The sequence below is a fragment of the Coregonus clupeaformis genome, chromosome 33 (assembly GCF_020615455.1).
Source record: "Coregonus clupeaformis isolate EN_2021a chromosome 33, ASM2061545v1, whole genome shotgun sequence".
In the NCBI taxonomy this organism is placed as follows: Eukaryota; Metazoa; Chordata; class Actinopteri; order Salmoniformes; family Salmonidae; genus Coregonus; species Coregonus clupeaformis.
In genome coordinates this window covers 6122181-6190984 of record NC_059224.1, presented here as the reverse complement: position 1 = coordinate 6190984, position 68804 = coordinate 6122181, and the positions used below count along the sequence as shown (strand labels likewise).

The 68804-nt window shown below is 44.2% G+C and overlaps 1 protein-coding gene across 1 annotated transcript; it reads left to right on the top strand.

The window, feature by feature from the left end:
* The first annotated feature begins 13406 nt into the window (after positions 1 to 13406).
* On the top strand, positions 13407 to 48387 carry LOC121549218 (uncharacterized protein C14orf132-like). The gene is made up of 2 exons (XM_041861070.1): positions 13407 to 13775; positions 47578 to 48387. The coding sequence occupies exons 1-2, from the start codon at positions 13749 to 13751 to the stop codon at positions 47797 to 47799; spliced, it is 249 nt and encodes an 82-aa protein (XP_041717004.1). The 5' UTR covers positions 13407 to 13748; the 3' UTR covers positions 47800 to 48387.
* Positions 48388 to 68804: the final 20417 nt, after the last annotated feature.

The window sequence follows — 68804 nt, the reverse complement described above, 5'->3', positions numbered from 1 at the left end:
AAGTAACCATTTCACTGTACCGTTTACACCTTCCTTATCCTGTGCATGTGACAAATAAACTTTGATTTTATTTGATATAGGGTGTGTTTACCAGAGACGGTAATGTCAATAACAACATGACCTGCACCAAAGTCAAATTAGGATATAACATTACGCCAACGAGACAGTATCCAAGTTATACAATTCTCTGGTAGAATGCCCTATTTAGTCACACTCACAATCGTAAGCTATTTTCTGTAATTAGCTTGCCATTAACTTGTAAATAATGATCTTGTTGTGAGTTTATTTTCCTATAATAATGAATACAAATTAGCTAAAGTTAAGATGTTGTCAGCTATATGTTATGGTCATTATTAACTTAACGTTAGCTAGCTAGCTAACAAGCTAGAAATGAACCATAAACATTGTTTGGAAATTGTCTTTTAGTTGCCTGGTTTGCTATATTGACATATACTAAATTTCTTTTTAAACGGATGGGTTTAATGGTGTTAAAATAAACCAGTTATGCTATTTTGGACCACCAGGCTGCTGATGTCATGCAGCCTGTTGTTTTTGTGTTTGCACTTTTTAATAACGACAATTTTGATGTCGGACGACAATAGAATGTTAATGATGTCACTGTGACAACTGTCTACAGACATGTCGATAGACGTAGTATAAACCAGCATTTAGTCTTGAAATCTTTGGTTGTTTAGCTAGTACACTATCATCCTCACTCTGTAAAGCACATGGCCTCACATGTGAATCCTTAAAGAGATGGGTGAGGCTAAGGCCTAAGAGGGTGTGAACGATGCTGAATGGGTGTAGACAAAGACGAGCTCTCCAGTAGGTTCACCAAAACAATCAAGGGCAATTTTCTCAAAAGTGGGGTTACAAGTTTATCAACTTTCAAAGCAGAATTACTTTCCCATTTGTCCTCAACTGTGGTGTATGCCATTGTTTCTCAACTGTAGTGTATGATATACCATTTTCTAGATCTGAGTCTAGTTTCATCCAATGTAAAAAAAACACAATTTCAAATTTTGCTACATAAGACCGAATCGAGCCGGTCAGTCACAGCTTTTAGATCGCCGTAGGCTCCGTGTTTTTAGCTTGCTAAATAAATAGCTACATTAAATAGATAAGATAGCCTATTAGCCACGTTATGACTGATTTGTGATTATTGCCCTTGCTAGTTTGATTGTATTGACATTCCCAGCCTTAGTTACATTCGTCCATTTTTGTCTAATATATTGAGTCATTGAAACTGAAATAGTGCATCCCGAATGGCTGGAGGAAGCAAACAATGTAGCAGGCCAGCTGTAATTTACAACCTGATAGCAATATTTGCTGAAAATATATGTAATGGTGAATTAATCTGAACAAAAATATAAACGCAACATGAAACAATTTCAAAGATTTTACTGAGTTACAATTCATATAAGGAAATCAGTCAATTGAAATAAATAAATGAAGCCCTAATCTATGGATTTCACATGACCGGGAATACAGATATGCATCTGTTGGTCACAGATACCTTTAAAAACAAGTAGGGGCGAGGATCAGAAAACCAGTCAGTATCTGGTGTGACCACCATCTCCCTCACATACAGTTGAAGTCGGAAGTTTACATACACCTTAGTCAAATACATTTAAACTCAGTTTTTCACAATTCCTGACATTTAATTGTAGTAAAAATTCCCTGTCTTAGGTCAGTTAGGATTACACCTTTATTTTAAGAATGTGAAATGTCAGAATAATAGTAGAGAGAATGATTTATTTCAGCTTTTATTTATTTCATCACATTCCCAGTGGGTCAGAAGTTTACATACACTCAATTAGTAATTGGTAGCATTGCCTTTAAATCGTTTAACTTGGGTCAAACGTTTCAGGTAGCCTTCCACCAGCTTCCCGCAATAAGTTGGGTGAATTTTGGCCCATTCCTCCTGACAGAGCTGGTGTAACTGAGTCAGGTTTGTAGGCCTCCTTGCTCGCAAACGCTTTTTCAGTTCTGCCCACACATTTTCTATAGGATTGAGGTCAGGGTTTTGTGATGGCCACTCCAATACCTTGACTTTGTTGTCCTTAAGCCATTTTGCCACAACTTTGGAAGTATGCTTGGGGTCATTGTCCATTTGGAAGACCCATTTGCGACCAAGCTTTAACTTCCTGACTGATGTCTTGTTATGTTGCTTCAATATATCCACATAATTTTCCTTCCTCATGATGCCATCTATTTGTGAAGTGCACCATTCCCTCCTGCAGCAAAGCACCCCCACAGTTTGATGCTGCCACCCCCGTGCTTCACGGTTGGGGTTCTTCGGCTTGCAAGCTTCCCCCTTTTTCCTCCAAACATAACGATGGTCATTATGGACAAACAGTTCTATTTTTGTTTCATTAGACCAGAGGACATTTCTCCAAAAAGTACGATCTTTGTCCCATGTGCAGTTGCAAAAAGTAGTCTGGCTTTTTTATGCCGGTTTTGGAGCAGTGGCTTCTTCCTTGCTGAGTGGCCTTTCAGGTTATGTCGATATAGATACTTTTGTACCTGTTTCCTCCAGCATCTTCACAATGTCCTTTGCTGTTGTTCTGGGATTGATTTGCACTTTTCGCACAAAAGTATGTTAATCTCTAGGAGACAGAACGCGTCTCCTTCCTGAGCAGTATGACGGCTGTGTGGTCCCATGGTGTTTATACTTGCGTTCTATTGTTTGTACAGATGAAAGTGGTACCTTCAGGCGTTTGGAAATTGCTCCCAAAGATGAAACAGACTTGTGGAGGTCTACAATTTTTTTTTCTGAGGTCTTGGCTGATTTCTTTTGATTTTCCCATGATGTCAAGCAAAGAGGCACTGAGTTTGAAGGTAGGCCTTGAAATACATCCACAGGTACACCTCCAATTGACTCAAATGATCTTATCTGGAATTTTCCAAGCTGTTTAAAGGCACAGTCAACTTAGTGTATGGAAACTTCTGACCCACTTGAATTGTGATACAGTGAATTATAAGTGAAATAATCTGTCTGTAAACAATTGTTGGAAAAATTACTTGTGTCATGCACAAAGTAGATGTCCTAACCGACTTGCCAAAACTATAATTTGTTAACAAGACATTTGTGGAGTGGTTGAAAAACAAGTTTTAATGACTCCATCCTAAGTGTATGTAAACTTCCGACTTCAACTGTAGAGTTGATCAGGCTGTTGATTGTGGCCTGTGGAATGTTGTCCCACTCCTCTTCAATGGCTGTGCGAAGTTGCTGGATATTAGCTGGAACTGGAACACGCTGTCATAAACGTCGATCCAGAGCATCCCAAACCTGCTCAATGGGTGACATGTCTGGTGAGTTTGCAGGCTATGGAAGATCTGGGACATTTTCAGTTTCCCGGAATTGTGTACAAATCCTTGCGACATGGGGCCATGCATTATCATGCTGAAACATGTAATGGCGGTGGATGAATGGCACGACAATGTGCCTCAGGATCTCATCATGGTATCGCTGTGCATTCAAATTGCCATCAATAAAATGCAACTGTGTTCATTGTCCGTAGCTAATGCTTGTCCATACCATAACCCCATCGCCACTATGGGGTATTCTGTTCACAACGTTGACATCACCAAACCGCTCACCCACATGATGCCATCACACGCTGTCTGCCATCTGCCCGGTACAGTTGATACCGGGATTCATCCGTGATGAGCACACTTCTCCAGCGTGCCAGTGGCCATTGAAGATTAGCATTTGCCCACTGAAGTCGGTTACGACACTGAACTGCAGTCAGGTCAAGACCCTGGTAAGGACCACGAACATGCAGATGAGCTTCCCTGAGACAGTTTCTGACAGTTTGTGCAGAAATTCTTTAAATAATAAATAAATAATATGCCATTTAGCAGACGCTTTTATCCAAAGCGACTTACAGTCATGCGTGCATAATTTTTTTGTGTATGGGTGGTCCCGGGGATTGAACCCACTACCTTGGCGTTACAAGCGCCATGCTCTACCAGCTGAGCTACAGAGGACCAGCTTTAGTTGTGCAAACCCACAGTTTCATCAGCTGTCCGAGTGGCCGGTCTCAGATGATCCCGCAGATGAAGAAGCCGAATGTGGAGGTCCTGGGCTGGCGTTGTTACACGTGGTCTGCGGTTGTGAGGCCGGTTGGACGTACTGCCAAATTCTCTAAAACGACATTGGAGGAAAATTATGGTAGAGAAATTAACATAAAATTATCTGGCAACAGCTCTGGTGGACATTCCTGCAGTTAGCATCTGTGGCATTGTGTTGTGTGACAAAACTGCACATTTTAGAGTGGCCTTTTATTGTCCCCAGCACAAGGACACCTGTGTAATGATCATGCTGTTTAATCAGCTTCTTGATATGCCACACCTGTCAGGTGGATGGATTATCTTGGCAAAGGAGAAATGCTCACTAACATGGATGTAAACAATTTTGTGCACACAAATTGAGAGAAATACGCTTTTTGTGTGCATGGAAAATTTCGGGGATCTTTTATTTCAGCTCATGAAAGATTTTACCAACACTTTACATTTTGCGTTTATATTTTAGTTGATTATTTATTAATCATGCATTGAACTGCAGCCATCTATTCTGCCTTACTGTACGTCATGGTATTTTTTGTCAAATATAACCTTTTTTAAAAACCTTTTTATAAAGTTGGCTTTGTTGCATAAACTGGGAATTTGATATTTTTTACTGATATTATGATTGTCTGTTTGTTTCATATCTGCAAAGTTGTTAAAACGCTGTCAGTTCCACTTTAAGGTGACCAGATACCCAGAAGGACTTAGAACCATGTCAACCTCTTCTCTCCTGACCTACACTAGGGCTCTAAAAGGCTAACATGATTCTCTGTGTTCCTCTTCTAAGCTTTCTGTGCCCAAGAGACCAACTCTGCCCCTGGTGCGTATGTCTGATCAGCACACGCACACACGTACACACGTACACACGCACACATACACACACACAGACACTCATTCATTACGAGAGGCAGCCCCTGTCCATGGTGTTTAGTTGGAGTTACTTGGTAAGCCAAAGCCCATTGCTTTGTTGACTCTAAAGAAAGGATAAGGGTGAAATTGCACAATAGCAAAGGGATTTCTCAAGCCAACTTTTATACTCAGTACAAGCCTGACTGAGAAATCAAACAGGTGTGAGATTAGTTAGAACTTACTCTTAAAAGTACATAGCCTCCGTAAACAGTAGATAGCAACTGAAAACTAGATGTGTATTGTATTTCAGTTGCCATGCCAAAAGAAGAAGAAGAAGTGAACACACTAACTATCAAACGGCCAAAAAACGATCTATTTCTAGAGATGTTCTGATGTATTTTACTTGCTGCATCAAATTGAGAAAAAGTGAACACAAAGAAAGTATCAGACTAATTGATTTGTTCTTAATACATAATAGAAAGTGCGGCTCCATCAGCGATTCTATTGACTGTCTGGAGGCCTTGGCAGAAATTAATTTTCTCTCTGTTTCACACATCATTGCTCCATCTCTCTGCACCGGTCCCATGATGGCATTCCTGTGTGTCTCTTATGCAATAAGCTATATTACACTTTGACATGCATCATCAATGGTTGGCTTCATCTACTGTACATAGAGGGAGGGGTTGTCCTTCATCAAGGTGAATGGGGAAACGGGGGTGATACTGTATTGGTCTTTAGATTGGGAGGAAGGTCCGTCTTTGGCATCGGTATTTATTGTGCATACAAAGGGTGTCCTCTCCAAACAGTAATCCATAACAATGCACTGAATATCAATATTATTCTGGTTTGCTTTTTCCCATCTCCATTTTGTTTAGCTTCATCATACTAACTACAATAAATCTACGCCATTCTGTTTAGCTTCATCATTTTAACTACAATAAATCTATGCCATTTTGTTTAGCTTCATCATACTAACTACAATAAATCTACGCCATTTTGTTTAGCTTTATCATACTAACTACAATAAATCTATGCCATTTTGTTTAGCTTCATCATACTAACTACAATAAATCTACGCCATTTTGTTTAGCTTCATCATACTAACTACAATAAGTCTACGCCATTTTGTTTAGCTTCATCATACTAACTACAATAAATCTATGCCATTCTGTTTAGCTTCATCATACTAACTACAATAAATCTACACCATTTTGTTTAGCTTCATCATACTAACTACAATAAGTCTACGCCATTTTGTTTAGCTTCATCATACTAACTACAATAAATCTACGCCATTTTGTTTAGCTTCATCATACTAACTACAATAAATCTACGCCATTTTGTTTAGCTTCATCATATAACTACAATAAATCTATTCCATTTTGTTTAGCTTCATCATACTAACTACAATAAATCTACGCCATTCTGTTTAGCTTCATCATACTAACTACAATAAATCTACGCCATTTTGTTTAGCTTCATCATACTAACTACAATAAATCTACGCCATTTTGTTTAGCTTCATCATACTAACTACAATAAATCTACGCCATTTTGTTTAGCTTCATCATACTAACTACAATAAGTCTACGCCATTCTGTTTAGCTTCATCATACTAACTACAATAAATCTACGCCATTCTGTTTAGCTTCTGTAGTGTCGAGTCTATGTTGCTAATAATGCTGTAACAAAGGAGTCCGCTTATACTGAACTTTGATCATAAGTTTTATTCATATCACAAGATTTCAGCATAAGTGTACAGATGTCATGATCACCCGGAGAGCAGTGTTTCCCAAATTGCAATGTCTGCTCTAACGTTCTTTGTCTCTAGCCTATACTTATAAGATATACAAAAATATGGGTGGCTCCCTCTACTGTCCAATCCCCTGTCTTCTATGGGGCGTCACCCTAAAACAATTCCCTTTGACACTAAATAAACATCCTCTCAGATTCCACTTAAAACATTAACTAAGTCATAATCTTAATACACTACACTTCATCATACTAACTACAATAAATCTACGCCATTTTGTTTAGCTTCATCATACTAATTACAATAAATCTACGCCATTCTGTTTAGCTTCATCATACTAACTGCAATAAATCTACGCCACCCTGTCTCCTCTATGAATACAATTTATAGCATGGATTGTGTACACACACAAAAACAAAGGGTAAAAAAAAACAGAGTTTCTGGAGTTATTGACTGTGGCGTTGCACAAGAAGCTTTCTGGAGTTATTGACTGTGGCGTTGCACAAAAAGCTTTCTGGAGTTGTTGACTGTGGCGTTGCACAAGAAGCTTTCTGGAGTTATTGACTGTGGCGTTGCACAATAAGCTTTCTGGAGTTATTGACTGTGACGTTGCACAATAAGCTTTCTGGAGTTATTGACTGTGACGTTGCACAATAAGCTTTCTGGAGTTATTGACTGTGACGTTGCACAAAAAGCTTTATTCTCCCTTCAACTAAAGGTCACGTCTGTGAAGCTATCCAATGAGGCTCTTCCTGCCGCTCAGGAAACTAGACCCATCATGCAGAAATAACTCTGGTGGAAATGCTGGAGGTTACTCTAACCCTGGCCTGTCTCGATCTCCAGCTGACTGAAGGTGCAGACATTGGAGTCGCTGCTCTGTTCCACCTGCAAACAAAGTATTTTGACCTCTATGGAGATTGATATTTAAAAGAATGTTGTAGTACAGGGACCATCAATTAAGTTTGTTTAAGTGTGCAAACCTCCACTTTTGTCATATCTGTCTTAATGGAAAGGAAGATACTGTGCCACAGAAATCCAACCGCAGCTTCATTCCTCCGAGGACAAAGTTGACATCACACACGTGATCCTGATCTCTGCTATGAATAAAGCTTTCAGTTGTGGTAACCTCTGCTGTGTCTAACATACCATCATGGTGTTGAGTCTGTATTGCTAGAGGCAGACTCCACACATCCAAAAGGTGTGGGTATTTGTTTATGTGTGTGGGGGGTTCTGGGGCAGCAGCTGAGTTCACAAAGTATAGGTCAGCCCCACACGTGACAGTGGACCAACCAGAGCAGAAAATCTGAACCCATGGAGTCCCTCAAAACACACACATACACACACATAACCACGTCTTCCCCCACACGCGCACGTCTGTGCGGTCACCGAAAACATTAACACATTCTTATTAGAGTGCCAGTCACCTCCTCTAGAGGACGACAGAAATGGGTCTTGCTCTGCAAATGGGTTCAGGGGGAGCAGCCAGGGCTGTCTGAGACCGCCAGGAACAAACAGGTGGATGGGGGCTGTCTGAGACCATCTGGAACAAACAGGGGGAAGGGAAATGTCTGAGACCGTCTGGAACAAACTAGGGGAAGGGACTGTCAAGGACAAGACATCAGGACACCTCTAATTTACATGTACCATGAGGAGCTCTGATCTCAAACCTCGCCACGAGTTATGGTGTCTGTCACAGGAGATCGCCATGTCCTTGGAGACCACGCCCACAGGTATAAGGCCTACCATGTACAGCTGTACATCAAGGAGGCCCCACTTGAATCCGACTATAGTCTCAAGGCTTGAGACAGCGGCATTTAAAATGATATACTGTAGGGTTACCAAGGGATTCCATTTGAATCTGAATGGAACAAACCAACGACTCACAACCCAAGCTGTAAATCAAACGCCATTCTATGGTAATCTCATTCCCAAAGAAAGATCTAGAGTGGTGGAATATAAACATGGCAAGCTTCCAAACACATTCTCTCTTTCTCTGTGTCTCAAGAGGGCGAGTCAGTCCATTAACCCTTTTTGACAGCTTAGGCCCCCATAACATAGCCTTATAATGTTCAAACAAGAGGCCTGAAAGGCTCCAGTCCAATAAAAACAGGGAAAGCTGAAAGAAAATCACGTTTCAGCACAAATAAAGCCACAAGCGTGGAAGTGGATATGTGGAAACGCAAAATGGCAAGGCCTCCTCATCCCAACTTCAACCATTCAGCAAGACTCAGCAAACAGCTCCACTGGCCCGTGAGTCAGACAAATATGTGTGAGGCCGACTCAATCTGATGCATTCTGAGCACCAAAACAACATTTTACTGCTAAAACACCATGAAACGACAACAATTACACCAACTACACCACAGTGATCCCGAGATTTAAATAGACACCTGGGATGTCATTTATACCAAAGAACAATAGTGGTAAGTCGCTAGGGAGCATGGCTCTTATCTCAAGCATCTTAATTATAACTTCAGTGATTGCCCGCTTTGGATGCCCCGAGGCAGTATCTTGTTGCTAATACTCCGAGGCAGTATCTTGTTGCTACTGCTCCGAGGCAGTATCTTGTTGCTACTGCTCCGAGGCAGTATCTTGTTGCTACTGCTCCGAGGCAGTATCTTGTTGCTACTCCTCCGAGGCAGTATCTTGTTGCTACTGCTCCGAGGCAGTATCTTGTTGCTACTGCTCCGAGGCAGTATCTTGTTGCTACTGCTCCGAGGCAGTATCTTGTTGCTACTCCTCCGAGGCAGTATCTTGTTGCTACTGCTCCGAGGCAGTATCTTGTTGCTACTGCTCAGAGGCAGTATCTTGTTGCTACTGCTCCGAGGCAGTATCTTGTTGCTACTGCTCCGAGGCAGTATCTTGTTGCTACTGCTCCGAGGCAGTATCTTGTTGCTACTGCTCCGAGGCAGTATCTTGTTGCTACTGCTCCGAGGCAGTATCTTGTTGCTACTACTCCGAGGCAGTATCTTGTTGCTACTGCTCCGAGGCAGTATCTTGTTGCTACTGCTCCGAGGCAGTATCTTGTTGCTACTACTCCGCGGCAGTATCTTGTTGCTACTACTCCGCGGCAGTATCTTGTTGCTACTGCTCCGAGGCAGTATCTTGTTGCTACTACTCCGAGGCAGTATCTTGTTGCTACTGCTCCGAGGCAGTATCTTATTGCTACTACTCCGAGGCAGTATCTTGTTGCTGAGAGCTTATATACAATGTAATACACTAGGTATGCTTATCGGGTTTACGGTCAAAATTTTAGCTGGTATGGAGCGTATCGATATGGCTGTAGCGTTTCACCCAGAACCATGGGCATAATGACTTGTAAAGGAGCAGAGTAATTCATTACCACATGTGACAATGTGAGAAGTAATACGATTGTAATAACTGTCGTCATAAAATGCAGAATGCAGTTTTTCTGTATTGTACTGTGCAGTTAATATCTTGAGCATTCTGTGTACTGTACAGTGCCATTACAGTGTTTTCGAGGAGAGTACTGTTGGACATGACCTTTGACCAGGCTCAACGGTGTTACTGGTAAGAAGGTGGAGGGGGTCATGAAATTGACCTACAAAAAGAAACACAGCAGAAAAAGACTACAGTCGAGATGAGTCCTCTTTTTAAAAGAGTAACATATGAAAAACGATCATAGTTGCAGTCCATTCTTGGGCATTGCTGTCCTTTTCCCTCTTTCTGGAAGACTTTTATAATCTATCTACCCAAACAAGCACCCATTCCCACAGAAACCTGTAGTACTGCCAGCATAGTATTTATTAACAACATTGCAACACTTTACATTTCCCCACATCAGATGTTTCATTCCTCTGTTGTGTACCAGTACCCCAGGACAAGGAGGATTCTACATGCAAAGTCTAATAGACACTAATCTGTTGCGCCCCGTCTCCTACTATTAGCTGATGATGGTATTCATAGGCTCCCTCCCACACAGCTGCCACAGTCTAATGACCAATCAAATCCATGCTTCTAAAGATTAACCATGTTTACTGGGAACAGTTGCTATGATACCAATATCACATAGGGAAAAAAAGTGAGATGAAGCTACTGTAATAGCAGATCAGATGGTACCTGCATTCTTGAAAGCATCTAGTTTAACGCTAGTACTATAGCTAAACGTATAGCGGCACTCGAGTAAAACTGCACAATAGATTAATTGTCTGACTGCAGCACATGGTTCGATGCCCCAAAAGTTTTTATCCTCAAGATTAACTCGCCCTGACCTCAGGTGTGCCAGATGCTTTGGAACAAACAATGTAGGCCTCCTGGTAACAAGCGGACCTGTTGGGATCAATCATTGTCATTTCTCTCCGCAAATTTTTTTTCAAGGTGCGCTCCCTTTTGGCAGCTTGTTTGGCAGGTAGTTGGTCGCTCAGCAGGTTAGTTTCTCCCCAACCCAAATTATTCCTCAGATGCTGGGAAAAGCCTTGGATGAAACATTGATGAGTTTAAGAGATCCCATAGGGAATTTCTGTCTGGGTCCCGGAGAGGATACATCAATCAGGGCCGGCCCCAGGCATAAGCGACATAAGCAGTCGCTTAGGGCCCCCAGCCGCTAATAAGAATAGTAAGAATAGTAGAATACACCAGGTGCAATTTCTACATTTGGTTGGGCATCAGCAGTTTATTGCTTGTTATGTTAGTCCCTGACAGTCACTCAATTAGACAATTTTTTGATCAAATCAAATTTGATTTGCCACATGCGCCGAATACAACAGGTGTAGACATTACCATGAAATGCTTACTTACAAGCCCTTAACCAACAATGCATTTATTTCTTAATAAAAAAGTAAAATAAAACAACAACATCAAAAAAGTGTTGAGAAAAAAAGAGCAGAAGTAAAATAAAATAACAGTAAGGAGGCTATATACATGCGGGTACCGGTGCAGAGTCAATGTGCGGGGGCACCGGCTAGTTGAGGTAGTTGAGGTAATATGTACATGTGGGTAGAGTTAAAGTGACTATGCATAAATAATTAACAGAGTAGCAGTGCGTAAAAAGATGGGGTGGGGGTGCAAATAGTCCGGGTAGCCATGATTAGCTGTTCAGGAGTCTTATGGCTTTGGGGTAGAAGCTGTTGAGAAGCCTTTTGGACCTAGACTTGGCGCTCCGGTACCGCTTGCCGTGCGGTAGCAGAGAGAACAGTCTATGACTAGGGTGGCTGGAGTCTTTGACAATTTTGAGGGCCTTCCTCTGACACCGCCTGGTATAGAGGTCCTGGATGGCAGGAAGCTTGGCCCCAGTGATGTACTGGGCCGTACGCACTACCCTCTGTAGTGCCTTGCGGTCGGAGGCCGAGCAGTTGCCATACCAGGCGGTGATGCAACCAGTCAGGATGCTCGCGATGGTGCAGTTGTATAACTTTTTGAGGTTCTGAGGACCCATGCCAAATCTTTTCAGTCTCCTGAGGGGGAATAGGCTTTGTCGTGCCCTCTTCACGACTGTCTTGGTGTGTTTGGACCATAATAGTTTGTTGGTGATATGGACACCAAGGAACTTGAAGCTATCAACCTGTTCCACTACAGCCCCGTCCATGAGAATGGGGGCGTGCTCAGTCCTCTTTTTTCCTGTAGTCCACAATCATCTCCTTTGTCTTGGTCACATTGAGGGAGAGGTTGTTATTCTGGCACCACATGGCCAGGTCTCTGACCTTCTCCCTATAGGATGTCTCATCGTTGTCGGTGATCAGGCCTACCATTGTTGTGTCGTCGGCAAACTTAATGATGGTGTTGGAGTCGTGCCTGGCCATGCAGTCATGGGTGAACAGGGAGTACAGGAGGGGACTGAGCACGCACCCCTGAGGGGCCCCCGTGTTGAGGATCAGCGTGGCAGATGTGTTGTTACCTACCCTTACCACCTGGGGCCGGCCCGTCAGGAAGTCCAGGATCCAGTTGCAGAGGGAGGTTTTAGTCCCAGGATCCTTAGCTTAGTGATGAGCTTTGAGGGCACTATGGTGTTGAACGCTGAGCTGTAGTCAATGAATAGCATTCTAGCTATCTAAACTTGTAGTAATCATGGCCGAATACCAACCGGGCACGCAGGGCACGTGCCAAGGGGCCCTGACATGCCCCATGGCATAATGTGTAGAATTGCAGAAAACTTGCTTCAAAACTGCACCATTTTCTCTATGCCCCATGGCAAAATGTGTAGAATTGCAGAAAGCTTGCTTCAAAACTGCAACATTTTCTCTATGCCCCATGGCAAAATGTGTAGAAATGCAGAAAACCTGTTAGAAAATTGCTCATTTAGGGCAATTTAGGATATCAGTTGGAAGATCCATTTGATGTACTGTACTAAGAAGAAGTGATGGAATAGTTGAGTGGACATTAATGGTGTCATGGTCAAGATGTAAGCTAGGCTACTTTGTTTAAATGGCTAGAAATAAAACATTGGTGTAGCTATTATAGCTGTCATCTAGGTGATTACCATGACTGAAATGCATTTGCATACACATAAAATGTTGCCTACTACAGTACACTAGAGAGTTAATTAACTGCGTTTAGGCAAAACATTTTATGATCTTCGCTCTCATCGCTATCCTAAACTTTGAATGGACTATTTCATCCCTTTTAGACATTGCATTTCCTTCTTCCAAACTCCCAATGAGCTTTGAGTTAAATATTGGTGTATCTTGTTGTACCTCAAAATCCACTGATGAATGTGCGACGAGTAGGCAAGACACACCAATTAGACTCCTCCATAACTAGGAGAACACTGCGTGATTAGCAGTTAGGGTTTATGTCACTGTAGGCTATTCAAAAAGAGGGAGAAAGGTGCGACATCATGATCTTGTGGTTCTCTTGATAATAAAGGGTCTCTCTCTCTCTCTCTTTCTCTTTTTATCTCTCTCGGCTGTTGCGCTCTTTCCCTCTTTCTGTAAATGCTGTCGTCTGTTCCAATTCCATAGTCGCCTAGTCGGCTACACTTACTTTAATACGCTGTAAACGTTCGCTGGATCTAAGAATGCAATTTTGATGGGAAGAACGTTCTAATGTTCTTCTGGGGAATACAAGGGCGACTCGACACTGTTTCAAGATAGACAAAGGTGTCCTCACGCGTATCACAATGGATCTCTCATTTATGGCTGCGCAGGTAAGTCCCAGTGACATTTTTGTTATTATTGATCAATAGAAGTTATGTGTGGTTTTCATGCAATTGTCGGCCAATAATTATTCGAACGAATATTTTCAAAAGCCTACTAATGTGCATAAGGTAGTAAGGAAAAAAAACATGATTTATTCTGTATGGCGTCAGTCTGTATATGGGGTCAATTATAGCCTGCGGACAAGGAGCAGGGATATGCATGAAGTTTCTCTCTCGGTGAACTTGATTTTGTCATCAACAAGCTGAAATAAACGTTCGCGGAGAAACCGGTGTGACACGAATCCCACCCTAAATCTTGACATCAATATAATATTTTATTAGGTAACCAACTTGTTGATTTTTTCAAAATTGTATATTTGGTCAGTAGCCGATAGGAAATTGCAACATTTTCTCTATGCCCCATGGCAAAATGTGTAGAATTGTAGAAAACTTGCTTCAAAACCGCAACATTTAGCCGATAGGAAATTATACGATCTTAACATGAATTATACTGAGCAAAAATATAAACGCAACATGCAACAATTTCAAAGATTGTACTGAGTTACAGTTCATATAAGGAAATCAGTCAATTGAAATCAATTAGTTAGGCCCTAGCCTATGGATTTCACACGACTGGGCAGGCACCCACTGTGGAGCTAGGCCCAGCCAATCAGAATAAATATTTCCCCACAAAGGGCTTTTTTACAGACAGAAATACTCCTCAACACCCCCTCAGAGGATCCCACAGGTGAAAAATCAGGATGTGGAGGTCCTGGGCTGGCGTGGTTACACGTGGTCAGCGGTTGTGAGGCTGGTTGGAAGTACTGCCAAATTCTCTAAAATGATGTTGGAGCCAGCTTATGGTAGAGAAATGAACATGCATTTCTCTGGCAACAGCTCTGGTGGACAATCCTGTAGTCAGCGTGCCAATTGCACACTCGCTCAAAACTTGAGACATCTGTGGCATTGTGTTGTGTGACAAAACTGCACATTTTAAAGTGGCCTTTTATGTCGACAGCACAAGGTGCACCTGTGTAATGATCATGCTGCTTAATCAGCTTCTTAAAATACCACTCCTGTCAGGTGGATGGATTATCTTGGCAAAGGAGAAATGCTCACTATCATGGATATAAACTATATTTGTGCACACAATTTGAGAGAAACAAGCTTTTTGTGCTTAGGGGAAATGTCTGGGATTGTTTTTGTCAGGTCATGAAACATGAGACAAAGACTTTACATGTTGCATTTATATTTTTGTTCAGAGTAGATAAGGCTAGAGTTGTGATTAAATATATAGGCTAATAATATAATTTAAAACAATCTATGCATGGATGTTTTCAACCATGTTCCATTATTTTGCTCATGCTGATGTTCCTCTGATCATCAATGCAGTTCTTATAGCTGACTGAAATGTTGTCAGACAACTTTGTAATCAACAGGATAATTGAAGTAATCAAATTGAATCAGCCCAGATGAGATCTATATTATGCAATTACAAAATAATTGGAGTTGAGGCTGCTGTGCCATGGTACCAATATGCGATTCACAATGCAATGCAATATCTTAGTCATTTAGCAGACACTCTTACAGTAGTGAGTGCATTTCTTTTCATACTGCTCCCCCGTGGGAATCGAACCCACAACCCTGGCATTGCAAGTGCCATGCTCTACAAACTGAGCCACACGGGACCGTCCATGGACAAAGGTTTATGACTCACCTTGATTTTCATTGCTAGCCCACTTTAATTTATCTGATTATGAGTGTGATGCCCTCAGGGCTGCTCATGCATTTAAATGAAGTTGGCAAGCTATGTCTTTTAGAAAACATGGGTGTCATTAGGGTGGGCAAGGGGAGAGAATACAATTTTAATCCCATGTTCACTTACCTGTATCATACTTACCTGTATCATACTTATCTGAATCCTACTTACCCCATCCTACTTACTTATTTCCTACTTACCTGTATCCTACTTACCCCATCCTACATACCTGTATCCTACTTACCTGTATCCTAATTACCACCATCCTACTTACCTATATACTACTTACCCCTATCCTACTTACCTGCATCCTACCTCTGCTCTTGTCAAGGGGAATTTGGAGGTGTGTTTAGACCACATGATGCTTTGTCACCCAGTTGTGGTCCTCTGTAGCTCAGCTGGTAGAGCATGGCGCTTGTAATGCCAAGGTAGTGGGTTCGATCCCCGGGACCACCCATACACAAAAAATGTATGCACGTATGACTGTAAGTCGCTTTGGATAAAAGTGTCTGCTAAAAGGCATTTTATTACAAGATAGGATATCGGGTGATCAGGACGTTCCTTCAGCTTGTGAGGTACATCAGTCTGATGTAGCCTCTGAGCTGGTCTTAGAGCCGGATGACCTCAGCCTTGGTGTTTGACACAAAACTACGTCTTCATTGTTATTTCTTTGCCACTTTTCATGCAGGCTTTTATCTCAAGCAACTTACAGTCATATGTCCAGACATTTCCATATGGGTGGCCCCTGCAGCAATCGAACCCATAATCCTGGCATTTGCAAGCGCCATGCTCTACCAACTGAGCACTGTAGAGCGGTATCAGCTGAAGTAAATAAATAAAGAGAGGTCCCTTTTATTTAGAGGCTTTCTGACATAGAGATAAAAGCTTTCAAAGCTGTGAAGTGATGGCCGATGGGATGATGGCATCTGTCAGACAGAGGGGTTGACACAGCTCTGCCTGCCACCTTGAGAGAGCACTCCATTAGTCTCTGTCAGAGGCGCCATGTCTCTCTGCCTGGCCTCTCCACCATGCTCCCCGCTCTGCCCACTGTCATCTCACCCTCGATGCCCTGGCTGACAGGCAGGAGGTAGTCACTTTAATATTAATGCTGGAGATGCTGGAGAGCCGGCCTAGTTACCAAGTTCTGTCATAGCAGACCTGTGTTGGAACAATGTGTCAGAAGAGCATCTCAGAGAGCTTGAGAATAAGCACTCAGAGCCTCAGTTTCTAACTTCCCACTCACTCTTGTTTCATTACTTCCATTGTCGTTACATTCTCATTACATTCTTATTATTCCATTCTTATTATTCCATTCTTATTATTCCATTCTTATTATTACATTTCTTTTTTCCATCTCATTATGTATTCATATATGTTCATCGGAAACCAGAGAGCGAGAGAGAACTATTATCTGTGTTGCATCTAACTGTATTACACTGGTGGTCAGGGGCGGACTGGGACCAGAAATCGGCCCCAGGCCCCCACACCGGCCCATTTCTTTCCTTGAGCCAGATAAAGATAATTTTGCTAAAAAAACACACAAGTTAGAGAGGCCCTAGAGGTTGAAAATGGATCAGCCCATAAGATGCTCTGATGACACGTTTCTCCCGCTCTGCTAGCCTTGATCTGAAAGAGGAGCCAACTTGTAATGAGCCCTAATGTTTTGCCAAATAACTTTCCCCTTAATCGTAACAGTCATTTTGTGCCCTTGATGCAAATTAATCGTGGGCTATATTCCTTCTGACAGATGATGAAGGATGCTTGGAGTTTGCAAGTTTTTTTTCTTCATTTAATGGCTATGATTGCAATCAAGATTTCCCATTATTGCTCCTTAGGCTTTTCCGTTTATCTCTTGCCAGTGATGCTGACGCCTTCTCCAACTTTAAATGAATTTCTCCTTTCTGCTCGGCCACTGCTTTTGACAATGCCATTTTTCTACCCTAAACTAAAGAGGAACAGTTCTGCTGCTTCTACAAGACTCATGATGTGTATGTAATGTGTCACAAACGCTGATCTCAGCATCAATCTACTACATTAATGTTTTCTAATTCATGCTCTCATGCTACACTAAACATGCTTGGTTTTGATCATTAATGCTGTTTGTTGCTACATTAACATAAAGCGCACGTCAGCTGTCAGTAAGCGAGATGCTTGTGAGTGTCTTCCATAGGTTGTAGAGGGTGGGTAGGCTACAACTGGTGCTGAAGCCAAACCCTGTCTGAACGGAACTGATAGTTAAGATGGCTGTAGATATGTAGCTGACCAGTCAGTCAGCCAGCCAGTCAGCCAGTCTGTCAGTCAACCCAACATAGCCAGTCAGCCAGCCAGTCAGCCAGTCAGTCAGTCAGTCAGCCCAACATAGCCAGTCAGCCAACCAGTCAGTCAGCCAGCCCAACATAGCCAGTCAGTCAGCCAGCCCAATATAGCCATTAACCCAGTCCAACATAGCCAGTCTGCCAGCCAATCAGCAAGCCCAACATAGCCAGTCAGCCAGCCAGTCAGTCAGCCAGCCCAAAATAGCCAGTCAGCCAGTCAGTCAGCCAGCCCAAAATAGCTATTCAGCCAGTCAGCCAGCCCAACATAGCCAGTCAGCCACCTCAACATAGCCAGTCAGCCAGCTCAGCCAGTCAGCCAGCTCAGCCAGTCAGCCAGCTCAACATAGCTAGTCAGCCAGTCAGGCAGCTCAACATAGCCAGTCAGCCAGTCAGTAAGTCAGCCAGCCCAAAATAGCCAGTCAGCCAGTCAGCCAGCCCTACATAGCCAGTCAGCCAGCTCAACATAGCCAGTCAGCCAGCCCAACATAGCCAGTAAGCCAGTCAGCCAGCTCAACATAGCCAGTCAGCCAGTCAGCCAGCCCAACATAGCCAGTCAGCCAGCTCAACATAGCCAGTCAGCCAGCCCAACATAGCCAGTAAGCCAGTCAGCCAGCTCAACATAGCCAGTCAGCCAGCTCAACATAGCCAGTCAGCCAGCCCAACATCACCAGTCAGCCAGTCAGCCAGCTCAACATCGCCAGTCAGCCAGCTCAACATCACCAGTCAGCCAGCCCAACATAGCCAGTAAACCAGTCAGCCAGCTCAACATAGCCAGTCAGCCAGTCAGCCAGCCCAACATAGCCAGTCAGCCAGCTCAACATAGCCAGTCAGCCAGCCCAACATAGCCAGTAAGCCAGTCAGCCAGCCCAACATAGCCAGTAAGCCAGTCAGCCAGCTCAACATAGCCAGTCAGCCAGCTCAACATAGCCAGTCAGCCAGCTCAACATAGCCAGTCAGCCAGCCCAACATCACCAGTCAGCCAGTCAGCCAGCTCAACATCGCCAGTCAGCCAGCCCAACATAGCCAGTAAGCCAGTCAGCCAGCCCAACATAGCCAGTCAGCCAACTCAACATAGCCAGTCAGCCAGCTCAACATAGCCAGTCAGCCAGCTCAACATAGCCAGTCAGCCAGCCCAACATAGCCAGTAAGCCAGTCAGCCAGCCCAACATAGCCAGTAAGCCAGCCCAACATAGCCAGTAAGCCAGCCCAACATAGCCAGTAAGCCAGTCAGCCAGCTCAACATATCCAGTCAGCCAACTCAACATAGCCAGTCAGCCAGCTCAACATAGCCAGCCAGCCAGCTCAACATAGCCAGTCAGCCAGCTCAACCTCACCAGTCAGCCAGCCCAACATAGCCTGTAAGCCAGTCAGCCAGCTCAACATAGCCAGTCAGCCAGCTCAACATAGCCAGTCAGCCAGCCCAACATAGCCAGTAAGCCAGTCAGCCAGCCCAACATAGCCAGTAAGCCAGTCAGCCAGCTCAACATAGCCAGCCAGCCAGCTCAACATAGCCAGTCAGCCAGCTCAACATCACCAGTCAGCCAGCCCAACATAGCCAGTCAGTGATGGTTATAGTAGACATACTGGAAGTGCTGCCTCTGCTGCAGCTATACACGCTATATGGATGTGGGTACAGTAGGATCAGGAAGTGGTCTGTCACTTCTTGGCCCGCTAGACTGCCACCAGATCGAATTGCTCTAAGACCTTGACACCATCCTTCTGATCATCTCACCAACCAAGGTCTTGTCTTTGGGACTTACCAACAGGTGGCGAATGGGCTTAATTATTTCACATGGAAAGCTGATTTTCCTTGGCTTAGCCCAGGGTGTGTCAGAGTGCATGTACTGTAATTAACTGAGAGAGAATGATGCCTTCTGGCTACCAGCTCTCCAGTAGTAATGTGTCATGCTTGAGCTAGCTGGCCCTCTGTGAATGGATGAACATACAAACATTGTGGGCTGGCAACAGCTATCCGGGGTGGCGTGTGCGTGTGTGTGTGTGTGTGTGTGTGTGTGTGTGTGTGTGTGTGTGTGTGTGTGTGGAACAGAAACACAGAGAAGATTAATCAATTGTGAGATGTTTCTTGGATTACCACTTCTCAAGAGACCTCTAACACAGTGCATGAAATTATATTGGATCAAGCAATAGAAATCTGAATCAGGGTGACTAGAGCTGTGGTAAAAAAGAGATAAGCATATTCTGTAGAAAGGGTGATTATGCTGATAACCATGTCTCACGATAAATGATGATGTACACCCATGATGCTCGTAGGTTGTTTACCCTGTAGAGAAAGGAAATTGGAGTGCAAATGAAAATGGCAGTGCATTGTGGGGGATGCCACAGTTAGTGAGTCATTCGTTCTAGCCAGAGGGGGCCTTTCTCTCTGAGCTGCCTTCACAAGGAAGCAGCCTAAGCAGGGCGCCCTATTTCCAAACTTAATGGACTTAAAAATGTCTTCTAATATGTTTTGACCCCTAGTCCAGGCATGGTCAAGTGAACAAATGAGACTGTGGTCATAAATTACATCATCTTGTTTTAGTCATCCCTGCTCCAGAGTTTTCTTCTACTCTCTATTAATAGAGATGTGCTGTGAACAAACAAGCATGTCTATGAGTTACAATATTTAACCTTACAGACAAGAGGGGAAAACCTAGTAATTTGCACCAGTGAATGCATTCAACCGAAATGTGTCTTCGGCATTTAACAGAGGGTGCGGGGGGCTGCCTTAATCGACATAAGGAGGCGCAGATGTTGGGGGTTAACTGCCTTGCTCAAGGGTAGAACGACAGATTTTTCCACCTTGGGGATTCAAACCAAAACCTTTCGGTAACTGGCCCAACGCTCTTAACCGCTAGGCTACCTGCCACCCATACCTGACTTTCACAGCAGAGCATCAGGCAATAGTTCTGCTATCTGACAATTTTTCAACATGATTATTATTTTTTCATTATGTTCATGTCTGACGTTTCTTTTTATTGAATGGGAAAAAAGTATCATTCAGTTCTTGGACATGTGTATTAATTGTTGATGTATTTAGAGATACAGCGACATTTTAATGTGTTATTTACATTCAGGCAAGCCTAATGGAATATGAGAAGTTCGTCTTTGTTTAAAGTCGACTGATATTCTTCCATTTGTGTAAGTACTGAACCATTACATTATGTCCTTCCTAGGATACCGTAGATCTTACTCTCCATGATAATGATATGGTCTAAGTTCTCAAATAGTTGATTGTATACACAATCCCATACAAACAACTGTACAGTGCTGTAGTTACTTATTGCCCTTACAAAGATGTTGCATGTTGAAGGCTGTATCTGACCTGGTGTCTTGCGGGAGCCCGAGGTCCCCATTCTACCCTGGTTATGTCACATTACAGTAGACTCCACGCTATGACGCAACTGACCTGGGGTCAGTGCTTCCACATCCTGTGTAACTCATCATCAGTAAAGGGTGGGGGAGGGACAAACCCAATACAGTCCTGGGTGTTGAGAACAAACCCATACAGGAGTTCTGCTCCTGGCCTGTAAACTGGTCATAGATTTCAAGTCAGACTTATTGGAGGGCATCTATCAGCCCAGTGACTCATCCTGAACAGTATAATAAAATGGGGCCAAGGGTAGGAGTGTACAATAAGGATCATCCCTATACAGATGTAGGATCTTCATTTGAGCCAGTTTGCTACAGCAGGCTGTCATGAGCACTCTCTCTCCCTGGTAGCAACATTAATTGCATTCAATTATCTTCCACTCTGCTCACCTCCCTCTCTCTACTCAGCCTAACTAGCTCCACCTGCCCTGCTCTGCTCTTGTTACCTGGCCAGCTGCACTGCATTTCCCACTCACCATCCTCACCTTGCCTCACTCTGTTCTAATTACTCTGCCAGCTGAACTGCATTTCCCCACTACCTCTCCCAGTATATCAAGCCCTGGTTTTCAGCCAAGCCCTGTCAGATCGTCTTCAAACCCGGACCAGTAACCTGCCTGTCTGCGCTCTGACTCCTGTTTGTGATACCGATCCTTTCTTGACTGCCTCCTTGTTCTACTGCCCCGTCTATCCCAACCTGCCTTCTGGACCTCGACTACTCTCCGATCTTCAGCCCCTCCGGTAACTCGTTTCTGCCTTCTGTCTCTCACCACGATATTTGCCCAGCCCTGATCTGTACTTCTGCCTGCCATTCATATTGCTGTTGTGTGTGTGTGTTCCCCCAGGTCTCCGACCACCAGATGAGCGTGCCCAGACGTTTCACCACCCTCAGCCCGATACGCCGCTCCATCACTGGGGAACACACACACTAAGCACTTGGACTGGACACCCCCGGACATTTGGTGACCCCCGGAGCACAGGTACCCACAGGAGGACCCTGAAAGACCCCTGACACCCCTGGGACTCCTCTTCCCGCCTGTAACCTTGAATAAAGAACTCTGAATTTGAACTTGCGCTCTTGGGTCCTCTTCTGTTCGTGACAGAACGATCTGACCATCATGGACCCAGCGCACTCCCTGACCACGATGGAGGAAGAGCCAGAGAGGACTGCCCTACAGCGACTGGAACGCTCTGAGGGAGACATAAATCGGATGGCTGGCGACATCGCTTCCCTTCTCCAGCTATTCAACCAGCAGCAACAACAGTTCCAACTGCAGCAACAACAGCTAGCCCAAGCCCTGCAACTACTCTCAAGCCCGGCTACTCCACCTGCACCCCCCCCTGGTCCTTTTGTTCCTGTACCACCGATACTCCTTCATCCCTCCGCTGGAGGTCCCAATGCTGCAGGCCCGGCAGTGCTGCCACCAGGTCCCCACGCTCCTGAACCAAGGATTGGGAACCCGGAACGTTTTGATGGCAACCAGAAGCAAGTAAGACCATTCTTGAGCAGCTGCCGAATCCAGTTTGCACTACAGCCCAGGACTTTCTCAACAGAGGGGAGCCAAGGTGGGGTATGTCATCACACATCTCACCGGTCGAGCTCGGTTGTGGGGAACGGCGAATTCGACCGGCAAACCCCAGCCTGTGCCTCCTTCAGTGCCTTTGAGGAGGAGATGTTAAAGGTCTTTGACCTAGGCTCGCCAACAGCCGAGCGTCACAAGCTCTGCTCACCATCCGTCAGGGCAATCGGACAGTGGCAGACTTCTCCATTGACTTTCGTACCCTGGCCAGTCAAAGCTCGTTTAACCCAGAGGCACTGGTGCAAGCCTTCCTCCATAGCCTGGCCGGACTATATCAGGGACGAGCTTGTTTCCCATGACCCGCCCCTCAACGCTTGATGCCGCCATTGACCTTGCCGTTCGCATTGACCGCCGTATACAGACCCGGAGGAGGGAGAAGGGCCGTCTCAGTCAACCTGCCATCCGTACTCGGGTCGATACCGCTTCTGTCCAGCCCCTGCCTGTCAAGTCCCATAGCCAACTCAATCAGCCTGAGCCCATGGAGATTGGCCGTGCCTCTCTGACTCCCGAGGAGCGTCGGCGCCGTCTAAGCTCCAACCTTTGCCTCTACTGTGGTGGCGAGAATCACCGTGTCGCTACTTGTCCGGCAAAAGCCGCAGCTCACCAGGTGTAGGGGGAGATCCGGGTGAGCTCAACAAGCCTTCAGTCTCCCTCCATCCGAAAGACCCTGCTTCATCTCCGCCTTCAGCTTTCTGACAAGACTCATACATTGGCCGCCCTTGTGGATTCCGGAGCCGAAGCAAACATCATGGACCCTGAGCTTGCACAGCAACTGGGCGTGAACCATCATCAACTGACACAACCCATTCCTGCACGAGCCCTGGATGGGCATCATCTTGGCACTGTCACTCATATCTCCGCCCCTGTGACAATCCTGCTGTCAGGAAACCACCAGGAGTCCATCCAGTTTCACCTCCTACACTCACCTGGCCAACCACTCATTCTTGGATACCCGTGGCTCCGTCAGCACAACCCCCACATCGACTGGGAGACAGGAACAGTCCGTGAGTGGGGAAGGAGTTGTCACCAGACCTGTTTAAGGGGGCCACCCTGCCCGTTCACCGGGGAAGGATCTAGCGCTACCTCCGACATATCCAATGTTCCGGCCTGTTACCACAGCCTGAAAGAGGTGTTCAACAAATCCAAGGCGACATCTCTACCCCCACACAGACCCTATGACTGCGCGATTGATCTCCTGCCTGGCACAGCACCTCCCAAGGGTCGTCTGTATTCACTGTCAGCCCCGGAAAGAAAGGCCATGGAGGACTACATTAATGACTCTCTTGCCTCCGGGGATAATTGGACCGTCGTCTTCCCCGCAGGAGCGGGATTCTTCTTTGTCGGCAAGAAGGGACGGTTCTCTTCGTCCATGCATAGATTACCGGGGTCTGAACGACATCACGGTTAAGAATCGCTACCCACTGCCCTTACTTTCGTCTGCCTTCGAACTGCTGCAGGGAGCCACTGTATTCACTAAGCTGGACCTTCGCAATGCCTACCATCTGGTGCGGATGAGGGAGGGAGACGAATGGAAGACAGCGTTCAACACACCAACCGGCCACTATGAATATCTCGTCATGCCCTTCGGCCTCACCAATGCCCCAGCAGTTTTTCAAGCCCTAGTGAATGATATCCTCAGGGACATGCTAAATACGTTCGTATTTGTGTACCTTGACGATATTTTAATATTCTCAAAGACTCTGTCAGAACACACGCATTCCACGTCCGGTTGGTCCTGCGCCGCCTGCTGGAGAACTCTCTTTTCGTGAAGGCAGAGAAGTGCGAGTTCCATGCCAAGACCGTTTCATTCCTGGGGTATGTGGTGACCGAGGGCAGCATTCAGATGGATCTCACGAAGGTGTCGGCTGTCACTTCCTGGCCAGTTCCTGAGTCTCGGAAGAAGTTGCAACAGTTCCTGGGCTTTGCCAACTTTTATAGGAGATTCATCAGAAACTATAGCACAGTGGCTGCACCCCTCACGGCGCTAACCAGCACTAAACAACCGTACCAATGGACATCAGCTGCTGATAAGGCCTTCAATATCCTCAAGACATGTTTCACTTCTGCTCCCATCCTCCAGATGCCAGATGCAGCAAGGCAGTTTGTGGTGGAGGTAGATGCTTCGGACGTGGGAGTGGGTGCAGTGCTTTCTCAAAGAGCAGCTGAGGATGGCAAGATGCACCCCTGTGCCTTCTACTCCCGTCGGCTAACCCCCTGCCGAATGCAACTACGACATTGGGAACCGCGAGCTGTTGGCTGTCAAGCTCGCCCTTGAAGAATGGCGGCACTGGTTAGAGGGGTCAAAGGAACCATTCGTAGTGTGGACAGACCACAAGAACCTGGAGTATATCCAAACAGCCAGGAGGCTGAACTCCCGTCAACAGCGGTGGTCTCTGTTCTTTACTGCGCTTCAATTTCACGCTCTCCTACCGCCCGGGATCTCGCAACATCAAACCTGATGCTCTTTCCCCGGATGTTTCAGAAGGACGAGACCACCGCCATGACAGCTCCCATTCTTCCCAGCCACTTGGTCGTAGCGGCCCTCACCTGGGAGATCGAGAAGCAGGTCATGGAGGCTCTTCGGGACCAGCCAGGTCCAAGCACCAGCGCCCCCAACCGTCTGTTTGTTCCAGCAAATCTCAGGTCACCTGTGATTCAGTGGGGGCACGAATCCCGTCTGGCCTGTCATCCCGGCATCACTCGCACCCTTCATCTGGTCCGCCAGCGGTTCTGGTGGCGGGGGATGAGACGGGATGTCCGAGAATTCATCCGAGCTTGTCCCACTTGTAACCGAAACAAGACTCCCAACCAGCCTCCTGCTGGGTTGCTGCAACCCCTACTTATACCCAAGAGGCCCTGGTCCCACGTTTCACTGGACTTTGTTACGGGCCTTCCGCCCTCTGACGGACACACAGTCATCCTTACCATTGTTGACCGCTTTAGTAAGATGACCCACTTCGTGCCCCTTCCCAAACTACCCTCTGCTAAAGAGACCTCCCAGGTGGTCCTGGAACATGTGTTTCGTATCCATGGCCTACCCCAGGATATAGTGTCAGACCGGGGCCCGCAATTCTCAGCAACCTTTTGGAAGGAGTTCTGTCATCTCCTTGGGGCCACCGCCAGCCTATCGTCTGGATTCCACCCGCAGTCAAACGGCCAGACTGAACGCATGAACCAGGAGCTGGAGAAGGCACTGAGGTGTGTGGCTTCCCAAAATCCCCGGGCCTGGGCTCAACACCTGCTCTGGGTGGAATATGCCCATAATTCACTCACCAGTTCCTCCACCGGGCTCTCCCCCTTTCAGTGTGTCTACGGGTATCAACCTCCACTGTTTGCCAGCCAGGAGGCGGATGCCACCTGTCCGTCTGCTCTTGCGTATGCCCGCGCTGCCGCCGCACTTGGGCCCAGGCTCGCACTGTGCTCCTGAAGTCTGGAACCAGCTACGCCGTCGGTGCCAACCGACGGAGGACCAGCACCTACTTACCGGGTTGGTCAGAAGGTCTGGCTGTCTGCCCGGGATCTGCCGCTGCGGGTTGTATCACGAAAGCTGGCCCCTCGCTTCATTGGTCCTTTTCCTGTGCAGAAAGTCATCAGTCCAACGGCGGTCCGACTTCAGTTGCCCGCTTCCATGCGGGTCCACCCCACCTTCCACGTCTCCAAGGTCAAGCCGGTCCATGAAAGTCCCCTGGTCCCTGCAGCTCCGGCGCCACCTCCTCCGCGCCTCGTAGATGGCGGTCCTGTCTTCACCGTCCGGCGGCTGCTCCGCTCTAGGCGAAGGGGTAGGGGTCTCCAGTACCTCGTTGATTGGGAGGGATATGGTCCAGAGGAGAGGACCTGGATCCCGGCCAGGAGGATAGTGGACCGGACCCTTATCACTGACTTCCACCGACTACATCCTGATCAGCCTGCAATCCGTAGGGGCCGTCCAAGAGGGGTTCCTAGCCGTCCGGCCCGCCCTGCTCCTGTCTCAGTGCCTGTCCTGTCTCCCGACCGTGACCCTCCAGCTCCTTCTGAGGATGAGGAGATTCACTCGGACCGCTCGGAGGAGTTCTGACCCGCCGCCTGCTCCCCTCCACCCTCCCGGCATGATGTTGTTCTTGGGACTTCTGGGGCCGTCCCTTGGAGGGGGTCCTGTCATGAGCACTCTCTCTCCCTGGTAGCAACATTAATTGCATTCAATTATCTTCCACTCTGCTCACCTCCCTCTCTCTACTCAGCCTAACTAGCTCCACCTGCCCTGCTCTGCTCTTGTTACCTGGCCAGCTGCACTGCATTTCCCACTCACCATCCTCACCTTGCCTCACTCTGTTCTAATTACTCTGCCAGCTGAACTGCATTTCCCACTACCTCTCCCAGTATATCAAGCCCTGGTTTTCAGCCAAGCCCTGTCAGATCGTCTTCAAACCCGGACCAGTAACCTGCCTGTCTGCGCTCTGACTCCTGTTTGTGATACCGATCCTTTCTTGACTGCCTCCTTGTTCTACTGCCCCGTCTATCCCAACCTGCCTTCTGGACCTCGACTACTCTCCGATCTTCAGCCCCTCCGGTAACTCGTTTCTGCCTTCTGTCTCTCACCACGATATTTGCCCAGCCCTGATCTGTACTTCTGCCTGCCATTCATATTGCTGTTGTGTGTGTGTTTCCCCCAGGTCTCCGACCACCAGATGAGCGTGCCCAGACGTTTCACCACCCTCAGCCCGATACGCCGCTCCATCACTGGGGAACACACACACTAAGCACTTGGACTGGACACCCCCGGACATTTGGTGACCCCCGGAGCACAGGTACCCACAGGAGGACCCTGAAAGACCCCTGACACCCCTGGGACTCCTCTTCCCGCCTGTAACCTTGAATAAAGAACTCTGAATTTGAACTTGCGCTCTTGGGTCCTCTTCTGTTCGTGACACAGGCTCTATTTCCCTACGTGGGAGCATTGGCTAACTGTAGGTTGGGATTGTTGACCTGTTTTTATTTTTTATTTTTTATTTTTTTTATTTCACCTTTATTTAACCAGGTAAGCCAGTTGAGAACAAGTTCTCATTTACAACTGCGACCTGGCCAAGATAAAGCAAAGCAGTGCGATAAAAACAACAACACAGAGTTACATATGGGGTAAAACAAAACAAAGTCAAAAATACAACAGAAATAAATATATATACAGTGTGTGCAAATGTAGCAAGTTATGGAGGTACTGAACCATTACATTATGTCCTTCCTAGGATACCGTAGATCTTACTCTCCATGATAATGATATGGTCTAAGTTCTCAAATAGTTGATTGTATACACAATCCCATACAAACAACTGTACAGTGCTGTAGTTACTTATTGCCCTTACAAAGATGTTGCATGTTGAAGGCTGTATCTGACCTGGTGTCTTGCGGGAGCCCGAGGTCCCCATTCTACCCTGGTTATGTCACATTACAGTAGACTCCACGCTATGACGCAACTGACCTGGGGTCAGTGCTTCCACATCCTGTGTAACTCATCATCAGTAAAGGGTGGGGGAGGGACAAACCCAATACAGTCCTGGGTGTTGAGAACAAACCCATACAGGAGTTCTGCTCCTGGCCTGTAAACTGGTCATAGATTTCAAGTCAGACTTATTGGAGGGCATCTATCAGCCCAGTGACAAATCCTGAACAGTATAATAAAATGGGGCCAAGGGTAGGAGTGTACAATAAGGATCATCCCTATACAGATGTAGGATCTTCATTTGAGCCAGTTTGCTACAGCAGGCTCTATTTCCCTACGTGGGAGCATTGGCTCAACTGTAGGTTGGGATTGTTGACCTGGTTACATGTACATTGAACAACACAGCAGCTAAAAATCAACCACAAAGTTGGCTCTTTTACACTGGGGGTCAATGGGAAAGAATGTTTGTTTTCCCCAATTTGTGGGCGTGGTTAAGGGGAATTCCTTATTAATACATGAATATCGACTCGGAGTATAGCATTATTTTAATATTCCCCATGTAATGTTAATGGGGTGCTAACATGGCTGCCATAGAATTTGGAAGTGTTATGTAAATGCATCATAATGCTCATTCTAGACATGATATTCCCCATAGATGGGGTAAAGAGGTCAATCGAACTCCACCAAAACAATGGAAATGCCATGGAAACGCGTGGGGGAAAGATCCCGAATTTCCTCATTGCCCCCCAGTATAATGTGCCTACCTTTAGGCTGTTTTATATGTGTATTTCACACTATGTTGAGGTAAAAATCTGAGTATAATGCTTGTATGGGTGTCAACCCCAACACATGTTCATGTCATCTTCACCAATCAACTACAGTTAAAACCGACTTTGACTACCATCAACGATTTATGTATGCTAGCTGTGCTAACTAGCTTATACAGTTGAAGTCAGAGTTTTACATACACCTTAGCCAAATACATTTAAACTCAGTTTTTCACAATTCCTGACATTTAATCCTAGTAAAAATGTCCTGTCTTAGGTCAGTTAGGATCACCAATTTATTTGAAGAATGTGAAATGTCAGTGCACCATTCCCTCCTGCAGCAAAGCACCCCCACAGCATGATGCTGTTACCCCCGTGCTTCACGGTTGGGATGGTGTTCTTCGGCTTGCAAGCCTACCCCCTTTTTCCTCCAAACATAACGATAGTCATTATGGCCAAACAGTTCTACAGACCAGAGGACATTTCTCCAAAAAGTACGATCTCTGTGCAGTTGCAAACCGTAGTCTGGCATTTTATGGTGGTTTTGGAGCAGTGGCTTCTTCCTTGCTGAGCGGCCTTTCAGGTTATGTTGATAAAGGACTCGTTTTACTGTGGATATAGATACTTTTGTACCTGTTTCCTACAGCATCTTCACAAGGTCCTTTGCTGTTGTTCTGGGATTGATTTGCACTTTTCATCTCTAGGAGACAGAACGCGTCTCCTTCCTGAGCGGTATGACGGCTGCGTGGTCCCATGGTGTTTATACTTGCGTACTATTGTTTGTTCAGATGAACGTGGTACCTTCAGGCATTTGGAAATTGCTCCCCAGGATGAACCAGACCTGTGGAGGTCTACAATTTTCTTTTTGAGGTCTTGGCTGATTTATTTTCATTTTTCCATGATGTCAAGCAAAGAGGCACTGAGTTTGAAGGTAGGCCTTGAAATACATCTACAGGTACACCTCCAATTGACTCAAATGATGTCAATTAGCCAACCAGAAGCTTCTAAAGCCATGACATAATTTTCTGGAATTTTCCAAGCTGTTTAAAGGCACAGTCAAGTTAGTGTATGTACACTTCTGACCCACTGGAATTGTGATACAGTGAATTATAAGTGAAATAATCTGTCTGTAAACAATTGTTGGAAAAATTACTTGTGTCATGCACAAAGTAGATGTCCTAACTGACTTGCCAAAACTATAGTTTGTTAACAAGAAATTTGTGGAGTGGTTAAAAAAATAGTTTTAATGACTCCAACCTAAGTGTATGTAAACTTCCGACTTCAACTGTATGAACGGGATTTATCATTTAGCAGTCACTTCTTCTAAACCTGAAAGGGACAACTTATACATGTTATGCAGCAAAAACATATATAGAAGATATCCAAATCGGACTTAAGTAAGCACATTGTGGGCCTGTTACAATACATAAATCGTGACTAATTTGACAAGTATCCACGTTCTTAGATCAGATTTGTTGAATGTGTGCCTCAGCTGAGGAATTGCAACCCAGAGATTAGTTGAATGTTCTCCACCCTATGTAATGTATCTGCCTATTAATATTTTACACAGTTAGCTACAGAAGGTCCTGTCAAATAGTCTTATCTCCACAGGGGCTAAGGCTGCTATCAGACTCCTGAAGTGACACTTAACTGAAAACTCTCTCTCTCTCTCTCTCTCTCTCTCTCTCTCTCTCTCTCTCTCTCTCTCTCTCTCTCTCTCTCTCTCTCTCTCTCTCTCTCTCTCTCTCTCTCTCTCTCTCTCTCTCTCTCTCTCTCTCTCTCTCTCTCTCTCTCTCTCTCTCTCTCTCTCGGGCGTTTTGTTGCTCCCTCCTGGCATTGTTAGCCTGAGAAGGAACAGATGAGTGTCCTCACACTAAGCAGCCTTGTCCCTGTGATGCAGCCCAGTGGATAACATTACATCACATGGAGCCCAGCCCCACAGCAGCGCTAACACTCTGAGATCCCATGCACCTCTTTACGGTCTGCTAGGTGGGCATCGCCCCGCTGCATACTACCACAGCACCTCTGTGTGCTTTACGGTCTGCTAGGTGGGCATCGCCCGGCTGCATACTACCACAGCACCTCTGTGTCCTTTACGTTCTGCTAGGTGGGCATCGCCCCGCTGCATACTATTACAGCACCTCTGTGTGCTTTACGGTCTGCTAGGTGGGCATCGCCCCGCTGTTACAGCACCTCTGTGTGCTTTACGTTCTGCTAGGTGGGCATCGCCCCGCTGCATACTATTACAGCACCTCTGTGTGCTTTACGGTCTGCTAGGTGGGCATCGCCCCGCTGCATACTATTACAGCACCTCTGTGTCCTTTACGGTCTGCTAGGTGGGCATCGCCCCGCTGCATACTATTACAGCACCTCTGTGTCCTTTACGGTCTGCTAGGTGGGCATCGCCCCGCTGCATACTATTACAGCACCTCTGTGTGCTTTACGGTCTGCTAGATGGGCATCGCCCCGCTGCATACTACCACAGCACCTCTGTGTGCTTTACGGTCTGCTAGGTGGGCATCGCCCCGCTGCATACTACCACAGCACCTCTGTGTCCTTTACGGTCTGCTAGGTGGGCATCGCCCCGCTGCATACTACCACAGCACCTCTGTGTCCTTTACGGTCTGCTAGGTGGGCATCGCCCCGCTGCATACTACCACAGCACCTCTGTGTCCTTTACGGTCTGCTAGGTGGGCATCGCCCCGCTGCATACTATTACAGCACCTCTGTGTGCTTTACGGTCTGCTAGGTGGGCATCGCCCCGCTGCATACTATTACAGCACCTCTGTGTGCTTTACGGTCTGCTAGGTGGGCATCGCCCCGCTGCATACTATTACAGCACCTCTGTGTGCTTTACGGTCTGCTAGATGGGCATCGCCCCGCTGCATACTATCACAGTGAAGATTCACCCAGGCGGTGAGGAGGGGAATAACCACAGCGTGAGGAATATCCCATGTCCTTATTGTCGATGTTGAGTGATGGACGTCTTGCTCAGTTCGATGGATAGCCGTCAATGTTATAGAGATGTGGTGAGCCCCACTCTGAGCCCAGACACAAACTTTTAGGGGAAATTAGTAGTGGTGGGCACTAATATAATATTGATAATTCAATATAATATTGTTACTGGGCGATATATTGTGGTATTTCGCTATAGTATGCCATATCACTGTAGTATGCCATATCGCAATAATGTTGTGGCAGATCATTCTTCTTCCTTGTCGACACTGAAAATAGCAGTTCACATGTTCTATCTTCCTTTATCCCCATAAGATGCTCACTGGGCAGATATAAAATAGCTGGATGACTGTTGGGTCAAGGATGCTTCATCTTCAGTAGTATGACGACACTCAACCAGACTTGGGAAATGGTGCCTCGCCAGATATTACTGTGTAAAGAGAAGTTAGTTGCATGATCCAGCATTGCTTTCCATGCTATATATGACACACCACGCTCATTAAGTTGAGTAGGCTCGATATGACCTATGAAAATGCCATGGCTATGGATTGTGGAGGCAGAAATCCAATAACTGCAACACATTTTCCAAACCAATTGGTGGGTCATGAACTATGCGAAATAGTGATATCCTTTAAGATGACGAAGTGTGCTTGATTTGAATAGAATATATTACCATAGCGATGGAAGGATGGAGGTCTCACTGAGGGACATGGATGTACATAGATCAGGATATAGCAGGTTTAAATGTCTGGTCTGTAATAGCACATAGAATAACAATGTCTCTATTGGAAAATGGTAGTACAGCTCAGAGTTTTATTGTAATGTGAAGCAGGGGTTTATAGGTATTGGACTCCATATTCAAGTCCGTAAAAAAAGCCAATGAGTATGTGGGCCAAACTTGCTATATGTGTGCATCCATGAACCTCCTTTTACTAGATTGAAGTGTTTCACTTTATGTTTTGTTAGAGAGCATATCATATTGGTTTCTCAAGTATTAGACATGTATACACCTTTTGATTGATGGGTCCTTTTCTGTTTGGTGAGGGAGGAAGTAGCAGCTATGAGAGAGGTGGACTAGGGCTGTGACGGTCATGACATTTTGGATGACGGTATTGGTCAGCCAAATGACCGCGGTCACCATTATAATCGTTTCAATAGCAAAATGTGTCGCTGCACAGCTATTTTCACTCCGTTCATTTTCCCTTGATCCTGACTAGTCTCCCAGTCCCTGCCGCTGAAAAACACCCCCACAGCATGATGCTGCCACCACCACCATGCTTCACTGTAGGGATGGTGCCAGGTTTCCTACAGACATGATTCCATATGTGTTATTTCATAGTTTTGATGTCTTCACTATTATTCTACAATGTAGAAAATAGTACAAATAATAAATATATACACTACCGGTCAAAAGTTTTAGAACACCTATTCATTCAAGGGTTTTTCTTTATTTTTACTATTTTCTACATTGTAGAATAATAGTGAAAACATCAAAACTATGAAATAACACATATGGAATCAGGTAGTAACCAAAAAAGTATTAAACAAATCAAAATATATTTTACATTTGAGATTCTTCAAATAGCCACCCTTTGCTTTGATGACAGCTTTGCACACTCTTGGCATTCTCTAAAACCAGCTTGACCTGGAATGCTTTTCCAACAGTCTTGAAGGACTTCCCACATATGCTGAGCACTTGTTGGCTTCTTTTCCTTCACTCTGCCGTCTGACTCATCCAAAACCATCTAAATTTGGTTGAGGTCAGGGGTTGTGGAGGCCAGGTCATCTGATGCAGAACTCCATCACTCTCCTTCTTGGTCAAATAGCCCTTACACAGCCTGGAGGTGTGCTGGGTCATTGTCCTGTTGAAAAACAAATGATAGTCCCACTAAGCCCAAACCAGATGGGATGGCGTATCGCTGCAGAATGCTGTGGTAGCCATGCTGCTTAAGTGTGCCTTGAATTCTAAATAAATCACAGACAGTGTCACCAGCAAAGCACCCCCACACCATAACATCTCCTCCTCCATGCTTTATGGTGGGAAATACACATGCAGAGATCATCTGTTCACCCACACCGCGTCTCACAAAGACACGGCGGTTGGAACCCAAAATCTCAAATTTGGACTCCAGATCAAAGGACATATTTCCACCGGTCTAATGTCCATTGCTTGTGTTTCTTGACCCAAGCAAGCTTCTTCTTATTATTGGTGTCCTTTAGTAGTGGCTTCTTTGCAGCAATTCAACCATGAAGGCCTGATTCACACAGTCTCCTCTGAACAGTTGATGTTGAGATGTGTATGTTACTTGAACTCTGTGAACCATTTATTTGGGCTGCAATTTCTGAGGCTGTTAACTCTAATGAACTTATCCTCTGCAGCAGAGGTAACTCTGGGTCTTCCATTCCTGTGGTGGTCCTCATTAGAGCCAGTTTCATCATAGCGCTTGATGGTTTTTGAGACTGCACTTGAAGAAACTTTCAAAGTTCTTGAAAATATCCGTATTGACTGACCGTCATGTCTTAAGATAATGATGTACTGTCGTTTCTCTTTGCTTATTTCAGCTGTTCTTGCCATAATATGGACCTAGTCCTATTTGGTCAAATAACATCTTCTGTATACCACCCCTACCTTGTCACAACACAACTGATTGGCTCAAACACATTAAGAAGGAAATAAATTCCACAAATTAACTTTTAAGAAGGCATACCTGTTAATTGAAAGGTATTGCACGTGACTACCTCATGAAGCTGGTTGAGAGAATGCCAAGAGTGTGCAAATCTGTCATCAGGGCAAAGGGTGGCTATTTGAAGAATATCAAATATAAAATGTATTTTGATTTGTTTAACACTTATTTGCTTACTACATGATTCCATAAGTGTTCTTTCATAGCTTTGATGTCTTCACTTTTATTCTACAATGTAAAGAAAAACCCTTGAATTAGTAGGTGTCCAATCTAATATATATATATATATATATACAGTGGGGAGAACAAGTATTTGATACACGCCGATTTTGCAGGTCTTCCTACTTACAGAGCATGTAGGGGTCTGTAATTTTTACCATAGGTACAGTTCAACTGTGAGAGGCGGAATCTAAAACAAAAAATCCAGAAAATAACATTGTATGATTTTTAAGTAATTAATTTGCATTTTATTGCATGACATAAGTATTTGATCACCTACCAACCAGTAAGAATTCCGGCTCTCACAGACCTGTTAGTTTTTCTTTAAGAAGCCCTCATGTTCTCCACTCATTACCTGTATTAACTGCACCTGTTTGAACTCGTTACCTGTATAAAAGACACCTGTCCACACATTCAATCATACAGAATCCAACCTCTCCACAATGGCCAAGACCAGAGAGCTGTGTAAGGACATCAGGGATAAAATTGTAGACCTGCACAAGGCTGGGATGGGCTACAGGACAATAGGCAAGCAGCTTGGTGAGAAGGCAACAACTGTTGGCGCAATTATTAGAAAATGGAAGAAGTTCAAGATGACGGTCAATCACCCTCAGTCTGGGGCTCCATGCAAGATCTCACCTCGTGGGGCTGAGTTGAGGGATCAGCCCAGAACTACACGGCAGGACCTGGTTAATGACCTGAAGAGAGCTGGGACCACAGTCTCAAAGAAAACCATTAGTAACACACTACGCCGTCATGGATTAAAATCCTGCAGCGCACACAAGGTCCCCCTGCTCAAGCCAGCACATATCCAGGCCCGTCTGAAGTTTGCCAATGACCATCTGGATGATCCAGAGGAGGAATAACTCCTGAGTGGCGCAGTGGTCTAAGGCACTGCATTGCAGTGCTAACTGTGCCACTAGAGATCCTGGTTCGAATCCAGGCTCTGTCGCAGCCGGCCGCGACCGGGAGACTCATGGGCGGCGCACAATTGGCCCAGCGTCGTCTAGGGAAGGGGAGGGAATGGCCGGCAGGGATGTAGCTCAGTTGATAGAGCATGGCGTTTGCAACGCCAGGGTTGTGGGTTCGATTCCCATGGGGGGCCAGTATAAAAAAAATATATATATATATATGTAATCACTAACTGTAAGTCGCTCTGGATAAGAGCGTCTGCTAAATGACTAAAATGTAAATGAATGGGAGAAGGTAATGTGGTCTGAAGAGACAAAAATAGAGCGTTTTGGTCTAAACTCCACTCGCCGTGTTTGGAGGAAGAAGAAGGATGAGTACAACCCCAAGAACACCATCCCAACCGTGAAGCATGGAGGTGGAAACATCATTCTTTGGGGATGCTTTTCTGCAAAGGGGACAGGACGACTGCACCGTATTGAGGGGAGGATGGATGGGGCCATGTATCGCGAGATCTTGGCCAACAACCTCCTTCCCTTAGTAAGAGCATTGAAGATGGGTTGTGGCTGGGTCTTCCAGCATGACAACGACCCGAAACACACAGCCAGGGCAACTAAGGAGTGGCTCCGTAAGAAGCATCTCAAGGTCCTGGAGTGGCCTAGCCAGTCTCCAGACCTGAACCCAATAGAAAATCTTTGGAGGGAGCTGAAAGTCTGTATTGCCCAGCGACAGCCCCTTTTCTGATGCATCAAATACTTATGTCATGCAATGTGATTTTCTGGATTTTTTTTTTAGATTCCGTCTCTCACAGTTGAAGTGTACCTATGATAAAAATTACAGACCTCTACATGCTTTGTAAGTAGGAAAACCTGCAAAATCAGCAGTGTATCAAATACTTGTTCTCCCCACTGTATCTCACAAAAGTGAGTACACCCCTTACATTTTTGTAAATATTTGAGTATATCTTTTCATGTGACAACACTGAAGAAATGACACTTTGCTACAATGTAAAGTACTGAGTGTACAGCTTGTATAGCAGTGTAAATTTGCTGTCCCCTCAAAATAACTCAACACACAGCCATTAATGTCTAAACCGCTGGCAACAAAAGTGAGTACACCCCTAAGTGAAAATGTCCAAATTGGGCCCAATTAGCCATTTTCCCTCCCCGGTGTCATGTGACTCGTTAGTGTTACAAGGTCTCAGATGTGGATGGGGAGCAGGTGTGTTAGATTTGGTGTCATCGCTCTCACACTCCCTCATACTGGTCACTGGAAGTTCAACATGGCACCTCATGGCAAAGAACTCTCTGAGGATCTGAAAAAAATAATTGTTGCTCTACATAAAGATGGCCTGGGCTATAAAAAGATTGCCAAGACCCTGAAACTGAGCTGCAGCACAGTGGCCAAGACCATACAGCGGTTTAACAGGACAGGTTCCACTCAGAACAGGCCTCGCCATGGTCGACCAAAGAAGTTGAGTGCACGTGCTCAGCGTCATATCCAGAGGTTGTCTTGGACATTTTCACTTAGGGGTGTACTCACTTTTGTTGCCAGCGGTTTAAACATGAATGGCTGTGTGTTGTGTTATTTTGAGGGGACAGCAAATTTACACTGTTATACAAGCTGTACACTCACTAATTTACATTGTAGCAAAGTGTCATTTCTTCAGTGTTGTCACATGAAAAGATATACTCAAATATTTACAAAAATGTGAGGGGTGTACTCACTTTTGTGAGATACTGTATATATATATATACAGTTGATGTCGGAAGTTTACATACACTTACGTTGGAGTCATTAAAACTCGTTTTTCAACCACTCCACACATTTCTTGTTAACAAACTATAATTTTGGCAAGTCAGTTAGGACATCTACTTTGTGCATGACACAAGTAATTTTTCCAACAATTGTTTACAGACAGATTATTTCACTTATAATTCACTGTATCACAATTCCAGTGGGTCAGAAGTTTACATACACTAAGTTGACTGTGCCTTTAAACAGCTTGGAAAATTCCAGAAAATTATGTCATGGCTTTAGAAGCTTCTGATAGGCTAATTGACATCATTTGAGTCAATTGGAGGTGTACCTGTGGATGTATTTCAAGGCCTACCTTCAAACTCAGTCCCTCTTTGCTTGACCTCATGGTAAAATGAAAAGATATCAGCCAAGACCTCAGAAAACATTCTATACCTCCACAAGTCTGGGTCATCCTTGGGAGCAATTTCCAAACGCCTGAAGGTACCACGTTCATCTGTACAAACAATAGTACGCAAGTGTAAACACCATGGGACCACGCAGTCATCATACCGCTCAGGAAGGAGACACGTTCTGTCTCCTAGAGATGAACGTACTTTGGTGCGAAAAGTGCAAATCAATCCCAGAACAGCAGCAAAGGACCTTGTGAAGATGCTGGAGGAAACAGGTACAAAAGTATCTATATCCACAGTAAAACGAGTCCTATATCGACATAACCTGAAAGGCCGCTCAGCAAGGAAGAAGCCACTGCTCCAAAACCGCCATAAAAAAGCCAGACTATGGTTTGCAACTGTACATGGGGACAAAGATCGTACTTTTTGGAGAAATGTCCTCGGGTCTGATGAAACCAACATAGAACTGTTTGGCCATAATGACCATGGTTATGTTTGGAGGAAAAAGGGGATGGCTTGCAAGCCGAAGAACACCATCCCAACTGTGAAGCACACGGGTGGCAGCATCATGCTGTGGGGGTGCTTTGCTGCAGGAGGGAATGGTGCACTTCACAAAATAGATGGCATCATGAGGAAGGAAAATTATGTGGATATATTGAAGCAACATCTCAAGACATCAGTCAGGAAGTTAAAGCTTGGTCGCAAATAGGTCTTCCAAATGGACAATGACCCCAAGCATACTTCCAAAGTTGTGGCAAAATGGCTTAAGGACAACAAAGTAAAGGTATTGGAGTGGCCATCACAAAGCCCTGACCTCAATCCTATAGAACATTTGTGGGCAGAACTGAAAAAGCGTGTGCGAGCAAGGAGGCCTACAAACCTGACTCAGTTACATCAGCTCTGTCAGGAGGAATGGTCCAAAATTCACCCAACTTATTGTGGGAAGCATGTGGAAGGCTACCCAAAATGTTGTACCCAAGTTAAACAATTGAAAGGCAATGCTAACAAATACTAATTGAGTGTATGTAAACTTCTGACCCACTGGGAATGTGATGAAAGAAATACAAGCTGAAATAAATAATTCTCTCTACTATTATTCTGACATTTCACATTCTTAAAATAAAGTGGTGATCCTAACTGACCTAAAACAGGGAATTTTTACTGGGATTAAATGTTAGGAATTGTGAAAAACTGAGTTTAAATGTATTTGGCTAAGGTGTATGTAAACTTCCGACTTCAAACTGTATATATAACGGTTATGACATTCTTCATCCATAATCGTCGGTTACATGATTATATGGTAATTGTGCCAGCCTTATGTGGACGTTTCAAAAGCATGTAGTATTCTCAACTTCTTGCAAATATAATGATTATACAGTAATAGCCTTATTTAATGGGTGATACTCGCTTTGGGGCATTTTCTGTAGACGCATGTGCTTTCCCTGCTTGGTTGTATTAATGAAAGCATGATAATGGCTTGGAACAAGCTGCCAGCTCTTAGCAAACTGTTGAAAAAAATGGTGTTTGACCAAATACAGTGCTATTTCTCTGTAAACAAATAAACAACAGACTTTCAGCATGCTTATAGAGAAGGCTACTCAACATGTACTGCACTGACACAAATGACTGATGATTGGTTGAAAGAAATTAATAATAAGACGATGGTGGAAGCTGTACTGTTAGATTTCAGTGCAGCCTTTGATATTATTGACCATATCCTGTTGTTGAAAAAAAAACGTATGTGTTATGGCTTTTCAACCTCTGCCATATTGTGGTATCAGAGCTAGCTATCTATCTAATATAACTCAAAAGGGTTTTCTTTAACGGAAGCTTCTCTAATGTCAAACATGTAAAGTGTGGTGTACCGCAGGGCAGCTCTCTAGGCCCTCTTTTCTATTTTTACCAATGACCAGCCACTGGCATTAAACAAAGCATGTGTGTCCATGTATGCTGATGATTCAACCATATATGCATCAGCATCCACAGCTAATGAAGTCACTGAAACCCTTAACAAAGAGTTGCAGTCTGTTTTGGAATAGGTGGCCAGTAATAAACGGGTCCTGAACATTTCTAAAACTAAGAGCATTGTATTTGGTACAAATCATTCTCTAAGTTCTAGACCTCAGCTGAATCTGATAATGAATGTTGTGGCTGTTGAACAAGTTGAGGAGATTAAATTACTTGCCGTTACCTTAGATTGTAAACTGTCATGGTCAAAACATATAGATTCAATGGTTGTAATGATGGGGAGAGGTCTGTCCATAATAAAGAGATGCTCTGCTTTTTTGACATCACACTCCAAAAAGCAGGCTCTGCAGGCTCTAGTTTTGTCTTATCTTGTTTATTGTCCAGTCGTGTGGTCGAGTGCTGTAAGGAAAGACCTAGTTGCGCTGCAGCTGGCCCAGAAAAGAGCGGCACGTCTTGCTATTCATTGCAGAGGGTTGATATAAATACCATGCATGCCAGTCTCTCTTGGCTAAGAGTTTAGGAGAGACTAACTGCATCACTTCTTATTTTTATAAGAACATGAATGTGTTGAGAATCCCAAATTGTTTGCATAGTCAACTTACACACAGCTCTGACACACACACTTACCCCACCAGACACGCCCCCAGGGGTCTTTTCACAGTCCCCAAATCCAGAAGAAATTCAAGAAAGTGTACATTTTACATTTTTTACATTTTAGTCATTTAGCAGATGCTCTTATCCAGAGCGACTTACATTACATTTTTTATTTATTTTTCATACTGGCCCCCCGTGGGAATCAAACCCACAACCCTGGCGTTGCAAGCGCCATGCTCTACCAACTGAGCTACACAGGGTACAGTATTATATAGAGCCATTATTGCATGGAACTCCATTCCATCTCATATTGCTCAAATAATCAGCAAACCTGGTTTCAAAAAACAGATAAAGCAACACGTCACGGCACAACGCCTCTCCCCTATTTGACCTAGATAGTTTGTGTGTATGTATTGATATGTAGGCTACGTGTGCCTAGTTCTGTCATTGTCTATTAATATTATGTATTATGTCGTGTTTCATGTGGACCCCAGGAAGAGTAGTTGCTGCTTTTGCAGCATCTAATAGGGATCCTAATATTTTACATTTTAGTCATTTTAGCAGACACTCTTATCCAGAGCGACTTACAGTTAGTGAGTGCATACATTTTCATACTGGCCCCCCGTGGGAAACAAACCCACAACCCTGGCGTTGCACGCGCCATGCTCTACCAACTGAGCTACAGGGGACTACAACATTTTTATTTTTTAGTCATCCAATTGACATTTTAGTCATTTAGCAGACGCTCTTATCCAGAGCGACTTACAATTAGTGAGTGCATAAATTTTTCATACTGGCCCCCCGTACACAGTAGCCTGTAGTTAATGGATGATATTTGCAGTGTGTTTAGGAGAAGAGAGGAGAATGTCACAGTTGAAACCCATTGTCTCAATAGTCCATTTGTACAAGAGACTGATTTTTGAAATAAGAGTGCTCTTCACAGGTGAGTAATGTACAGTTGATGGAAGTGCTCAGTGCCATTACTATGTTTTCAGTTCAAAGTGGACATGTGAGCACTCATTCAGTGGTTCCGCTGAGCAAACACCAGCTTTGGGCTATTGATTCTGTACTTGTGATTGAACACGTTACATTCTTTTTCTTCCTGCTGAAACCTCTGGCTATTCATGGATTGCACATTTCGTCACAATATTGTTTTGAACATTCGTTTTGGACTGATGGCCGAATGAGCATTCTACTCAATGCATTGTCAATGAGCACTGGTGAAGATTTCATCAGAAGTGCATTACAGTGGCTTGGAAATACAATGATGTTTCAAAAGGAGGTAAATAATGAGTAGGAAAACCTTTTGTAATGATGGCAAAGTTGTTTCCTACTAAATATGTGTCTACTTTAGCAATGTCATCCTATTTCCAGGTGTCACGGTCGTCGGGAACAGAGGACCAATGCGCAGCGTTAGTTGCGAACATATTTTATTTAATAGAGTAATCACTCGAACAAAACAACAAACAAAACGTGCAGTCCTACAATACAAACCAAAAGGAACAAGATCTTACAACCACTGTGGGAAAACAGCTTGTCTAAATATGGTTCCCAATCAGAGACAACCAGCAACAGCTGACACTCGTTGCCTCTGATTGGGAACCACTCTGGCCAACATAGAAATACAACTACTAGAACAGACACAACGAGCACAAAACATAAAGAACACTCACACCCTGGCTCAATATACCAGCGTCCCCAGAGCCAGGGCGTGACACCAGGACACTATAGTGTAATTTAGACAAAAACGTTGTTAGCCTCCGTCCAGATTGACTGGACTTATCACAACTTTTGAGCACCGAGTAATGGAGGTGCAACCGGTGAATAGGACGGAAGAGGCCATTTACATTTAGTAAAATAAGTCTAGTGAGATCTATCACTCTTCAACATCAGATTTGCAACTTTTCTGTTTACACTAGCCTTGGCTGTTGTGTGGCCAAAGCTACATTCCTGCTTCATGTATGGGTGCAGCTATTAGCATACCGTAAATACCATAGTATATAGACAAACAAAATAAGGATAGCAATTCAAACTATACAGGAGCTTCTCATCTAAGCCATATTGCACACAGTGTTGCACACTTGATTAATGCAATGATTCACAAATGTGTGGATATTTTAAAAGCCTTTCATTTTCAATTTGGTTAACAGAGCAAAAATGCTGTTTTCTGGTATTAAGGTAATTAAGGTAATTCTTGAAGGGACATGTGGTGTGGGAGAGCCACTCAGAGGGGGGTATTTGGTGTAGATGTCTACCTTTGGAGGTAGTGTGGGAGACATATCTTAAAGAGAGATTTGAATCTAGATCTGTCTCTTTACACAAGTATCTCTCCTGGACCTAGTTTTTGTCATCAGAGTAGTGTATTGTAAAGAAGCCCTAGTGAACAGAGAGCACTTAAAGTGCCATGACTGACAACAGACTGAAGGCTTATTTGAGGAGCTGCCCGTAGAAACGTAAAGAAACGTTAACTGCTTCTGACAGCAGCATTGTAAAGAAGAATCCTTACGTGCTCTCTAACAAATATGCTCCAGTCCAGGTTGTAGGGTTGGAGACAGACAGCCACTTATATACAGGAACTATCCTGACACTCATACCAGGATGTGGTTTGTTTTCTGTTGATGTTACATTTTACAGTTTAGTCATTTAGCAGACTAACTTATCCAGAGCGACTTACAGTTAGTGTATTCATCTTAAGATAGCTAGGTGAGACAACCACATATCACAGTCGTAAGTACATTTTTCCTGAATAAAGAAGGTATCAGCAAAGTCAGTGCCGGTAGGAAAAGACAGGTGGAAGGAGGAACAAGACTCTTTGAAGAGGTAGGATTTCAGATGTTTTCGGAAGATGGGCAGGGACTCTGCTGTCCTAGCATCAGGGGGAAGCTGGTTCCACCATTGGTGTATAAGGACAGAGAAGAACTTTGACTGCGCTGAGCGGGAGCTGACCTCCCGTAGGGGTGGGAGGGCCAAGAGACCAGAGGTGGATGTTCATTCCTAATGGAGCTCTGTTGAAATGCTTTGTTTTCTCTCCTGATAAAAAATGGTTCTATGGATGTGCTAGCGTAATTTACTATATACTACAACAAGTGGTAATATTTAACACGAGATATTGTGAATGATGCGTCTTACACTTCTTTTCACTTTTATTATGTAAAGGATCAGCGGGTATCCTAACAAAATATAAACGAGCATCAGAGCAAGACAAGACATTGTGAGGCGGAGAAAGCACAATGAATAAAAATACCAACTGTACACTTGGAGATTTACATAGAAAGGGATTGTGACAGTGATAAAGAGCGAGCGCCGAAAATCAACTGAACTGAGTTCATAAATCTAGGTCGTCTAGCCAGGGCAGTACCAAGGCTCCAGACCTAGCATCTTGTTGATGTGTCTTAATTATTGGCTCAGTTGTGAGTTAGCACGGTATACACTGGGAAGCCAATATACAAGACCATTTGTTCTAGCCAGAAAGCCATTTCAAAAAGCCATTATGGCAGTGACAGACACCTCTATTACCATGAACATAGCGCTTTAGTGGTTAGTTGGAGCCAAACTTGTGTAATCCAATGTTAACGAATAAGCATGCGTGGGCTCCATCTCTCATTCGGATAGAATGGTTTGTCTTCAAAGGAACACAGACTTTGAGGGTAGGTGTCTGGGGCAGTCAGGTTTGTTGTGTGGCTAAGTGTGTGTATGACAGTGATGTTAAGCAGATTAAATAAGGAACAGTGATAAAAACAACACTTTTATGTCCTTGCAGTTTTTCTTAGTTAACCTTGTAAGGTATTTATTGTATGGAAATTATTGACAGCATTGAATAGCAATCAAGCAGTCGTAAACAGGGTACAGCTTTAAAAAGCTTTAAAAAATTGAATGTTTGAGAAACCATTTACTTTGATCCTTTGTTCACATTCCCCAGTCCTGTTTCAAATGGTTTGAATCTGGCCTTTACTACTATAGCCCAGAGAAACGCATTGAATAACACATTCATAAATGGCAAAAAAGACAACCGCATTTTTGGGTAGGCACAAAACCTTACCATACCATTACTTCCATTAATTGTTTTAAACCGGTACCGTGTCCCATGTCACTTGTGGGGGTCGTAGAGCAAAACAGAGAACACCATCGTGTTCATGAGTCTCCCCTTTCCATGGTTTGTAGGCCGAACCGTTCGGACGCTACAAACGTTTTCATGAGAAGACCGATTTCCGGGATGTCTCATGGTCTGACAAACACCTCCCTATCTCTGCCACCTGTCACCGCAGATGCAGAAGTGCGACATCGGCGGATGCGGTGGATTGAGACTCATCCAATGCATCCAACGCACCGGTGTTGCACACTCTATATATGCAGCCAACAATAACCAACGTTTCGGCAACGCAGTGCCTTCTTCCGGGTAGTCTGATTATATGACACCTTCTCAACCAGAAAACCAGTTTACAACCATGACATTACATTACCTTAAGATGTAATACGCCATAGCTTTCCCACTTGGTATGAGATTAAATACATTTGACATGTGGGTGAGCTGTCTCTTTAATTCCTCTCTATTGATTCTCAGTGAGGTGTGAATAGCTGGAGCAGTCAGGTGGAAACCTGAAAAACAGACACATCTATGGAACACTCATCACAGCCCTTTCCTTGATCAGGGCACTTATCCACAAAGCAACTCAAAATAGCGCTAGGATAAGTTTGGCCTTTCTGATCATAATTGATATGATTATTTGGACAGGTGGAGTCTCTGGTTATCATGGAGACGACCTGATTCACTGACTGAATGTCTTGTCAAAGAGATCACATTTATTTTGGGAGATCGTAAAATACAACTTTTACATTCAAGACAGGAGAAACAAATTGATTCAGAAGATAATAAAACACGTTTATTTTAGTTTCTCAACTTGTTTGTATAACTTTCTAGCACGTCAAGCTAACTTACAGAGTAGGTAGCTAGCTAGCCAGCTAGCTTTGTAGCCATGGATAGTGAACCTTCCATGGTTTAGCTAAGTACCTAGCTAGCTGGTGGATGTTTTCCTTCTGAAACCAGGTCAGAGGAAAGCAACATTCACCTCCACAAATGCTGTTTACATTGGCATATATACTGTATGAAGCACTTAAGGGACCTCATGGGCACCTTTAACTTGTTCACTTAATTTAAGGGGGAAAGTCACCTTAAAATGTTTTGTGCAACTGACGTAAAGTTAAGGAAACTTTAAGAGAAAAGATAAGGGGAAAATTGACTTAAGATGTTTTATGCAACCGGGCCCTGATCCTAGATCAGCACTCCTAACCTGAGACACTTTGTGGATACGGACCCAGGTCTCTAGGGACTTCAGTCTGTTACTCTGGCCTCTATGTGACAGTGTCTGTACCTTTAATGTACCCCTACTGCACAATACACAAACTCACAGGAATCAAGACACTCATAAAGAATCTGGTTCTCCATGCCCTCGTTCTCCATGCCCTTGTTCTCCATGCCCTCGTTCTCCATGCCCTCGTTCTCCTTGCCCTCGTTCTCCTTGCCCTCGTTCTCCATGCCCTCGTTCTCCATGCCCTCGTTCTCCATGCCCTCGTTCTCCATGCCCTCATTCTCCTTTAGCATTTTCTTTCAGACATTGTTCACAAAATATCTCTTTCCCTCTATTGAAAATCACCTTTAAATGTGATGGACTACTCTCCACAGAAGGGGTTCACAGAAAGAGGTAGCAGCTTCATCACGTCATTTACCAGACGCTCTCATCCAGAGCGACAGCATCCATTTTCATACTGCTCCACCGTGGGAATCAAACCCACAACCCTGGTGCCATGCTCTACCAACTGAGCCACATGGGACCACATCTGTCTTCCAATGAGAGGGGACCTCAGTGACAGATCTGTCATTTGATGGTATGGGTGTTGTACAGGCTACACACTGTGACGGTATGGGTGTTGTACAGGCTACACACTGTGATGGTATGGGTGTTGTACAGGCTACACACTGTGATGGTATGGGTGTTGTACAGGCTACACACTGTGATGGTATGGGTGTTGTACAGGCTACACACTGTGAAGGTATGGGTGTTGTACAGGCTACACACTGTGATGGTATGGGTGTTGTACAGGCTACACACTGTGATGGTATGGGTGTTGTACAGGCTACACACTGTGATGGTATGGGTGTTATACAGGCTACACACTGTGATGGTATGGGTGTTGTACAGGCTACACACTGTGATGGTATGGGTGTTGTACAGGCTACACACTGTGATGGTATGGGTGTTGTACAGGCTACACACTGTGATGGTATGGGTGTTGTACAGGCTACACACTGTGAAGGAGAACACTTTTCTTATCCCTCTATTGTATTTTGGCTACCAGAGTACAGCTCATATATCCTGTGTATTACCTTCGGAGAATAGTGAATTCTGTCATGCCATCCGCCTCCCTACTGTACGGTATTGAGATGTTTTTATTTAACCTTTATTTAACTAGGCAAGTCAGTTAAGAACAAATTCTTATTTACAATGACGGCCTACACCAGCCAAACCCGGACGACGCTGGGCCAATTGTGCGCCGCCCTATGGGACTCCCAATCACGGCCGGTTGTGATACAGCCTGGAATCGAACCAGGGTCTGTAGTGACGCCTCAAGCACTGAGATGCAGTGCCTTAGACCGCTGCACCACTCGGGAGATACTGTGTGTATGTGGGTATGTTCTGAATGTGTAGGTGTAGGAATCAATAGCTTCCATACTATCACTGGAGAAAGCATAACATTGACATTCCAGTAGCTTATTGTAGACAGCGTTCAATGAAAAGGTTTTAATGGATTTCAAATAATCTTAATATACTGGATGCTCCAATGGCCTATTTGAAATAGCTTCACCTTCCAGAAAAGGGTTCCGAATTCGCAATGAATCAGAGCCATTGCAGAAAGGTTTTCAGACTATTTACTCTCTCAAGTCCAAGATAACGTTGGTAAGGAAATAAATTAATGAATATCCAAAGAGAGAAGATGAGTAGGCCCCTGGACTATATTAACAGGGAAGGAGTGTTTCCAGTTATACATGAAATTAGTGTAGGTCTAAGTCTATAGCACTGTGCAAAATTCCGATATTTTTCCCTCTGAGTTGAATGAACTTCCTTTTCTCTTTCAGTCTGTCATGGCGGGGGCCTTCATGGACTCGCCCAATGATGACGACAGCACGGACCACTCCCTCTTCAACTCCTCGGCCAGCGTCCACGCCGCCTCTATGGCAGCCCATGACCAGCCAGAGCGGGAGCCCATGTCCCGCGACGCCATCTGGCTTTGGATTGCCATCACCGCCACCATCGGGAACATTGTGGTCGTGGGAGTGGTGTACGCCTTCACTTTCTGAGTGGTGGAAGCCATGATGGAGTGTTGCTAGCAGGAGGAAGCTGCTGGACAAGACATTTGGACATAAGCTCAGAACATTACAGCAGCCAATGGCCACTCTCAAAGGCTACACTGATACAGAGGGAGTGAATGATTATTGCATTGGTATCTTGTCCAAGCATTTGAAAGACAAGGGACTGTTTACAAATACAGAATTTAATATGTGTAATATGTTGGTCATGTTACTGCAGCCAAAGGTCAAAACATGGAATATTGTGTACATGTGCTGTTGACTATACATTAAGATGTTAACATTTCTGATGAATCTTTAATAAGTCAACAGGGTCTAGTAATAGTGAACAGTGATGTCTGCTCTGAATACCCTCCGAGGTCATTGGTCAAACTGAAATCATGTGACGTTAAATATTCCGATAATCAAAACCTGAGTAACGTGCCATTTGGAGCGTTTCGAGATCATTTTATGGAAAGTAACACTGATACGTTTTTTAACATGTCATTAACATCATGACTCCACAGTCGTTACTGTATTCTACATCTACAGTGCTATGAAAAAGTATTTGCCCCCTTTCTAATTTTCTCTACTTTTGCATATTTGTGATACTGAATGTTATCAGATCTTCAACCAAAACCTAATATTAGATTAAGGGAAAATAAGTGAACAAATAACACAACAATTACATATTTATTTCATAAACAAAGTTATGCAACACTCAATTCCCCTGTGTGAAAAAGTAATTGCCCCCTTACACAATAACTGGTTGTGCCACCTTTAGCTGCAATGACTCCAAACAAATGCTTCCTGTAGTTGTTGATCAGTCTCTCACGTCGCTGTGGAGGAATTTTGGCCCACTCTTCCATGCAGAACTGCTTTAACTCAGTGACGTGTGGGTTTTCAAGCATGAACTGCTCGTTTCAAGTCCTGCCACAACATCTCAATTTGGATTAGGTCTGGACTTTGACTAGGCCATTCAAAAACTTCAAATTTGTTGCTTTTTAACCATTTTCATGTAGACTTGATTGTGTGTAAGAACATCATACCAAAGGTCAAGCATGGTGGTGGTGGTGTGATGGTTTGGGGATGCTTTGCTGCCTCAGGACCTGAACGACTTGCCTTAATAGGAGGAACCATGAATTCTGCTCTGTATCAAAGAATTCTACAGGAGAATGTCAGACCATCCGTCTGTGAGCTGAAGCTGAAGCGCAGCTGGGTCATGCAGCAAGACAATGATCCAAAACACACAATCAAGTCTACATGAAAATTGCTAAAAAGCAACAAATTGGACGTTTTGGAATGGCCTAGTCATTGCAGCTAAAGGTGGCACAACCAGTTATTGAGTGTAAGGGGGCAATTACTTTTTCACACAGGGGAATTGGGTGTTGCATAACTTTGTTTATGAAATAAATATGTAATTGTTGTGTTATTTGTTCACTTATTTTCCCTTAATCTAATATTAGGTTTTGGTTGAAGATCTGATAACATTCAGTATCACAAATATGCAAAAGTAGAGAAAATTAGAAAGGGGGCAAATACTTTTTCATAGCACTGTATCTGCCCAAAACATGGAGTTGATGTTTATGACAAACATACTAAAAACAGAATGCCTAAAGATCTTAGATTTACTGTCCGCATGACAGTATAGTTCACCTGACAGTATCAGTTTTGGATCAAGTGAATCTAGTACTCTGCTTTTGAGTGCTGAATAAACAATATTTTCCCAACATATTTATATCTAAGATGGTATGGGTAACCTAAATCTATTTCTCTTAAACACCCCTAGCAGACCTTTAACCCATATGAGCGGGAAGTACCATTTATAGAAATGGATGTTCACCTTGATCGCTTGTCATTTTTATGTCCATTCTGTTTAGCGATACACTTTTCACAGATGTTTACATGTGGAAACAACATCCATCACACTTAGAACTCAGTTGGATTCAAGTCGTGTAAATACATCTTGATGTGACTGCTGTAACCATTTCAATGTCGGTCTTAATGTATAATTTGATCGAATATTATATTTCTTCCTCTTTATACTCCCTAAACACATTGTAACCCAAACTGCCTTCCAACGCCAAATCGTTTTAATAAGCCCTGGAAGCGACAAGACCCAGTTGCCATAGCGATTAATCTCTGTCTCTATGTTCCTCTCAAGTATACCATTTCTTTCGTTCCCAGTGCAGCACACCTGTTTATCTCTCTCTAAACTCCCTAACACACCACATCCATATGGATTATGAACACTCCTCATAGAGGCTCTTTACATGTTGACATCGTTCACACCATACATTAGCCGATACTCTATAACATTAAGAATCAACTTAGATACAATAAGTTGATTGATATTCTACACATGAGCTTTAGAGCTAAAATAGTTGTCTCCTGCTGGTTGCCCTTAGATACCATAAGCATTTCATACTGTAAAGCAGGGCTCTCCAACCCTGTTCCTGGAGAGCTACCCTCCTGTAGGTGTTCTCTCCAACCCTGTCCCTGGAGAGCTACCCTCCTGTAGGTGTTCTCTCCAACCCTGTTCCTGGAGAGCTACCCTCCTGTAGGTGTTCTCTCCAACCCTGTTCCTGGAGCGCTACCCTCCTGTAGGTGTTCTCTCCAACCCTGTTCCCGGAGAGCTACCCTCCAGTAGGTGTTCTCTCCAACCCTGTTCCCGGAGAGCTACCCTCCTGTAGGTGTTCTCTCCAACCCAACTCCTGGAGAGCTACCCTCCTGTAGGTGTTCTCTCCAACCCAACTCCTGGAGAGCTACCCTCCAGTAGGTTTTTGCTGCAACCCCAGTTGTAACTAACCTGATTCAGCTCATCAACCAGGTAATTATTAGAATCATGTGTGCTAGATTAGGGTTGTAGTGAAAACCTACAGGACGGTAGCCCTCCAGGAACAGGATTGGAGAGAACACCTACAGGACGGTAGCCCTCCAGGAACAGGATTGGAGAGAACACCTACAGGACGGTAGCCCTCCAGGAACAGGATTGGAGAGAACACCTACAGGACGGTAGCCCTCCAGGAACAGGGTTGGAGAGAACACCTACAGGACGGTAGCCCTCCAGGAACAGGATTGGAGAGAACACCTACAGGACGGTAGCCCTCCAGGAACAGGGTTGGAGAGAACACCTACAGGACGGTAGCCCTCCAGGAACAGGATTGGAGAGCGCTGCTCTACATATTGCGTTTACCCCGGAGAGCCAGAATAGTTGTCTTCTGCTTTTACTGTGTGCCCTTTGTGCACATTGGTGTCAACGGTGGGATTCAGAGCAAGTTACTTACCAGACAGGGGGCATCCACACCTCCAAACCCCAAAGTCACTCTCTAAATTGCAGCAGCCAGACACTGAGCTCCACTTTAAGTGTAACGTCGAGGCTGGGAGGATAAATCACTGATGCGTCCCTGCCACACCGTAGAGCAGACCCCAGGAGGTCAAACACACAGCATTAATACAGTCACAGTTTGTGAATAATCAATGGCTGCCTTCCAAATGGCACCCTACATGTATTCCCCAAATAGTGCGCTGTGGGCCTTGGTCAAAAGTAGTGCACTATGTAGGGAATAGGGCACCATTTAGGATGTAGACATTGGTTTGGCTGTGATGGCGGGGACGGTCACCGCATGATGTAGTCCCGGGATAGGGAATACAATGTCCTTTTGGTTATAATGGGTGAGCCCTTCTATCCATATGGTTCGGTGTGATAAGTTGGTCCGTTATTAACCTTGATTAATCAATCATTAAACAGAGAGATGGATGACTTGTTGAAACGTTCTTAATGATATGTTAATCAAGAAATCTCTTTCGTTTTCTAGAAAATTATGATTTTTTTTTTATGTGATTGAGCTCACTTTAATAAAATGTTTTGATCGTTTAATTTGGGCGTAGAGGAATTAGATCTGAAAGCAGATATTAACCCCATTCTATATTATCCATGTTAAATCGTCCAATCAGCAAACTGTTTCAAGAGAATAGCTCAGAAGACTTATACATGGATGTTTGAGTAAGCTCTGCATACTCTGAGCAGTTGATTATGACGTTGTTCCAGTTAATTAACTAAGTATTCAAGGTCTTACTGAAAATACAGTTTGTAAAGATAGATGGTGTGTTCAACCATATTGTTCTTCACTTGCACTGTAACTATGCTCTTTTGTATCAGTTATTAAGTATGTAATATTAAAATGTAGTTTGGTAAATGTCTTCAATAAATGTAATGTGGCTGGGTGTGATCATTCCCAGAAACACAGGATCATCCTTGAGGAAAATAGATATTATCTAATGTTATTAAAGTTGTCTAAGAATAATTCTAATATATGTCACAGGTCATTTAGCATGTTCTCATGGTCTTCTGTCATTCTCAATATCATCCTCACATCCAATAATTATTATGTTCAGAGATAATTATCTGAATGGCATTTACCAGTTTGCGATGATTGATGAGTGTGTCAATATCCAAGCAATTTCCCAACCTCAATCGATGACAGAAATGTTGCATTATGTTTCATAAGAAGCTCTATTGGTTGGTATTTGAAACTGTAGTTTCAGATTACCTTTCGATTATAGACCAGTGGCCTACAGAATGCAGGTGGCCTACAGAATGCCGGTGGCCTACAGCATGCAGGTGGCCTACAGAATGCCGGTGGCCTACAGAATGCAGGTGGCCTACAGAATGCAGGTGGCCTACAGAATGCCGGTGGCCTACAGAATGCCGGTGGCCTACAGAATGTAGGTGGCCTACAGAATGCCGGTGGCCTACAGAATGCAGGGGGCCTACAGAATGCCGGTGGCCTACAGAATGCAGGTGGCCTACAGAATGCCGGTGGCCTACAGAATGCAGGTGGCCTACAGAATGCCGGTGGCCTACAGAATGCAGGTGGCCTACAGAATGCAGGTGGCCTACAGAATGCCGGTGGCCTACAGAATGCAGGTGGCCTACAGAATGCAGGTGGCCTACAGAATGCCGGTGGCCTACAGAATGCCGGTGGCCTACAGAATGCAGGTGGCCTACAGAATGCCGGTGGCATACAGAATGCCGGTGGCCTACAGAAATTGCAACTCAGCTATAGGGAAATGCTCAGAGTAATTTGGTGACATTGATTTTAAAATGCTGCATTCAAGCCAAGAAGCCAGATAATCATATAGTGATAATGATGCAGAAAATGTGGCACCTCACTCCACTTTCACATTAATAGCCAATCATGACACACAGAGCCAGAAACCCAATATGTCACAAAATCTCTAAATGAGCCCAGGTCGGATTAATTGCTAAACAAAGCAAATTCAATCGGAATGAAAAGGTACTACCTAATAACTTATAATTTCAGTGGGATAAGGTACAGCTCTTTTCCCAAGTCTGTGAGAGTGGGAGAGACAGAGACAGCTGTGTGTTACCACACATTTTCCCTGTGTGCATTCTGCATGGATAAACACTCTGCTCCACTCCACTCCTCTGGGACGGCTGCTGCCGCCTGAGCATTCACATCACACAGTGCCCTGCTGTGCCACGCTTAGCACAGCCCTCACGTCCAACACCGACCCACTGCACACACCACTCTTCACTGGGGCCGCAAAGCAAGCCGTGACCAGCCAACCGTCTCCTCTCCTGACCCCACTGCTGACACCAGGGTGCACAAAGTGCACTCAATAAAAGCACAGCAGCGTGAAGATTTTGATTTCTTCTTTGATGCTTGCAATAGTGACACTATATTTCTGCTGCCATGCAGGTATCAAGGTAGCTAGAACGTTTAAGCTTTGCTAATATGGATTGAATTGATCTGTTTGTGTGGACATCAAATCCATGCCTGGATTTAGCCAGTGAGTCATTTCCCAGAGCATTTCCATTCTGTTGTATTGTCATTTTAGTCATAACATTTCTGTGTGTGAGGTGAGCACAACCCTAGAAATGCCCCAGTGGTCATGTTCACACTCAAGGCAACATGCCAGAATCCGCTTACCTCCCTTTATTGGATCAATGAGAGTGCATTCAAATGCCATTAAGCCATTTACTGGGCAACACCTCCACTTACAAAAAAATAAATATTCCTGTATGTACAGTAGAAAGCAATCTAGACGTCACAATATTTTCATGGTCAATTTCTTTAAGGCCATCCTATGTCAGTAATGTTACACTGAATGGGATTTTTGATTTGCCACTGCTTACTATGGTGGGAATTCAACTCACCCCTAGCCTATAAAATGATGACTGTACATCAACATTGCATTCTGCCAGGGCAACAAATCCAATTGTAAAACCCCAAATGACTTTGTTTTGAACAAATAAGCCCTGCTCTTTTTGTCGTACAGTGCAAATTTGACTTGGAGGTAAACCTGCTTGATGGATGTCAGGCAAATGTCCTTATAAGCATGATAGATGCGGTTGTTTCCCCTTCTAATTAAGATTAAGCAAGGCTTGAGAGTGGATTGGCCATTGAACTGGAAGTCAACAGCAGGTAGCTATCAAATGAACCCAACACTACAACACCAAAGCATTGCATATTGCTCATTGACATGAAAGTGTCATGCCTGAACTTTCACCTTTGCTCATTCATGCAATGGCAAGTTTATTATTTAATAGCAATGCTTTCTCTGAGTAATCTGAAATGAGCAATATGATTTCCATAGTGTTACCAATATCACATCCATACATAACATCATTCGATTCACCTTGATGGATTTTTCCATAGCCTAATATTTTAAATAAATAGATTTCAAAACAATGTTCAAGAGGTAAGTTGAAGGTTCCAATGAAAACAGCATGCTTTGAAGCAGCTCAAGTGCTGGGATGAATTCAAAAAGAAGGGGAACGATTATCCCCATAAAGAAAAAGAGTGGAAATTATATTAGACACGTTTGTTGTCTCATTACATTTTCGTCATTTAGCAGAGCTAAATTAGCACTTGTCTATAACTGTGGCAATAGTATTTTACAAATGAGAAACAAAGCCTTCTCGTTTAGAACATCATCATTCAGGTGAGGGAGAGGTTCTCCACAGCAGCTGCTTGGCTTTGGCTCTTCCTCTGATGAATCCCCTGTTAAACCTGCGGAGGAGATTGATGGCCCAGGCCTCTCTGCTCATTAGACTCGTCTGTGTCCTCCATGATGGCTCTCTGACAAATAGTTTCCACTGGTCTCAATCAGTTTGACATCAGCATCAGGTAAACACATTTTATGAATAACCCTTAGATGTCTAGGAGGAGATGGGGTTGGTCTTGCTGTAATTTGGCTGTTGCTGTGAGCCTGATATGGATGAGAATGAGAGACAACCCCATCAGACTGAATGGTCTCGTTCAGGTGTGAACAGGTTTGTCTGAGATAAATCAGCTAATATGGATCGGATGCCAGCAAAACTATTTATCACTTCTGGACTTTACGGTCTTTGGTCCAGTTTCTCGGATATGCTAGCCAGAAGGTGGCAGTGTTTTGTCATTCAGAATAAGACAAAAAATGTAATGATTTCATTTTCAAAATAAAAGTTGTATGAATTGTGCTCTGAGGATATCAGTCTTTATTCTCCTAGACTTAATTGGGAAAAGGGTACACATTTGTGGAACGAAAATGTTAAAAGATTATCTTAAGCTGTAGAAAGACCTGACAGCTTTCGTGAATTAACCTAATGTGTTATGTCCTCTCTTCACTCCATGTAATGCAGTGCCTCGTGAAAGAATATCACTCCCACACATTTTTATCGAAATGGATTCATCAATAACATCAATGGAACTTGTATATACTGAACACATCCAAATACCGTAGTCTGCTCATACAGTGCATACAGGGGCGTCATGCACCCCAAAAATCTGAGGGGGCACAAAGTAAGTGAGGATGGCTGGGGGGGTCCGGAGTTTAGCATTTTTCAAACACCTAAAACCTAGAGCCATAGTAATTATGCTTAATTCTATGTCAAAAATATTACCGTTTTTTTGCATATCTAAACATTCCTCTTGAGCTGTCTTTATCCTCCTGACTGGTGGTTCTTTTTTTTAAAGAAACTAGATATGCTTCTCTGCACATCTGCTAAAATCTTGGTAAAAGATTGAAATGAATGTGAGTCTTATTCAGTATATTTAGTTATTGCTTGCTTTTCTAAAGTGTACCAACCTTGCCAGCAGGAATGCCAGCTAAGATAGTTAGACAAGCTAGCTATAACAACTTGATTGATAGCCTGAAATGGCTTTTGGTACATAGTTATGAGGGTGGGAGATTTCATAAAATTGCTAGGTGGCTAGTAGTATTAAAAAAATATATAAATAATAATAATTTAAACAGGACAAATCTAAGAGGGGACGTACCCCTGTGCTCCGTATGGGCATTACGCATCTGAGTGCTTATGAAGTGTCTTGTATTTCCACCTTTGTTAGCAAACTCCAAGCCAAGTGACACAACATAGCACTTGACTGCTCCAGGCTCCAGGCTCCGGACTGTTGTGGTTACCCTCTTCTGAAGCACTCGTCACCATAGGCCTTGTCTGTTTGATGCTAATCTCAATTAAACAGAAGTACAATTATCTTGCAAAAGTTGGTCATTTCCTGTTTTACTTCTTGGGGGAATGCCATTAACAATTGTGATTACCTTTGTAAAGGAAGGAACTGAAGTCTCTTGCCTCACAAAATCTCCAAATAATCAGCTATGAAAAACCAGGAACTGCTGCTGCTCACAATCACATACTGTAATTCTACATGAGCCTTGACAGATTCTCGCCGTTTCATCTGTCCACGAGAATCTGTCCACGAGAGATTTGTTTGATGCTCACCCAACCTGACGTTAGTGAGTATATTTCTCTGAAACAGAAAAGGGGAAGTCATCCGTGTGATTCTAGTTCCTGTAGCCCCGTTCCCATGGTGACTTTGGACAGGAAATCTATTACCGTCTTGTCTTCCCCTTGACTTGATCTTCTGGACCCCCAGGGTGCTGGAACCTTTCACAGACTTGCCCAGGAATATTCCTTTCACCATGGACATCTGTTTGAGCTGTATATTAAACTCCTATGTATAGCCAACTATAGAGCACAAACAGCTCCGGGGCTAGACGACTTGTGGACTAGATGCTCTTTGATATTGAATGAGAGTGTCTGCCTCCTGTGTAGCCAACTCAGCACTCAATAATATATGCTTTCATCCCCCCCCAACCTCCAGGTCACTGAGCAACACACAGACTGTGTAGCTTCTACGATGCCACACCAATAGAACTAAACCACCTACTGTTACTGGAAATTAACACAGACGCCAACAGAGCACTAAGAATAAAGCCGTTCAAGATAACAGGGGGGGTTATACAATTATTTAGGTTAATGGAGAGATTAAGTGTCAGTGAGTGTGTTTTGATGCTTTTAGTGGTTGTCTGTGTTCTGTGTGGGCCAGAGTAAAAGGACGTGCAGTGTCTTCTCTGAGACATCCCAGCCTTAGCCCTGACAGGAGGAAGGACTCTTATGGTCAGTGAGAATGTGTCTCTGTAAACAACCGCCTGAGGGCTGTGACGCATCAGCCCCAGACACAGGAGGAGGATGAGGTAGGAAATTAAATACTGAAATGGCAAAATAATCTGCTGCCGCTCGCTCTGCTTCTGTTTTAGCAGTTGGCTCATAGTTGAAATCGCAGGCTGTCAACAAAACAATCTGTCATAATATCTGTCACAGGAAAAAAATAACAGCAAGTGAAAGGCCAATTAAGAGCCCATTCTCTGCCAGCCACTGATGATAGCAGTGTACACTGGCAGGCTTTTGGAACCGGCTGTTCCTCAAAATGCTTAACAAAGAGCCAGTAACAGTATTCAACACCAACAACTGAAGGAAACAATGACTAATCTTTCCACACTGTTTTTTATTTTATTTTACCTTTATTTAACCAGGGAAGCCAACTGCGACCTGGCCAAGATAAAGCAAAGCAGTGCGATTAAAACAACACAGAGTTACATATGGGGTAAACAAAACATAAAGTCAAAAATACAACAGAAAAAATATATATATACAGTTTGTGCGAATGTAGTAAGTTATGGAGGTAAGGCAATAAATAGGCCATAATGCCAACTGCGACCTGGCCAAGATAAAGCAAAGCAGTGCGATTAAAACAACACAGAGTTACATATGGGGTAAACAAAACATAAAGTCAAAAATACAACAGAAAAAATATATATATACAGTTTGTGCGAATGTAGTAAGTTATGGAGGTAAGGCAATAAATAGGCCATAATGCCAACTGCGACCTGGCCAAGATAAAGCAAAGCAGTGCGATTAAAACAACACAGAGTTACATATGGGGTAAACAAAACATAAAGTCAAAAATACAACAGAAAAAATATATATACAGTTTGTGCGAATGTAGTAAGTTATGGAGGTAAGGCAATAAATAGGCCATAATGCAAATGTAAATACTTCATAGTTACAATTTCGTATTAACACTGGAATGATAGATGTTTAAATAGAGATACTGGGGTGCAAATTAGCAAAATATATAACAATATGGGGATGAGGTAGTTGGGTGGGCTAATTACAGATGGGCTGTGTACAGGTGCAGTGATCGGTAAGCTGCTCTGACAACTGACGCTTAAAGTTAGTGAGGGAGAGAAGAGTCTCCAGCTTCAGAGATTTTTGCAGTTCTTTCCAGTCATTGGCAGCAGAGAACTGGAAGGAATGGCGGCCAAAGGAGGTGTTGGCTTTGGGGATGACCAGTGAGATATACCTGCTGGAGCGCAGACTACGGGTGGGTGTTGCTATGGTGACCAGTGAGCTAAGATAAGACAGGGATTTGCCTAGCAGTGATTTATAGATGACCTGGAGCCAGTGGGTTTGGCGACGAATATGTACTGAGGGCCAGCCAACAAGAGCGTACAGGTCACAATGGTGGGTAGTATATGGGGCTTTGGTGACAAAACGGATGGCACTGTGATAGACTACATTCAATTTACTGAGTAGAGTGTTGGAGGCTATTTTGTAAATGACATCGCCGAAGTTAAGGATCGGTAGGATAGTCCGTTTTACGAGGGCATGTTTGGCAGCATGAGTGAAGGAGGCTTTGTTGCGAAATAGGAAGCCGATTCTAGATCTAACTTTTGATTAGAGATGCTTAATGTCAGTCTGGAAGGAGAGTTTACAGTCTAACCAGACACCTAGGTATTTGTAGTTGTCCACATACTCTAGGTCAGACCCGACGAGAGTAGTGATTCTAGTCGGGTGGGCGGGTGCAAGCAGTGTTCGGTTGAAGAGCATGCATTTAGTTTTACAAGTGTTTAAGAGCAGTTGGAGGCTACGGAAGGAGTGTTGTATGGCGTTGAAGCTCGTTTGGAGGTTTGTTAACACAGTGTCCAATGAAGGGCCAGATGTATACAAAATGGTGTCGTCCGCATAGAGATGGATCCGAGCGTCATCATCATTGATATACACAGAGACTAGAGTCGGCCCGAGAATTGTACCCTGTGGCACCCCCATAGAGACTGCCATAGGTCCAGACAACAGGCCCTCCGATTTGACACATTGAACTCTATCTGAGAAGTAGTTGGTGAACCAGGCGAGGCAGTCATTTGAGAAACCAAGGCTATTTAGTCTGCCAATAAGAATGCGGTGGTTGACAGAGTCGAAAGCATTGGCCAGGTCGATGAAGATGGCTGCGCAGTACTGTCTTTTATCGATCGCGGTTATAATATCGTTTAGGACCTTGAGCGTGGCTGAGGTGCACCCATGACCAGCTCGGAAACCGGATTGCATAGCGTAGAAGGTACGGTGGGATTCGAAATGGTCGGTGATCTGTTTGTTAACTTGGCTTTCAAATACTTTTGAAAGGCAGGACAGGATGGATATAGGTCTGTAACAGTTTGGATCTAGAGTGTCACCCCCTTTGAAGAGGGGGATGACCGAGGCAGCTTTCCAATCTTTGGGGATCTCAGACATTACGAAAGATAGGTTGAACAGGCTAGTAATAGGGGTTGCGACAATTTCGGCGGCTAATTTTAGAAAGAAAAGGTCCAGATTGTCTAGCCCAGCTGATTTGTAGGGTTCCAGATTTTTCAGCTCTTTCAGAACATCAGCTGTCTGAATTTGCGTGAAGGAGAAGCGGGGTGGGCATGGGCAAGTTGCAGCGGAGGGTGCAGAGCTGGTGGCCGGGGTAGTGGTAGCCAGGTGGAAAGCATGGCCAGCCGTGGCAAAATGCTTGTTGAAATTCTCGATTATTGTAGATTCATCGGTGGTGACAGTGTTTCCTAGCTTCAGTGCAGTGGGGAGGAGGTGTTCTTATTCTCCATGGACTTTACAGTGTCCAAAAACTTTTTGGAGTTAGTGCTACTGGATGCACATTTCTGTTTGAAAAAGCTAGCCTTTGCTTTCCTAACTGATTGTGTATATTGGTTCCTGACTTCCCTGAAAAGTTGCATATCTCGGGGGCTGTTTGATGCTAATGCAGTATGCCACAGGATGTTTTTGTGCTGGTCAAGGGCAGTCAAGTCTGAGGAGAACCAGGGGCTATATCTGTTCTTAGTTCTGAATTTTTTGAATGGGGCATGCTTATTTAAGATTGAGAGGAAAGCACTTTTAAAAGAACAATCAGGCATCCTCTACTGATGGAATGAGGTCAATATCCATCCAGGATACCCGGGCCAGGTCAATTAGAAAGGCCTGCTCGCTAAAGTGTTTTAGGGAGCGTTTGACAGTGATGAGGGGTGGTCGTTTGACCGCGGACCCATTACGGACGCAGGCAATAAGGCAGTGATCGCTGAGATCCTGGTTGAAGACTACGGAGGTGTATTTAGAGGGTACATTTGTCAGGATGATATCTATGAGGGTGCCCATGTTTACAGATTTAGGGTTGTACCTGGTAGGTTCGTTGATAATTTGTGTGAGATTGAGGGCATCTAGTTTAGATTGTAGGTTGGCCGGGGTGTTAAGCATATCCCAGTTTAGGTCACCAAGCAGTAGGAACTCTGAGGATAGATGGAAGGCAATCAGTTCACATATGGTGTCCAGGGCACAGCTCGGGGCTGAGGGGGATAAGTAGCAAGCGACAACAGTGAGAGACTTATTTCTAGAAAGGTGGATTTCTGGAAGTAGAAGCTCAAACTGTTTGGGCACAGACCTGGATAGTATGATAGAGCTCTGCAGGCTATCTCTACAGTAGATTGCAACCCCACCCCCTTTGAAAATGTTGTAGTTGGGGATGGACATTTCTGAATTTTTGGTGGCCTTCCTAAGCCAGGATTCAGACACTGCTAGAACATCAGGGTCGGCGGAGTGTGCTAACGCAGTGAATAACTCAAACTTAGGGAGGAAGCTTCTGATGTTAACGTGCAAGAAACCAAGGCTTTTACGGTTACAGAAGTCAACAAATGATAACGCCTGGGGAGTAGGAGTGATACTGTGGGCTACAGGGCCTGGGTTAACCTTTACATCACCACAGGAACAGAGGAGGAGTAGAATAAGGATACGGCTAAAGGCTTTAAGAACTGGTCTTCTAGTGCGTTGGGTACAGAGAAAAAAAATGGGCAGATTTCCGGGCGTTGTAGAATAGATATGACAAGGATATGGAAGGATATGAGTACAGTGGAGGTAAACCTATGCGTTGGGTAACGATGAAAGAGATAGCATCACTGGAGGCACCGATTGAGTCGGTCTCCGCGTGTGTGGGGGGTGGGACAAAGAAGCTATCTAAGGCAGGTTGAGCTGGGCTGGGGGCTCTACAGTGAAATAGTACAATAAGAAATAACCTAAACAGCAATAAGCAAGGCATATTGACATGGGAGAGAGGCATAAAGCAATCACAGGTGTTATTTGAGAGAGCTGTACCATATAAAAACAGTCCAGTAGGCATCAGCTGTATAGCTGAGTTATCATAAGGTCCAGTGAACAGCAATAGGAGAGTTTGGAGGTAGTTCGGGGGCTGCTACAGCACTGGCGAGCAAGAGGCAACGGCTTGTGTGTGCTAGCGGGCCGGGGCTAGCAGATGGATCTTCGTGGTCGACGTCGTAACGGGAAGCCTGTTGAAACCACATCAGACGATTTCGTCGGCAGACCAGTCGTGTTGGATCGGCAGGGCTCCGTGTCAACACTAGGAGGTTCCGTCCGGTTGACAGAGAGGTAGATAGCCGGGAGATGGGCCTGGCTCGAGGCTAGCTCAAGGCTAACTGGTGCTTGCTAAGGGGCAATAGTAATTAGCCAACGACAACAGCCTTTCGGTTGCAGCTAGCTAGTTGCGATGATCCTGCGCTAGGGTCCAGTGATTCCGGCAGAAAATCCGATATCCTCTGGGTCGATAGCACGCTGTGCAGACTGGCCGACAAATTGTCCAGGCTAGAGCTAGTGCTGGCTGGTGGGTAGTGCAGGCCACGGACAATGGTGAAGACGCTAACGGTGGCTAATAGCAAGTAGCTAGCTAGCTGGCTACCACAGCCATTCGGTTGTAGCTAGACTAGTTTCATCTTAAGGTTCTTGATAAAAGTTATAAATAAATAATAAAGTCCTTTCCACGTTGGGTGAGGCGGGTTGCAGAAAAGTATATTTAGTTAAAGAATGAAAAGTACAATTGAGAAATATATACAAAATAGAAAAAAATGGCTATTTACACAAGGACACTATAGAAAACACGACCGCACTGCTACGCCATCTTGATCGTTGACCAGACTTGATCAAACTGTCACAATCCATCAGATCTATCCAATGAGAACTGTTCTGCATCATTCTGTCTAACCAACTATATTCTGGGTGATTTACTGGCATTCCTGTGTGGTCAACATACCTGCATGTTACCCTTCCCTCTGGAGGAGGAGGAGGAGAGAAAGGAGGAGAAGGTGGAGGAGTTGAAGGAGGAGGAGAAGAGAAAGGAGGAGGAAGAGGGGAGAAAGGAGGAGAGGCCTGGCTGAGTCAGTAGAGGCTCATTGAGCCCCAGTTATTGGTTGACTGGGGGATTCAGAGAAACATCCCACTGGTAGTACAGTCACATTCCACTGGGACAAGACTGGTTGAATCAACATTGTTTCCATGTCATTTCAACTCAAAAAGTCAATGTGATGAAGTTGAATCAACGTGGAAAACTGATTGGATTTGCAAAAAGTCATCAACATGAGGGAATTTCTTTCTTCTTTTGTTACCCAACTTTTAAACTAAATATAAATCTAATGATAGGGTGAGATTTTTGGTTGATTTCACATTGAATTCTCGTTAGTTGACAACTCAACCAAATCAAAACTACACTGTAAAACCGGATAAGTTCTGGTTACTCAAACATTTTGAGAAAACTGATTACCCAAAAAAAAATATGTTAAGACACTTAAATAGCTGAAGTGAGCAGTACTATTGTACCATCATATGAATAATACAAATTCAGTATTTTTGAGTAAGGTGTACTTAAATGTAAGGCCCAAATTAAGCCACGCCTCCAATAATTTCTCAGTGTGCCTTGCCTTTTCGATTGAATTGCAGAGTTACCACCCATGACTGTATTTGTTAGTGACAGAGACATGGTTGTTGAATTCATTCATTTTTCAGTCCTGTGGGTGGCCTTCACCAAGTGAGTTCCTATGCAAATATTAAATTTAATCATTACATATATCATAAGGCCTTACACAGCGGCCTGAAACTCAGTTTACAGGCCACATCAGGCCTGCAAGTAGGTTGCAAAATTCCACAAACTTTCCCCAAAAAATTCCAGTAATCTTCCAACCAGGATTTCTCGAAAACCAGGACATTTTTCCAGAAGTATGCAACCCTAACTCTAAATCACATTATGCTGGTTTACAAAGTGATGTGTAATTCCTATTGGAATCTAGCCAGCATTAGGCTATACAACAGATTACGTTTGTATTCACCCACAACCTGCATTCATAATGACTGCCAGGGTTAAGAACAGTGGGAGGAGACTACCTAAGCCATTTAAACTGGAACCACCATTTCAGTAACAGGTGCAAAAATTCAATGATTCGATTAGTTTAGAAAACATTTATCTTTGTGTAGCATGAAGTTTACTCAATCAATGTCTCAATGTACATGCAAAAACACAGATATTAAAAACAATTCAAAATAATCAACATGCAGTTAATTTGGTATCATATCTCAAAATACATTTAGATGATGTTAATTCTCATTTAGTTTTGAGTCAGTACCACAAACATTCGAAGTAATAATGACTTTTCATTGACTTTGAGTACAACTTACTAGAAGTATTTGAGTTAAAAATGCCTTGGGGTTTACAGTGTAGAGGTTGAACTGTCCAGGGGTATTCCTCTCATGATTAGAGCCATCAGGCAGAGACACACAGCACTGGAGGTCTGGTCAGTGTCTACTACGCCCACTCCCTTGAGTCTTCACCATTAGTCAAAAGGAAAGCAAAAGTGCAAGCACAATCGATCTTTCCATTTGTAGGCAGTTGGGCAATTATATTAATTAAGTTTTGATTAAAAAAGGCCAGGGCCTGGTTTCCCAAAATTATCTTACATTCATCGTTAGAACCTTCGGAGCAGCATTGTTAAATCTCTGAGCTGTTTCTCAAAAACATATTTATTAACGTTGCACTTGAAAACGCTCATAATCTTAGTCGTTAGATGCCTTTTTGCCCTTCCTTTATACACAGATCTCCGCTAAACATAGAATCACAATGTTTATCCGTCTCTCTGTGACCGCTGATAACTTCACGAAGTTGACTACAAATATACAGTTGCCAATGTCTTTGCAATTGTTACAAACCAGCGACGGATAAAATATGCTTCACATGAAAACTGAGATGACTGCATTACAAGATAATTAGCATACCTACAGTATAGGCTATAAGCATATATAAAAGCTTTAAGAATACCTGCTCTTTCCATGACATAGACTGACCAGGTGAAAGTTATGATCCCTTATTGATGTCACCTTCAATCAGTGTAGATGAAGGGGAGGAGACAGGTTAAATAAGTATTTTGAAGCCTTGAGACATGGACTGTGAATGTGTGCCATTCAGAGGGTGAATGGGCAAGACCCTCCCTTCCTTCCACCCTGGGCCGGATCCAAAGGACACCATATGGCCGTGGCTCGCCTGCCTGGCGAAAGGGGTTCCTATTTATGTGTTAAATAACCTGTGAAACATGTTTTATGAATGCTAATGATTTTACCTTTGAGCTGGAGAATGAGAGAGTCAAAGGAGAGGAATACCCAAACACGAGGACTGCTCTGCTCATCAGGGCACCAATGGTAGCTGCAGTATGGATCCTCTGGGATTGGAAGAGCTGTCTAACACTACTGTCACAACAGGAAATTACTACTGAGTCTAACTACACAGCTAGCACATGTGGACGTTTTGAGAACCACATGTTTCTTAGTGCTTGATGAGAGCGTGGTTGTCCTATGGTTATTTTACAAAAAACCTTCCCACAAAGTTCTGGGAATGGCGCAGGACACCAAGCTAGCACATAACGTTCTAAGAACCATCTTTCTTAGATAGGAGTTTCATTACTTCAGCATAACGTTTTCAACAGGTTTCCTCATGGTTCCATTTAAAGTTCTCAGAACATTAAGAACACTTCCATAAAAACCACAAGAAAACATTAGTAATGTTATTTAAAAACATATACATTCCGTTCTCAGGTGTGTTGGCCGCGCCCACTAATTGGCCACACCTGATCTTAATGAGTGCTTGTTTCCTTTGAAATGGGGTCTGTTTGAATAGACTAAATTTAACAGCTTTGAACTACATGGCATTCTAGCTCCACCCTGGTGGCGCAGTGGACTCATTCCATGGATAGAGAACAGAAGATCATTGGTTCAAATCTCACTGATGCTGTGCCACAATAAAAAAAAATGTGCTTGCATGATTAAGCAGATGAATTTCCATGTGGTCCTATCTGTGCTTGGAGTTCAAACCAGTTAACCTAAGCTAGTGGTGTTATTAAAAGTCTTATTGAAACATGTTCTCAGAACATTATTTAATTACCTTCAAATAACCTATAATTTCCATCCTCAGAAAGTTAATAAAACCTCCCAGGAAAACTTTCAGGGAACCATAGTAAAACGTTCTCAGAACCTCCCTGCAACTTGAAACTGTATGTTCTCAGAACAGGTGACATTTTCCCATTCTCAGAACGTTTAAAAAAATGTATGGCTTCGATCCCAGAACCAATGGGAAACCAAAAACATACGTTCCCACAACTTCTAAGGATCCAAATGTGATAGCTGGGTATACAGACACAACTCCGATATAACAATTAATTTCTCAAAGTTGCCGATATGCCACGTGAGTCCGCTTACACTGAGTGTACAAAACATTAAGACCACCTGCTCTTTCCATGACATGGACTGACCAGGTGAAAGCTATGAGCCCTTATTGATGTCACTTGTTAAATCCACTTCAAATCAGTGTAGATGAAGGTGAGGAGACAGGTTAAAGAATGATTTTTAAGCCTTGAAACAGTTGAGACATGGATTGTGTATGTGTGCCATTCAGAGGGTGAACGGGGAAGACAAAAGATTGAAGTGCCTTTGAACGGGGTATGGAAGTAGGTACCAGCTTAGGTACTGGTTTCTGTCAAGAACTGCAACACTGCTGGGTTTTTTCACGCTCAACAGTTTTCCGTGTGTATCAAGAATGGTCCACCACCCAAAGGATATCCAGCCAACTTGACGCAACTGTGGGAAGCATTGGAGTCAACATGGGCTAGCATTCCTGTGGAACGCTTTCGACACCTTGTAGAGTCCATGCCCCAACAAACTGAGGCTGTTCTGAGGGCAAAAGGAGGGGGTACAACTCAATATTAGGAAGTTATTCCTAATGTTTGGTATACTCAGTGTATAACAACCTAAACATTACGAAACTTATATTAGATCAAATAAGCCTCACTAAGCAAATTAGCAATAAAAAGAATGTGTTGACCCAATCCAACACTCTCTCATAGACCTCCATATAAAAAAATCCCCTCTGGGTCTGCTTATCGCTGTATTCTTGCGTGGACAGTTTCTGACAGGAGTCGAGCCTCTCGTGTCGGCTCTTCCTCTCGGACTATACAATTACTGAGAATCCCAAACCACCCCCTCGCCCCGACTAACTCACTCGGAGGGACCTTCGTTGTCACATGTTGCTGACGAAACTCTGAAGGTGAATTCCAGAGAGTGGCGAGGGAATCAATAAACCCATCAACTTCGGGACACACTGCTGACTTGAATGATGCAATTAATGTTCCACTTTTAAATACAAAAACAAGCATGATATTATAATGAAGAAATCCCTCGTTGTTTTGCAAGATATCAAATAAAATCAAATGTATTGGTCACATACACATGGTTAGCAGATGTTATTGCGAGTGTAGCGAAATATTTGTACTTCTAGTTCCGACAGTGCAGCAATATCTAGCAAATAACATCTAACAGTTTCACAACAGAAACCCAATACACACAAATCTAAGTAAAGGGATGGAATAAGAATATATAAATATATGGATGAGCAATGTCATTATCAGAGTGGCATAGGCTAAGATGCAATAGATAGTATAGAATACAGTATATACATATGAGATGGGTAATACAAGACATGTAAACATTATTAAAGTGGCATTATTAAAGTGACCAGCGTTCCATTTATTAAAGTGGCCAGTGATTTTCAAGTCTGTATGTAGGCAGCAGCCTCTCTGTGCTAGTAATGGCTGTTTAACAGTCTGATTGCCTTGAGATAGAAGCTGTTTTCCAGTCTCTCGGTCCCAGCTTTGACGCACCTGTACTGACCTCACCTTCTGGATGATAACGGGGTGAACAGGCAGTGGCTCAGGTGGTAGTTGTCCCTGATTATCTATTGGCCTTCCTGTGACACCGGGTGCTGTAGGTGTCCTGAAGGGCAGGTAGTTTGCCCCCGGTGATGCGTTCTGCAGACCGTACCACCCTCTGGAGAGCCCTGCGGTTGTGGGCGGTGCAGTTTCCGTACCAGGCGGTGATACAGCCCAAAAGAATGCTCTCAATTGTGCATCTGTAAAAGTTTGTGAGGGTTTTAGGTGACAGGCCAAATTTCTTCAGCCTCCTGAGGTTGAAGAGACGCTGTTGCGCCTTATTCACCACACTGTCTGTGTGGGTGGACCATTTCAGATTGTCAGTGATATGTACGCCGAGAAACTTAAAACGTTCCACCTTCTCCACTGCTGTCCCGTCGATGTTGATAGGGGGGTACTCCCTCTGCTGTTTCCTGAAGTCCACGATCATCTCCTTTGTTTTATTGACATTGAGTGAGGTTATTTTCCTGACACCACACTCAGAGCCCTCACCTCCTCCCTGTAGGCTGTCTCATTGTTGTTGGTAATCAAGCCTACCACTGTTGTGTCGTCTGCAAACTTGATGATTGAGTTGGAGGCGTGCACGGCTACGCAGTCATGGGCGAACAGGGAGTACAGGAGAGGCCTGAGCACACACCCTTGTGGGGCCCCAGTGTTGAGGATCAGCGAAGTGGAGATGTTGTTTCCTATCTTCACCACCTGGGGGCGGCCCGTCAGGAAGTCCAGGACCCAATTGCACAGGGCGGGGTTGAGACCCAGGGCCTCAAGCTTGATGATGAGCTTGAAGGGTACTATGGCGTTGAATGCTGAGCTATAGTCAATGAACAGCATTATTTTACAGGTATTCCTCTTGTCCAGAAGGGATAGGGCAGTGTGATGGCGATTGCATAGTCTGTGGACCTATTGGGGCAGTATGCAAATTGAAGTAGGTTTAGGGTGACAGGTAAGGTGGAGGTGATATGATCCTTGACTAGTCTCTTAAAGCACTCCATGATGACAGAAGTGAGTGCTACGGGGCGATAGTCATTTAGTTACCTTTGCATTCTTGGGTACAGGAACAATGGTGGCCATCTTGAAGCATGTGAGGACAGCAGACTGGGATAGGGAGAGATTGACCAGCCAGCTGGTCTGCGCCTGCTCTGAGGACGCTGCTAGGAATGCCGTCTGGGCCGGCAGCCTTGCAAGGGTTAACACGTTTAAATGTCTTACTCACGTCAGCCACAGAGAAGGAAAGCCCACAGTCCTTGGCAGTGGGCCGCGTCGGTGGCTCTGTGTTATCCTCAAAGCGGGCAAAGAACTTGTTTAGCTTGTCTGGCAGC

Bases quoted from the DNA above. Each gene is read 5' to 3' on its own strand.
- LOC121549218 (XM_041861070.1), top strand. From the start codon at position 13,749: ATGGATCTCTCATTTATGGCTGCGCAG. The intron at 13,776-47,577 runs GTAAGTCCCAGT...TTTCTCTTTCAG, and splicing joins TCTCATTTATGGCTGCGCAG to TCTGTCATGGCGGGGGCCTT.